The 72089-nt window shown below is 42.5% G+C and overlaps 2 protein-coding genes across 7 annotated transcripts in view; both read right to left on the bottom strand.

Moving 5' to 3' along the window:
- The window catches only part of LOC121844541 (NACHT, LRR and PYD domains-containing protein 12-like), a 22986-nt gene extending 20214 nt beyond the window's left edge, over positions 1-2772 (bottom strand). For both annotated transcript variants that reach the window (XM_042314770.1, XM_042314771.1), the window contains exon 1: positions 2585-2772. In XM_042314770.1, the coding sequence (XP_042170704.1) occupies positions 2585-2757 (173 nt within the window). In that variant the 5' untranslated portion in view covers positions 2758-2772. The remainder of the gene's footprint in view (positions 1-2584) is intronic.
- A 35478-nt stretch (positions 2773-38250) lies between these two features.
- Positions 38251-62672, bottom strand: LOC112241618 (NLR family CARD domain-containing protein 3). 5 transcript variants are annotated; one of them, XM_042314767.1, is made up of 8 exons: positions 61929-62672; positions 60428-60648; positions 58468-60262; positions 57959-58135; positions 49593-49766; positions 47395-47568; positions 40854-40900; positions 38251-39089 (listed from the first exon to the last, which is right to left on the bottom strand). In XM_042314767.1, coding segments are annotated over exons 2-8 (2901 nt in total). In that variant the 5' UTR covers positions 60429-60648; positions 61929-62672; the 3' UTR covers positions 38251-38556. The 5 variants fall into 5 exon arrangements, with proteins under 5 accessions (XP_042170701.1, XP_042170699.1, XP_042170700.1 ...); XM_042314765.1 differs by lacking the exon at positions 61929-62672 and adding an exon at positions 61235-61884; XM_042314766.1 differs by lacking the exons at positions 57959-58135; positions 61929-62672 and adding an exon at positions 61235-61884.
- Positions 62673-72089: the final 9417 nt, after the last annotated feature.

Raw genomic sequence — 72089 nt, 5'->3', positions numbered from 1 at the left:
TGGAGTGGTTCTAGGGTATCCAGGAAGATTCTGTTGATGTGAGTGATGACCAGCCTTTCAAAGCACTTCATGGCTACCGACGTAGCCATTCAGGCAGGTTACATTCGCTTCCTTGGACACAGGGATTATGGTGGTCTGCTTGAAACATGTAGGTGTTACAGACTGAGTCAGGGAGAGGTTGAAAATGTCAGTGAAGACACTTGCCAGCTGGAGTACACGTCCTGGTAATCAATCTGGCCCGCGGCTTTGTGAATGTTGACCTGTTTCAAGGTCTTGCTCACATGATCTTATCACACAGTCATCCAGAACAGCTGGTGCTCTCGTGCATCTTTCTGTGTTGCTTGCCTCGAAGCGAGGATAAAAGGCATTTGGTAGGCTTGTGTAACTGGGCAGCTCGCGCCGGATTTCCCTGTAGTCCGTATTAGTTTTCAAGCCTTGCCACATCCAACGAGCGTCAGAGCAGGTGTAGCAGGATTCAATCTTAATCCTGTATTGACACTTTGTTTGTTTGATGATTCATCTATGGGCATAGCGAGATTTCTTATAGGCGTCCGGATTATTGTCCCGGTGCTTGAAAGCGGCAGCTCTAGCATTTAGTTCGATGCGGATGTTGCCTGTAATCCTTTGCTTCTGGTTGGGATGTGTATGTATGGTCACTGTGGGGACGACGTTGTCAATGCTCTTATTGATGAAGCCAATGACTGATGTAGTGTACTCCTCAATGCCATTGGACGAAACCCGTAACATATTCCAGTCGGTGAAAAACAGTCCTGTAATGTAGCTTCCCGTCATCTCACCACTTCCGTATTGAGCGAGTCACTGGTACTTCCTGCTTTAGTTTTTGCTTGTAAGCAGGAATCAGGAGGACAGAATTATAGTCAAATTGGCCAAATGGAGGGCTGGGGAGAGCTTTGTACGCATCTCTGTGTGTGGAGTAAAGGTGGTCTAGAGTTTATTTTCCTCTAGTTGCACATGTGATAAGCTGGTAAAAATTTGGTAAAACTAATTTAAGTTTGCCTGCATTAAAGTTCCCGGCCACTAGGAGCGCCGCTTCTAGCGTTTTCTTGTTTGCTTATGGCCTTGTAGAGTTGGTTTTGTGCGGTCTTAGTGCCAACATCGGTCTGTGGTGGTAAGTAGACGGCTACATATAATATAGATGAGAACTCTCTTGGTAGATAGTGTGGTCTACAGCTTATCTTAAGGTACTCTACCAAAGGCGAGCAATACCTCGAGACTTCTTTAATATTAGACATCACACACCAGCTGTTATTTAAAAAAGACACACACCCCACCCCTCGTCTTACCAGACATTGCTTCTCTGTTCTGCCGGTGCATTGAAAATCCCGCTAGCTCTATATTATCCCTGTCGTCGTTCAGCCATGACTCGGTGAAACATAAGATACTACAGTTCTTTATGTCCCGTTTGTCGGATAATCGTAATAGGACATCCATTTTATTTTCCAATGATTGCATGTTAGCAAGTAAAATGGATGGCAGTGGGAGTTTACTCGCTTGCCTACGGATTCTCAGAACGCAGCCTGATCTGGGTCCTCTTTTCCTCCGTCTTTTCTTCACGCAAATGACGGAGATCTGGGCCTGTTCCCGGGAAAGCAGTATATCCTTCTCATCGGATTCATTAAAGGAAAAAGCTTCTTGCAGTTCGTGGTGAGTAATGCACTTTGTACATCGTGCTGTTCCGTACAATTGACCTTTTTTTTAGCCCCCAAAACCTAATACTTCCAGGTCAACTGTAATATGGATACCCTTGTAAAGCACACTTTCTCCTCTTTCCAGCAAAATCAATACTATCAAACCATTACCATGTCAATCAATGCTTGAATAGAAATGTAGTTCACATCCCAGATTTTGATGCCAACACAGTCGCTACAGTCACACTAGTTTCCATTGCAGCCTCGTTTGAATTTGCGGTTACACAAATTTGTACAGAATGGGATTAGTCAACAGTAGCTTACCTAGCTGTACCGACTAACTTGACTAGCTAGCAGGTTGTTCGTCTGTCACCACAAAATGAAACAAGGATAGCGAGTGAAAAGGATCTGGCTACACTCATACTGTCCCTGACCGTAAAGAAAAAAGCAAATTGAACAATAAACTTTGCTGTCTCAACACTGTAACGAATTCCGTTATTCCCCTATTGCCTAATAATTATATTAGGCAATAAATAAGAGTAGGAAAAATGATTGTGTCATGCAAAAATTATATAGATATGTGTGTGTGTATGCTGGCAAAGATGTGTGTGTGTGTGTGTGTGTGTGTGATGTGTGTGTGTGTGTGTGTGTGTGTGTGTGTGTGTGTGTGTGTGTGTGCTGTTGAGACAACCACATATAACAGTCAAATATACAGGATACAAACATTTCATTCCAGCAATATAGTGTTTTGCAAAACAAAAATTCATACACAAATCAATGAATTAAAATCTTAGAACATCAATATTTTACAGACACATGAAGGTTCCCCATAAGCAATCGTTTCTGATGAAAAATAACATGCAATTTTGTTGTTGTTGATATAAGGTTTTAGAAATAAACTCTCTATAAGTTCTTAAGTAATATTATCATCTCACCTCTTAGCTTTGGTGTCATGTTCTCCAGAGAGACTCATTTTAGAGGCGGGGACCCCCTCCTCTTTCTCCCCAGAGAGACTCATTTCAGAGACAGGATCCCCCTCCTCTTTCTCCCCAGAGAGATTCATTTTAGAGACAGGATCCCCCTCCTCTTTCTCCCCAGAGAGACTCATTTTAGAGGCAGGGCCCCTCTCTTCTTTCTCCCCAGAGAGACTCATTTTAGAGGCAGGGCCCCTCTCTTCTTTCTCTCCAGAGAGACTCATTTTAGAGACAGGGACCCCCTCCTCTCTCTCCCCAGAGAGACTCATTTTAGAGGCAGGGCCCCCCTCCTTTCTGTCTCCCCAGAGAGACTCATTTTAGAGCACTGACCCCTAAACAGAGATCCAACATGTTGATTGTGTTTAACACAGTGTCAACTAATTATTGAAGGTCAATTGTTCACTTTTATTTATTATCTCTTAGAAATAAAAATTTACCAACAGACACATCCAAACAGTCAGGTGATTTAATGCATCACATGAACATGTCGTTGTGATTGAAATATTTCACCTTTTCTCCATGTAGAGAAACTATTGATAATAATAGTATCTCTGTACTTTCTCTGTTAATCATTTCACTCATTCTAGTGTGTTGCTTTGTTCAACAGCTATGATATTATGATACTGTTACTAAATTTAATTCATAATAACAATGTTAAGAAAAGTATGTTCAGTGGTTTCACCCCAAATTACACAAGTTCTGAAGCTATAAAATGTAGATCACGGTAATTATGAAAACAACAAATGTTCTGATAACGACTCTCTGTCAGATGATTTAGAACTATGACACATTAAAATTTTTAATGTGAATTGTAAAATGAACCAGATGTTACAATGTGACTTGACTACATCCAGTTAGCTATAGGTTATTGAACAATATGTTTTATGAATTTGACTTGTCACACCCAGTTAGCGCCATTTTGTATGATTAAACTGTCACGTAGCTGTCCCAGGTGAAATGGACTGTTAGATCGGAGTGTTTTACTGTCATTCACTATACTAAAATAACAACATACATTGAATTTCTCTACACACTTTACAATAATCACTGGGAAGAGTCTTACCTTGTAGCCTGAATTCACAACCAGAACATGTCAAGTCATTGAGATATTTTCCGTTGTGCTGAGAGAGCACCTTCCTGATGACAAGTGTCTCTGTATCTATATTCTAGGTACAGTTGATCTTTGGATGCAATAATATCTGGTCAAAGTCTAGTGACACAACACCATAGTATATCATAACCATAACAGCAGTTTAACCTTTGGCCAGTAAAGGCCATGGCATATTATAACATGTAGAATCATTATGATGATCCAGGTTCATATTATAAATGTAGAATCATTATGATGGATCCAGGTTCATATTATAACATGTAGAATCATTATGATGATCCAGGTTCATATTATAACATGTAGAATCATTATGATGATCCAGGTTCATATTATAACATGTAGAATCATTATGATGATCCAGGTTCATATTATAACATGTAGAATCATTATGATGATCCAGGTTCATACTATAACATGTAGAATCATTATGAATCAGGTTCATACTATAACATGTAGAATCATTATGATGATCCAGGTTCAGAATCATTATGATGATCCAGGTTCATATTATAACATGTAACATGGTAGAATCATTATGATGATCCAGGTTCATACTATAACATGTAGAATCATTATGATGATCCAGATATTATAACATTTTTAACCAGGTTCATGTAGAATCATTATGATGATCCAGGTTCATACAAATTATAACATGTAGAATCATTATGATGGATCCAGGTTCAACATATAACTTTGAATATACAGTGGGTCCAAATTATTGACACCCTTGATAAAGAGTAGCAAAAATGACTGTATAAAATACATCCCGAGTGGCGCATTCAAAGACTGATCTATATTGCATGCTCAAACAAAATGGGAAATTAAATGTTTTTATAGTCCCCAATACAATTGGCTCAGAGAAAGAGATTTTGTTTAAATAAAGGTTAAACAAATGATAATAAATAAATTATTTTCAACATACTCAAAAGTATACAGTTGGGTCCAAAATAGACACCCTTGATAAAGATGACTGTATAAAATACATCATTCAAATACTGAGCTATATTATATGCTAAACAAATGGGAAATGAAATTATTTTATACTAATACAATTTCTCAGAGAAAGAGATTGTTTACCAAATCATACTTTTTTCTCTCAAAAAGGCAGGGGTAAAATTTGACACCCCTGTTTTCAAACCTGCACCTCTTGATAACAGCACTGATCCTCCAAAATTTTTATGAGTTCACAAATCTTAGACCATGGACAACTACAGAAAGGTAAAGACAGTGGTGGAATAAGTACTCAATTGTCATACCTGAGTAAAAGTAAAAGTACCTTAACAGAAAATGACTAGTAAAAGTGAAAGTTACTCAGTAAAATACTACTTGAGTTAAAGTCTAAAAGGTTCTGGCATTAAATGTACTTAAGTACAGTGGTAGAAAAAGTTGACTAAAAGTAAATGAGATTCATCAAGTTCCTTATATTAAGCCAACCAGAGGCAGTAGGGATGACAATGGAAAGTGGGTTAACTGGCTTGTTAACAGGGCAGTAAAAGAACGACAGGTTCTTTCCAAAATGTCAGCCATGTTTATTAAACTGAAGGCAACACAAATCTAAATCTTGCAAAACAATTCTGGTTAAACAGCCTAATACTGGTAAAACACTAACAAAACATCAAAACACTAAGGACAAGCCCACAAACTACCCTAACCAATACAGGCTGAAAGGTTCCCAATCAGAGACACTAAAACCCCAACTTGACAACATGTTTATTAAACTGAAGCAACACCCTGGTAAATACAAACACCCAAAACAACTACAACATACCTAAAACCCAAACAGCCTAATACTGGTGCAAATAAACACAGAACAAACATCAGGACACTAAGGACCCTCACCTCAAAATACCCAACTACAACCAGCTACATTAATAATTCCCAATAGACCTTACTATCCCATACAACACTTCAGACAGCCAATAATCCTAGGAACCTTACTATCCCAACTACACACCTACATTAATAAACCTGGTAAGATCCCTGGCCTGACCAAACTACAACATAAAACACAAAATACTTCGACCAGGGCGTACAACAAGGCTCCTTGATAGGTGCCATCACCTTTTAGGTGTCAGGTATGGAGTCGAAGGATCCTTACTATCCCAACTACAACAACTAACATTCTACCAACATCCTAATCATTAAATAATCCCTGGTAGGATCCTTACTATCCCAACTACAACATCCTACATTAATAATCCCTGGTAGGATCCTTACTATCCCAACTACAACATCCTACATGAATAATCCCTGGTAGGATCCTTACTATCCCAACTACAACATCCTACCAACATACATGAATAATCCCTGGTAGGATCCTTACTATCCCAACTACAACATTCTACCAACATCCTACATGAATAATCCCTGGTAGGATCCTTACTATCCCAACTACAACATTCTACCAACATCCTACATGAATAATCCCTGGTAGGATCCTTACTATCCCAACTTCAACATCCTACCAACATCCTACATGAATAATCCCTGGTAGGATCCTTACTATCCCAACTTCAACATTCTACCAACATCCTACATGAATAATCCCTGGTAGGATTCTTACCTTGCAGCCTGAATTCAAAACCAGAACATGTCAAGTCAGTGAGAGTTTCCTTTGTGTTGAGAATGAAACCAAGGGAACAGTTTATTCACCTCCCCAATGTCAGGAAACGTTGTGTAATTTTTGTTACTGATTAATTTAGGATCCATCATTTCTGTTAAAGTTTAGTGGCACTGACCCCATGTCAGCATCATCAGAAACCCAGTTTAACCTGTTTACCAGAAAAGCCTTGGGTTTACAATAACATCTCTGTGTAGCTACTGCTTTCCTGCAGTCAGATGACCGTGTGAGGTGTATACTTTTGTTTCGAAGTAGATTTGTTTAAGATTACCCAGAAACACTCTGTGTGGCCTGATTTAGCCCACTGCAGTACAAGGTTAATCATTAAAACAATACGGTATGAACAACTAGCAGTCGCCAGGACCAGTGACTCAAGTCTGAGGATCCATTCCAAATGGCACCTTATTCCCTTCATAGTGCACTACCTTACCTAGGGCCCATGGGGCTGTGTGGTGCACTACATTATGACTAGGCCCATAGGGAATGTGGTGCACTACCTTGACTAGGGCCCATAGGGCTGTTGGTGCACTACCTTGAGCTAGGGCCCATAGGACTGTGTGGTGCACTACCTTTATTACCTAGGGCCTCATGGGGAATGTTGGTGCACTACCTTATGAGCAGGGCCCATAGGACTGTGTGGTGCACTACCTATTGAGCAGGGCCCATAGGACTGTGTGGTGGGTGTGTGGTTTTGCACTTTCACTTCTTGACTAAAGTGTGCTGTTGGTGCACTACTTGACAGGGCCCATAGGGCTGTGTGGTGCACTACCTTTGAGCAGGGCCCATAGGACTGTGTGGTGCACTAGTTTTCAGCTAGGGCCCATAGGGCTGTGTGGTGCACTAGCCTTGACTAGGGCCCATTAGGGCTGTGTGGTGCACTACCTTGAGCAGGGCCCATAGGGCTGTGTGGTGCACTTTGAGCAGGGCCCATAGGGCTGTGTGGTGCACTACCTTTGTGGCCCATAGGGCTGTGTGGTGCATACCTTGAGCAGGGCCCATAGGGCTGTGTGGTGCACTACCTTTGAGCAGGGCCCATAGGGCTGTGTGGTGCACTACCTTTGAGCAGGGCCCATAGGGCTGTGTGGTGCACTACCTTTGGAGCAGGGCCCATAGGGCTGTGTAGTACATTAAGGGGAATAGGATGCCATCTGAGGAGGCAGACTGAATGTTATCCAGTCTTCTCTCTCTCTCTCCATCTGTCTCTTCTCCTCTCTCCTCTCTCTCTCTCTGACTGTCTCTCTGCCTGTGATGTCACAATGATGCTGTCAAGCACATCATTCCAAAATAGACCTGAACCCCACAGCACATCCTCTCATGACAGACTCAATAGACTCCTGAACACCACAGCACATCCTCTCATGACAGACTCAATAGACTCCTGAACACCACAGCACATCCTCTCATGACAGACTCAATAGACTCCTGAACACCACAGCACATCCTCTCATGACAGACTCAATAGACTCCTGAACACCACAGCACATCCTCTCATGACAGACTCAATAGACTCCTGAACACCACAGCACATCCTCTCATGACAGACTCAATAGACTCCTGAACACCACAGCACATCCTCTCATGACAGACTCAATAGACTCCTGAACACCACAGCACATCCTCTCATGACAGACTCAATAGACTCCTGAACACCACAGCACATCCTCTCATGACAGACTCAATAGACTCCTGAACCCACAGCACATCCTCTCATGACAGACTCAATAGACCCCACAGCACATCCTGAACCCCACAGCACATCCTCTCATGACAGACTCAATAGACTCCTGAACACCACAGCACATCCTCTCATGACAGACTCAATAGACTCCTGAACACCACAGCACATCCTCTCATGACAGACTCAATAGACTCCTGAACACCACAGCACATCCTCTCATGACAGACTCAATAGACTCCTGAACACCACAGCACATCCTCTCATGACAGACTCAATAGACTCCTGAACACCACAGCACATCCTCTCATGACAGACTCAATAGACTCCCTGAACACCACAGCACATCCTCTCATGACAGACTCAATAGACTCCTGAACACCACAGCACATCCTCTCATGACAGACTCACAGACTCCTGAACACAGGACATCAGGGTTTCATTTTGTTACCGTGAATGTAAGAAGGACAAACTAACAGAACTGTGTTTTAGTCACTCTCTAGTGGTAGGTGGTGATAATGTGAGTGTGTGTGGTGTGTATGTGTGTGTGTGTGTGTGTGTGTGTGTGTGTGTGTGTGTGTGTAGGCCTGCCAGGCTGTTAGGTTAATGGACTATAGAAACCTACTGAGAATCTGCCATACAGAGGGAGCTACAAATGAAAATTATTCAAATGTTTTATTAAAAAGAAGGAAAAAAGCATTAAACCATGTTAAACACATATCCATGTATGTTGTTCTCTCTGTTTGCAGGACTAGAAATAGGGTTCAATACAGACAGAGAATTAATTATATATCCTCAAACTATATATCCTTAGTGTCACGCCCCTGGCCTTAGTTATCTGTGTTTTCTATTATATATCCTCAAACTATATATCCTTAGTGTCACGCCCTGGCCTTAGTTATCTGTGTTTTCTATTATATATCCTCAAACTATATATCCTTAGTGTCACGCCCTGGCCTTAGTTATCTGTGTTTTCTATTATATATCCTCAAACTATATATCCTTAGTGTCACGCCCTGGCCTTAGTTATCTGTGTTGTCTTTATTATTTTGGTTAGCCAGGTGTGACATGGGGATTTATTGTGTTTTGTCTTGTCTAGGGGTTTATTAGATTGATGGGGTTGTGTTCAGTGTAGTTGTCTAGGTAAGTCTATGACTGTTTCGGTTTTGTCACGGTTTCTTATGTTTTATTTGTATAGTGTTTACGTTTTCGTCTTTATTTAAGATGCTTAACAATAACCACGCTGCATTTTGGTCCTCTCCTTCCCAGGAGGAAAACCTTACACTCAAATATATCCTTAGACTCAGATCCATCCACATGCTGGCTCAAACCTAACCCCATCTTTAACCCAACCTAACCCCATCTCTAACCCAACCTAACCCCATCTTTAACCCACCCAACCCCACTCTAACCCATCCAACCCCTGGCTCAAACCCAACCTCTCTAACCCCATCTTTAACCCAACCCCCCATCTCTAACCCAACCTAACCCCATCTCTCCAACCTAACCCATCTTTAACCCAACCTAACCCCAAACCTAACCATCCATCTGCTTAAACCCTAACCCCATCTTAACCCAACCTAACCCCATCTCTAACCCAACCTAACCCCATCTCTAGACTCAGATCCATCCACATCTGGCTCAAACCTAACCCCATCTTTAACCCAACCTAACCCCATCTTTAACCCAACCTAACCCCATCTCTAATATATCCTTAGACTCAGATCCATCTTTAATGCTGGCTCAAACCTATCTTTACCCCATCTTTAACCCAACCTAACCCCATCTCTAATATATCCTAGACTCAGATCCATCCACATGCTGGCTCAAACCCCATCTTTAACCCAACCTAACCCAACCTAACCCCATCTCTAATATATCCTTAGACTCAGATCCATCCACATGCTGGCTCAAACCTAACCCCATCTTTAACCCAACCTAACTAACCAACCTAACCCCATCTCTAATATATCCTTAGACTCAGATCCATCCACATGCTGGCTCAAACCTAACCCCCATCTTAACCCAACCTAACCCCATCTCTAACCCAACCTAACCCCATCTCTAACCCTCAGATCTCTAACTGGCCAAGCCTAACCCCATCTCTAACCCAACCTAACCCCATCTCTAACCCAACCTAACCCACTTAACCCAACATCTTAACCCAACCTAACCCCCATCTTAACCCAACCTAACCCCATCTCTAACCAACCTAACCCCATCTCTAACCCCATCTCTAACCCAACAACCCCATCTTTAACCCAACCTAACCCCATCTCTAACCCAACCTAACCCCATCTTTAACCCAACCTAAGCCCATCTTTAACCTCCAACCTAACCCCATCTCTAACCCCATCTCTAACCCAACCTAACCCCATCTTTAACCCAACCTAACCCCATCTTTAACCCAACCTAACCCCATCTTTAACCTAACAACCTAACCCCATCTCTAACCCAACCCAACCTAACCTTTAACCCCATCTCTAACCCAACCTAACTCCATCTTTTTAACCCAAACACTAACCCCTTATCTTAACCCAATAACCTAACCCAACCTAACCGACCATCCTTTAACCCAACCTTTAACCCCATCTCTAACTAACCCAACCTAACCCTCATCTACTAACTTGCCAACCTAACCCTATCTTTAACCCAACCTAACCCCTATCTCTAACCCAATTGTAACCCCATCTTTAACCCAACCTAACCCCATCTCTAACCCAACCTAACCCCATCTTTAACCCAACCTAACCCCATCTTTAACCCAACCTAACCCCATCTCCTAACCCAACCTAACCCCATCTTTAACCCAACCTAACCCCATCTCTAACCTAACCCAACCTAACCCCATCTCTAACCCATCTCTAACCCCATCTCTAACCCAACCTAACCCAACCTATCCCCAGCTACAAGCAGCAGAACTGTGGTAAGGACTTATGCCAAGTTGTTTGGATGAATAGTGAACTGCATATTTTTTTACACGCAAATACACTCCAATCTACTACAAAGTTCATATTCAATGTGATAAAACAACTTGTTCCTTACTTTTTATTTCTTGAAACCACTTTTCAGACCTTGTTTTTCCTTTTACCACATTTAGATGTACCCCTTGACTTCTGTTGAAACATTTAGTGTTTGTGTGTTTATCTTCTTGCCAAGTTTCCAGCAGAAGTGTATCCAGGTGAGTATCTGAAGTTACATTTTAACATGAATGTTTACAGGTTTGGTGCCAGGAACAAATAAATAAAATCAGATTTTATTGGTCACATACACATGGTTAGCAGATGAGCAAGAGGACAAATTACATTAGAGTGTCTAGTTCCTCTGTCCAGTGTCTGTGTTCTTTTTCCCATCTTAATCTTTTCTTTTTATTGGCCAGTCTGAGAGATGGCTTTTTCTTTGCAACTCTGCCTCAAGGCCACCATCCCAGAGTCGCCTCTGACTGTTGACGTTGAGACTGGTGTTTTGCGGGTATTATTTAATGAAGCTGCCAGTTGAGGACTTGTGAGGGTGTTTCTCAAACAAGACACTCTAATGTACTTGTACTCTTGCTCAGTTGTGCACCGGGGCCTCCCACTCCTCTTTCTATTCTGGTTAGAGCCAATTTGCGCTGTTCTGTGAAGGGAGTAGTACACAGCATTGTACGAGATCTTCAATTTCTTGGCAGTTTCTCACATAGAATAGCCTTCATTTCTCTGAACAAGAATAGGCTGAAGAGTTTCAGAATAAAGATCTTTGTTTCTGGCCATTTTGAGCCTGTAATCGAACCCACAAATGCTGATGCTCCAGATACTCATCTAGTCTAAAGAAGGCCATTTTATTGCTTCTTTAATCAGGACAATAGTTTTTAGATGTGCTAACATAATTGCAAAAGGGTTTTATAAGGAACAATTATCCTTTTAAAATGATAAACTTGATTAGTTAACACAATGTGCCATTGGAACACAGGAGTGATGGTTGCTGATAATGGACTCTGTACTCCTATGTAGATTTTCCATTAAAAATCTGCCGTTTCCAGCTACAATAATCATTTACAACATTAACAATGTCGACACAGTATTTCTGATCAATTTGATGTTCATTTTAATGGTCAAAAAAATTGCTTTTCTTTCAAAAACATTTCTAAGTGACCCCAAACTTTTGAACGGAAGTGTATATCAGAACAAATAGCAGCAGGAATGGTTATACAGCTAGAGACACAATACTGTTCAAATATATATCAGTATATTATGGAAAGCAGTTATTGCAGCTAAATACAATTATAATTAACCACATATGCAATCACTGTCCAACCTCCTGGGACCATCCCCCAACCCTCCTTGGACCACCCAATCCAACCCAACCCTCCTGGACACACTGATTTCAATGTCCTTCGTCAAGGTCAGATGACTTTCAGTCAACAGTCTCTGTGTATCTTCACCGTAGCCCACATTCTAGTCTGTCTCTGATGATGTCATTTAGAACACCATTAAACTCAGTGTTCTGATAGTTTCTTTAATGCAACAGCAAACATTGGTACTGATTCTCCCTCTTCCTGATGTCTCTGTGGAACCTGAACCTTTCAGCATTAACTAGTGGTTCCTGTGAAAATGTCCTTTAAGTATCTCCACAATATCCCCATACGTCTTATTACCTGATCTGTCTGGCTGTAGCAGGCTGTCTAGTAAATTACATGTCTTTGGCCCCATTACACTAAAAACATGTAGGCACAATGTTGTCCTGATCAATGTCATTTACAAGAACAAAATATTTAAACTGTTCTGTATATGAGCTCCTCTGCTCAAAACTTTCATCAAACTGTTCAATGGTTCCAACAATTACAGACATTTTTCATTTCAATAAGTTCCTGATTGTCACTCACTTCAATATTGTCCTCAACCACAGCAATATTTTCCTCAGTCACGTGATCTTCATTCACTTCACTCACTGACGTTTGCTGCTAAGTGCGTTCATTTATCAGTTTTAATTAAAAGGTTTGTCTTTATTTTTTTCACCTTTATTTAACTAGGCAAGTCAGTTTTAAGAACAAATTCTTATTTTCAATGATGGCCGAGGAACAGTGGGGCAGAACGACAGATTTGTGCCTTGTCAGCTCGGGATTCGTTCTGCAACATTTCGGTTACTAGTCCAACGCTCTAACGACTAGGCTACGCTGCCACCCCTACACTCTAACCACTAGGCTACCTGCCACCCCTACACTCTAACCACACCTGCTCGCCCCTTAGGCTACCCTGCCACCCTAACCACACTGCCGCCCTAACCTAACCACCAGGCTCTACCTGCCACCCCTACACTCTAACCACTAGGCTACCTGCCACCCCTACACTCTAACCACTAGACTACCTGCCGCCCTCAACCACTAGGCTACCTGCCGCCCCTACACCTAACCACTAGACTACCTGCCGCCCTACACTCTAACCACTAGGCTACGCTGCCACCCCTACACTCTAACCACTACATACATAAATAAGTAACCCCTGACACTCTAACCACTAGGCTACGCTGTTCAGTTCTACACTCTAACCTAGTAGGCTATGCCACACTGGGACTAGGCTACCTGCTGCCACCACTCTAACCAACCATAGGCTACTGCCACCCTACACTCTAACCACTGGCTACAGCCACCCCTGACATAACCACTAGGCTAAGCCACCCCTACACTCTAACCACTAGGCTACCTGCCACCCCAACAAATACACTAAATAACACAAACAAACCCATAGAGGAATTTAAATGTTCAGTTCTGAAAGTAGGGGCCACCAGAAAGGGTCAGTATAACAACAAACAAGCATAAAGGTCCATTATAACACAGTGAAGTAGGGCTATAAATAGAGTCAGAAAGGTCAGTATGTTTGTTAACTGGTTACAGAGGTGACATAAAATGGTCCATTATAACACAGTAGAAAGTAGGGCCATGGGATAGAGTCAGAAAGGTCAGTATGTTTGTTAACTGGTTACAGAGGTGACATAACAAGCAGAAAGGTAAGGTCCATTATAACACAGTGAAGTAGGGCTATGGGATAGAGTCAGAAAGGTCAGTATGTTTGTTAACTGGTTACAGAGGTGACATAACAAGCATAAGGTCCATTATAACACAGTGAAGTAGGGCTATGGGATAGAGTCAGAAAGGTCAGTATGTTTGTTAACTGGTTACAGAGGTGACATAACAAGCATAAGGTCCATTATAACACAGTGAAGTAGAGGTGGGAGCTGAAAGCAGACATGGACAGTGAGATGGTGTGAGGAGGTCAGGGGTCAAACACCAGATCAGGACATGTAGAAATGGCAGGGCTGGAAATAGACACAGACACATTCTGATTATGGCTCAGACCTGACCTGAGACACCCAAACAGAAGATGCCATAACAAAGTCCTGACCTGAGACACCCAAACAGAAGATGCCATAACACAGTGGGTCTAGGGTTTCTGGGATAATGGTGTTGATGTGAGACATGACCAGCCTTTCATAGCACTTCATAGCTACAGACGTGAGTGCTACGCGTCGGTAGTCATTTTGGCAGGTTACCTTAGCGTTCTTGGGCACAGGGACTATGGTGGTCTGCTTAAAACATGTTTGTATTACAGACTCAGACAGGGAGAGGTTGAAAATGTCAGTGAAGACACTTGCCAGTTGATCAACACATGCTCACAGTACACGTCCTGGCCTTCTGGCTCTGCAGCCTTGTGAATGTTGACCTGTTTAAAGGTTTTACTCACATCGAGCGCGTGATCACACAGTCTTCTGGAACAGCTGGTTCTCTCATACATGTTTCAGTGTTCTTTGCCTCGGCGAGCATATAGAAGTAGTTTAGCTCATCTGGTAGGCTCGTGTCACTGGGCAGCTCTCGGCTGTGCTTCCCTTGTAGTCTGTAATGGTTTGCAAGCCCTGCCACATCACAGGGATCTGGGCGTGTTCCCGAGAAAGCAGTGTATTGTTTGTGTCGGGCTCGCCAGACTCGTTAAAGGAAAAAAAGGATTCTGCCAGTCCGTGGTAAGTAATCACAGACCTGATGTCCAGAAGTGATTTTTTTGGTCATAAGAGATGGTAGCGGCACCATTATGTAGCAGCAACATTATGTACAAAATAAGTAAATAAATAAGTTACAAACAATGCAAATAACCTAACAAAAACACAATCGGTTGGGGGCACATAAAACGTCTGCCTTCTTCTCCGGGGACATTTATGTATGAGTGTGTGTGTGTGTCCAGTGCATATGTGTGTCCAGTGTGTGTGTCCAGTATGTGTGTCCAGTATGTGTATGTGTGTCCAGTGCGTGTCTGTGTGTGTGTTGCGTGTGTGTGTCCTGTGTGTGTGTGTGTGTGTTTGTGTGTGTGTGTACCGTGTGTGAGTCCAGTGTGTGTGTACCGTGTGTGTGTCCTGTGTGTGTGTGTGTGTGTTTGTGTGTGTGTGTGTAAAAAACGAACAAAATAACAATTGATTAGGAAGTAAGACGTCAGCCATCCTCTTCGGCGCCATCTTAGGACAGTGAAGCTAACATTTAAATGTGGTTCTAAACTATATCATTTTCAATTTTAGATAAAATGTTTCATATAAGGTAACAGTATATAATGTCACCTTTTATTTGAGGGTATTTTCATACACATCCGTTTCACCATTTAGAAAAATAAACACACTTTATGTATCTAGTCCCCTATTTGAAAAAGTAAAAGTATTCTGACCAATTCACGTATTGTGTATTAAAATTGTCAAAAGTTTAGTGCAATGAATACATCAAGCTTGTGACTGCCATGATTAGGAAAACATCATGAGTTAATCATTAATAATAACGAGTGAGAGAATTACAGAGGCTACAACAAAACATACTAACCTCTCACCATTAACCTCTAATTAAAGGTTACATTCTGTACTGTCGTCTAATATGAAACATTTGATCTCAATCCAAAATGCTGGAGTATAGCACCAAATTTAAAACTGTAAGCTTCACTGTCCAAACACACATGATGTGGACTGTGTGTGTCTGGTAAACACACATGATGTGGACTATGTGTGTCTGGTAAACACATATGATGTGGACTATGTGTGTCTGATGTGATGTGGACTATGTGTGTCTGGTAAACTGGTACATATGATGTGGACTATGTGTGTCTGGTAAACACATATGATGTGGACTATGTGTGTCTGGTAAACACATATGATGTGGACTATGTGTGTCTGGTAAACACATATGATGTGGACTATGTGTGTCTGGTAAACACATATGATGTGGACTATGTGTCTGGTAAACACATATGATGTGGACTATGTGTGTCTGGTAAACACATATGATGTGGACTATGTGTGTCTGGTAAACACATATGATGTGGACTATGTGTGTCTGGTAAACACATATGATGTGGACTATGTGTGTCTGGTAAACACATATGATGTGGACTATGTGTGTCTGGTAAACACATATGATGTGGACTATGTGTCTGGTAAACACATATGATGTGGACTATGTGTGTCTGGTAAACACATATGATGTGGACTATGTGTGTCATGATGTGGACTATGTGTGTCTGGTAAACACATATGATGTGGACTATGTGTGTCTGGTAAACACATATGATGTGGACTATGTGTGTCTGGTAAACACATATGATGTGGACTATGTGTGTCTGGTAAACACATATGATGTGGACTATGTGTGTCTGGTAAACACATATGATGTGGACTATGTGTGTCTGGTAAACACATATGATGTGGACTATGTGTGTCTGGTAAACACATATGATGTGGACTATGTGTACCTGGTAAACACATATGATGTGGACTATGTGTGTCTGGTAAACACATATGATGTGGACTATGTGTGTCTGGTAAACACATATGATGTGGACTATGTGTGTCTGGTAAACACATATGATGTGGACTATGTGTACCTGGTAAACACATATGATGTGGACTATGTGTGTCTGGTAAACACATATGATGTGGACTATGTGTGTCTGGTAAACACATATGATGTGGACTATGTGTACCTGGTAAACACATATGATGTGGACTATGATGTGGACTATGTGTCTGGTAAACACATATGATGTGGACTATGTGTACCTGGTAAACACATATGATGTGGACTATGTGTGTCTGGTAAACACATATGATGTGGACTATGTGTACCTGGTAAACACATATGATGTGGACTATGTGTGTCTGGTAAACACATATGATGTGGACTATGTGTACCTGGTAAACACATATGATGTGGACTATGTGTACCTGGTAAACACGTGGATCTGGTGAACAGTTATCACTTGTTGACCAAATACAGTGTTGTGTCTTTGGTTATGCCGGATTAAGTGATGTGACATGCTATTTTATAAAATCCTTTCTTTGTAATGAATATTACCTGATTGAACTAATCATGTAAATGTAATTAACTAGAATGTCGGGGCACCACGAAATAATGTTTATAAAGCTGTTATCTTCCGAATAAACTCTTAAAGACCGAGTAATATTTTACATCAATAGCAGTCAACATTAATCGGCACCTTAATTCAGTCTCATCTGAAAGTTACAAATTCTTGGTTATCTTCACAAACAAACCCTGGCTAACAAGTTGAATCAGCAATTCAAAATTGGGTTTCATTATTTATTTACTAAATACATAAGTAATCACACAGAATTACACATACACAGAATGAATCATACCTTGATTACAAATGATGTCATAAAGGAAAACGTCTCTAGCGGACGGAACAGATATGACAGCTGGTTACACAAAAGAAAAGGGGCTGGGTTTGAGTGAAAGAGCGGGAAGACTGAGGAACAAAGGGAGAAGCGATGTCTCTATTGTAAATATGGTATCTTATGCATTCTAAATTACCGCCCATTTGGAAAAGGAAAATGCAATAAATATTTACTCTGAGCTGCGCTTCGGTAATTTGGTGGTAGATGGAAGGCCGTGTTGCCCAACCGAGTTCTATTGAACAATGTCTCTGCTGGTAAATTGGATACGTTGTAGTAATGTCGTTGTGTGGTAGACGGGATACTCTGTCTGTTCTTTCCTAAGCTCACTTTTGCAGCTGCTGTTGCTAACTCAACGGCTAGGAGGTATCACTTCTGTAGTGAATAAGAGTTCATACCATTCGCAACCAAATCTCACGCTCAGGTTGGCTTCGTTCTGTAGTTATTATCTGAACCATTCTGACATCGGTTCGTCATCTAATGTACCCGGAACAGTTATTATCTGAACCATTCTGACATCGGACCGTCATCCTAATGTACCCGGAACAGTTATTATCTGAACCATTCTGACATCGGATCTTCATCCTAATGTACCCGGAACAGCTATTATCTGAACCATGCTGACATCGGACCGGCATCCTAATGTACCCGGCACAGCTATTATCGAACCATTCTGACATCGGATCGTCATCCTAATGTACCCGAACAGCTATTATCTGAACCATTCTGACATCGGATCATCATCCTAATGTACCCGGAACAGTTATTATCTGAACCATTCTGACATCGGACCGTCCTCCGAATGTACCCAGAACAGTTATTATCTGAACCCTTCTGACATCGGATCTTCATCCTAATGTACCCAGAACAGTTATTATCTGAACCCTTCTGACATCGGATCTTCATCCTAATGTACCCAGAACAGGAGGTTACATTTTCGTCAAGACTTTATATAGTGGAGGGAGAAGGGTGTGTTTTCATAGTTTACAGCCCATGTCTCTTCACAGGGGCGGGTCACTGATTGAGCAGAGCCCTAACCTTATGAAAACCCAAAACCCAAATGAAGCTAAAATTACATTTAATCTTTTCACCAATAATGTTATATTCAAACATTTAAATTGAACAACAATTCCATGTGAATCCGATAACTACAATGCTCAGACTAGAGTTTATGTCATCCTATCATTGATGAGAATATCTCAGATGACAACCGAACTGACATCATATTCATTAAGTACCCACGCATATGTTCAACTGGTCGGATTACCAGAATATGGTTCATTTGCTCCCACCTTCTGATGTTCCCAGAAACTCTATGTTAACCAAGGGTTTTTTAAATGTTACATCAGTAGGGTAGAGAGAGGAAAAGGGGGGGGAAGAGGTATTTGTGACAGTCATAAACCTATCCCCAGGCCAACGTCATGACAACAGGAATACTGACCTCAGAGTCTCCAGTTTACAGTGGGGATTCCCCAGTCCAGCAGAGAGCAGCTTCACTCCTGAATCCTTCAGGTCATTGTTACTCAGATCCAGCTCTCTCAGGTGTGAGGGGTTTGACCTCAGAGCAGAGGCCAGAGAAGCACAGCCTTTGTCCGTGACTCCACAGCCTGACAGCCTGACAAAGAGATCATCATGATTTCACAAACACACTGTTCATTTAACACCAGGATTGTAGAAGGACAATTGCAGATGCATTTGGTTCATTCTCTCAAACAACATATATAGTAGATTCATCTTCTGTCTCCTAGAATTTTATGGTTATTTTATTATACTAATGTGAACAGCAATGTACTGATTCAATATGTTATTCAACAATATACATATTTTTCTCTAAACTGAATATTTCATCCTGCTGATTAGTTCTTAAATATCATTGTATTTACTCACAGAGCAGCTCTGGAGGCGTTGACCACTGGCAGCAGCCTCAGAAGACCTTCCTCTGATCTGGAGTATTTCTTCAGATCAAACACATCCAGCTCCTTTTCTGAAGACAGCAACACAAAGACCAGAGCTGACCACTGTGAAGGTGAGAGTTTGGCTTCTGAGAGACTTCCTGAGCTCAGGTAGCTTTGGATCTCCTCCACTAAAGAATGGTCATTCAGTTCATTCAGACAGTGGAACAGATTGATGCACCTCTCTGGAGAGGGATTCTCCCTGATCTTCTTCTTGATGTACTTGACTGTTTCTTCATGGCTCTGTGAGCTGCTTCTTGTCTTTATCAGTAGACCTCGTAAGTGCTTCTGATTGGACTCCAGTGAGAGGCCCAGAAGGAAACGGAGGAAAAGGTCCAGGTTTCCTGTCTCACTTTGTAAGGCTTCATCCACAGCACTCTTGTAGACGGTGACTTTAATTTTCTGTCTGATCCTCACATAAAAGTTCCTGGACGCTGATTGAGGTTCGGCCATTAGATTCTCATTGTTGTTGATGAATGAAAGGAACACATATACAGCAGCCAGAAACTCCTGAATGCTCAGATGCACGAAGCAGTACACCTTGTCCTGGTACAGCCCACATTCCTCTTTAAAGAGCTGTGTGCACAATCCTGAGTACACTGAGGCTTCGTTGACATCAATGCCAGCCTCCTTCAGGTCTTCTTCATAGAAAATCAGATTGCCATTCACAAGCTGTTGAAATGCCAGTTTTCCCAGTGACAGAATGCTCTCTTTATTCCAGTGTGGACCTGTCTCTTCTTTCCCAAGATACTTTTCGTTCTTCTTTATAGTATGAAACACCACAAGGTGCGTGTACATCTCAGTCAGAGTCTTGGGCATCTCTTCTCTCTTATGTTTCAGCATGTGTTCAAGGACTGTTGCAGAAATCCAACAGAAGACTGGAATGTGGCACATGATGTGGAGGCTCCTTGATGTCTTTATGTGTGAGATGATTCTGCTGGCCAGGTCCTCATCACTGAATCTCTTCCTGAAGTACTCCTCCTTCTGTGGGTCATTGAACCCTCGTACCTCTGTCACCTGGTCAACACACTCTGAAGGGATCTGATTGGCTGCTGCAGGTCGGGTAGTTATCCAGAGGAGAGCAGAGGGAAGCAGGTTTCCCTTGATGAGATTTGTCAGCAGAACATCCACTGAGGTTGACTTTGTGACGTCACAACAGATCTTGTTCTTCTGGAAGTCTAGGGGCAGTCGGCACTCATCCAGACCATCAAAGATGAACAGAACTTTGTACTTGTTGTAGTTGGAGATTCTTGATTCTTTGGTTTCCATTGAGAAGTGGTTGAGAAGTTCAATCAAAGTGTGTTTTTCTCTTTCATCAAATTCAGCTCCCGAAAAGGGAATGAAAAAACAAATTGGACATCCTGATTTGCTTTTCCTTCAGCCCAGTCCAGAATGAACTTCTGCACAGAGACTGTTTTTCCAATGCCAGCGACTCCCTTTGTCAGCACAGTTCTGATAAGTTTGTCTTGTCCAGTTAAGGGTTTGAAGATGTCGTTACATTTGATTGCAGTCTCTGGTCTTGCTTGTTTCCTGGTTGTTGTCTCAATCTGTCTCAGCTCATGTTCATTATTGACCTCTCCTGTTCCACCCTCTGTGATGTAGAGCTCTGTGTAGATCTTATTGAGAAGTGTTGGGTTTCCTTGTTTAGCGATCCCCTCAAATACACATTGAAATTTCTCCTTTAGATGAGATTTGAGTTCACGTTGGCAAATCACAGCAAGCTCATCTGAATGAAGAAATAACACAGAGGATATTAATATTACATCTGATTGAATGCCTACAGTATTGTTAGACTGTGCTATAATGTTTAAATTGTAATAATGTATTCTCTTACTGTAACTGTCTGTATAAATGTGTAAATGTTTTCATTATACATTACACACTGGTGTGACTGATTTATATCATTATTGATGGTATTATTAATTCTCTTTTGTCTAAATTAATCACCACAACACATCCCTGCTGGTACTGTACTTGATGAGGTCACTAGGTGTTGTGTTAATTCTGGTACAATATAAGTGTTACACGGCTACTTTAGCTGTACTTTAGCTACAGCTTTTAAATGTTTGTTATAAAACAGCATTCATCATGAGGCAGACAGCTCTTACTTTTCTCCAGTGTGTCAGCAAGCTCCTTCTGGTTCATTTTCCTCAGAACATGCAGTGTGATCTTCAGAGCCCCCTCTCTGGCACTGCTCTCCTGCTTCTCATCTTCAGCATCCACCACTTCCTCATCGTGCTTCTGACTCACAAGGCCTTGTGAGAGTTCTGGATTAAGAATCCTCTTGAACATCTTCAGCTCATTCTTCACAAATGTCATAATATTCTCTTCAAGCAACTGAAATAAATTAAGTTAATAAGTTAAGCAAGAGAATAAATGCTTTCTCATTAACACATTAATGAATGATTGACAGATCAACTTTACTGGAGGTAAACAAAAACAAATGTACATAACAGGACCACATACACTGAATATAGAGGCCAGGTCTGTTTGATGACTCTGGGAAGACTGACCACTGAGAATCTCTGACTCTGTTGTCTCCTGTTCGGTTCTGTGGACAAAACATCCAAGGAGTGCACACACACACAGGGAGGGAATGTTGTGTTTGTTTAATATTGTTTCAGGACTTTGAAAATGGAAAAAAGGATTAGCCTATGGATTATTAAAACAACAAAAAGAAATTGAAAAATGGGAAGGAAGAAATAACTAGAGGCAGTGTTGTTTAACACCATGACCCATGACCTCTTACCTTTGTCCAGTAGAAACGTCTCCCTCTCTAAACATTATAGGTATACCCATAGACCGGTCACTCTTCATGGACAGACTGCTGGGCACAGGGGAGGCTGGTCTCTCCTGCTTGATTGGACTTCAACACAACAGAGACAAACATTCCATCTCTCATCTACTCTGAGCTCAGATGGGGAATCATAAGAAGAGTTTCATTCCAAAACGCTATATATCCACTTTCAGAAATGTTGGTACATTGGCTTTGATAGTTTAAAGGACTCTGAACAACAGTGTCCCGACGAGAGAGCACATGTTCTATTCCAGGTGAAATTGTGCATCATTAGCTCATTGTCATGGATTTATCCAAATAAATGTCACTAGAAAACAGCTAAAACAAATGGAACTGCAGCTACTTTGCTGCTATTCTGGATGCACTCTTTGACGTGACCGTAAGTTATCTGTAGTTGTCTAGCTAGCAAGGGATAAGAACGTCACCACCCAGTTTGGCAATGGATCATTTAGAACAAACGACTGGCTCTCATCCATAGATACAGAACAAAAAGACTTAACGACTGGGTCTCATCCATAGATACAGAACAAAAAGACTTAACGACTGGGTCGCGTCTCTGGCAACCGAACCGATAGAAAGTAACCATGAGCAATCATTTCTTATGAAAACAAATGTGATTGGGATACAGCATTTTGGAAATAAACTCTTCATATGAACAAACTTGTCATCTCACCTTTTAGCTGTGGTGTCATGTTCCCCAGAGAGTCTCATTTTGGAGGCAGGGTCCCCCTCCTCTCTCTCCCCAGAGAGACTCATTTTAGACCTCTGACAACTAAACAGAGATCCAGCATGTTGGTTGTGGTTAATGCAGTGACAACTAATTCTTGAATGTCAATTGCTCATAATAATTCATTATTTCTCAGAAATAAAAACATTTACTAACAGACACATCGAAACAGTCAGATGATTTAATGAATTCACATGATTATGTAGTTGTGACATCTCTTCTCCATGGTAACTGTCAATAATACTAATAATAATAAGTCACTGTTTGTTAAGGTAGTTTTAGACAGTGCAGCAACACAAGGCCATGTCTCACACTTATTTGTATTCACTAAAAGTAGGCTATTATCTATCAATCTGTTATTTTCTAAACAAATCTGAAAATGTAGACTGAAGGGCTAAAATGGGAATGATTGATCTGAGGGGGAAATAATTTATACATTCAGAAAGCAACAACTAAGATAATTTATGTTATGTAATGTAGGCTAGGTTATAATGTACAGTTACATACACCTTAGCCAAATACATTTAAACTCCATTTTCCAAATTGCTGACATTTAATCCTAGTAAAAATGCCCTGTCTTAGGTCAGTTAGGATCACCACTTTATTTTAAGAATGTGAAATGTCAGAATAATAGTAATAGGGAATGATTTATTTCAGCTTTTATTTCTTTCATCACATTCCCAGTGGGTCATAAGTTTACATACACTCGATTAGTATTCAGGTAGCATTGCTTTAAATTGGTTAATTTGGGTCAAACGTTTCGGGTAGTCTTCCACAAGCTTACCACAATAAATTGGGTGAATTTTGGCCCATTCCGCCTGATAGAGCTGGTGTAACTGAATCAGGTTTGTATGGCCTCCTTGCTCGCACACACTTTTTCAGTTCTGCCCACACATTTTCTATAGGATTGAGGTCAGGGCTTTGTGATGGCCACTCCAATATCTTGACTTTGTTGTCCTTAAGCTATTTTGCTACAACTTTGGAAGTATGCTTGGGGTCATTGTCCATTTGGAAGACCCATTTGCGACCAAGCTTTAACTTCCTGACTGATGTCTTGAGATGTTGCTTCAATATATCCACATATTTTTCCATCCTCATGATGCCATCTATTTTGTGAAGTGCACCAGTCCCTCCTGCAGCAAAGCATCCCCACAACATGATGCTGCCACCCCCGTGCTTCATGGTTTGGATGGTGTTCTTTGGCTTGCAAGCCGCCCCCTTTTTCCTCCAAACATAACGATGGTCATTATGGCCAAACAGTTCTATTTTTGTGTCATCAGTCCAGAGGACATTTCTCCAAAAAGTACAATCTTTGTCCTCATGTGCAGTTGCAAACTGTAGACTGGCTTTTTTAATGGCGGTTTTGGAGCAGTAGCTTCTTCCTTGCTGAGCGGCCTTTCAGGTTATGTCAATATATTACTCGTTTTTTACTGTGGATATAGATACTTTTGTACCGGTTTCCTCCAGCATCTTCACAAGGTCCTTTGCTGTTGTACTGGGATTGATTTGCACTTTTCGCAAAATAGTACGTTAATCAATAGGAACGCGTCTCCTTCCTGAGTGGAATGGCGGCTGCATGGTCCCAGGGTGTTTATTTTGGAGTACTATTATTTGTACAGATGAACGTGGTACCTTCAGGCGTTTGGAAATTTCTCCCAAGGATGAACCAGACTTGAGGCGGTCTACAAATTTTTTTCTGAGGTTTTGGCTGATTTCTTTTGATTTTCCCATGATGTCAAGCAAAGAGGCACTGAGTTTGAAGGTAGTCCTTGAAATACATCCACTTACAAGCGCCTAACAAACAATGCAGTTTTAAGAAAATAAAAAAAGTAAGAGGTAAGAAAAACAAATTATTAAAGAGCAGGAGTAAATAACAATAGTGGGGCTATTTACAGGGGCTACCAGTTCAGAGTCAATGTGGAGGCTATATACAGGGGGTACCGGTTCAGAGTCAATGTGGAGACTATATACAGGGGGTACCGGTTCAGAGTCAATGTGGAGACTATATACAGGGGCTACCAGTTCAGAGTCAATGTGGAGGCTATATACAGGGGGTACAGAGTCAATGTGGAGGCTATATACAGGGGGTACCGGTTCAGAGTCAATGTGGAGGCTATATACAGGGGGTACCGGTTCAGAGTCAATGTGTGGTGGCACCGGTGTCTAGGTAATTGAGGTAATTATGTACATGCAGGTAGGGTTATTAAAGTGGCTATGCATAGATTTTAACAGGGAGTTGTAGCAGCGTATTGTGGGGGGTGAAAATAGTCTGGGTAGCCATTTGATTAGCTGTTCAGGAGACTTATGGCTTGGGGCTAGAAGCTGTTTAGAAGCCTTTTGGACCTTAACTTGGCGCTCCGGTACTGCTTGCCGTGCGGAAGCGGAAGCAGAGAGAACAGTCTATGACTAGGGTGGCTGGAGTCTTTGACAATTTTTTAGGGCCTCCTTCTGACACTTCATGGTATAGAGGTCCTGATGTAAAACCTTTTGAGGATCTGAGGACCCATGCCAAATCTTTTCAGTGTCCTGAGGAGGAATAGGTTTTTAGCCTAGACCTGGCTAAATACGACTGTCTTGGTGTTCTTGGACCATGTTAGTTTGTTGGTGATGTGGACACCAAGGAACTTGAAGCTCTCAACCTGCTCCACTACAGCCCTGTCGATGAGAATGGGGGCGTGCTCGGCCCTCCTTTTCCTGTAGTCCACAATCATCTCCTTTGTCTTGATCACGTTGAGGGAGAGGTTGTTGTCCTTGCACCACACGGCCAGGTCTCTGACCTCCTCCCTATAGGCTGTCTCATCATTGTCGGTGATCAGGTCTACCACTGTTGTGTCATCAGCTGTGTTATTTGCCTCGAAGCGAGCATAGAAGTTATCTGGTTGGCTCGTGTCACTGGGCAGCTCTCGGCTGTGCTTCCCTTTGTAGTCTGTAATAGTTTGAAAGCCCTGCCACATCCGACGAGCAGGACGATTTGATCTTAGTCCTGATCTTAGTCCTGTATTGACGCTTTGCCTGTTTGCCTGTTTGATTGTTCATCGGATATCCCTCATAACGGGATTTCTTATAAGTCTCCGGGTTACAGTACCGCTCCTTGAAAGTGGCAGCTCTACCCTTTAGCCCAACAATGCTGAGTTATCCTGCAACAGTTAGATTAAATTAAGATCATATATCTGTACAGAGCTTGTTATTATCTAAACCAGGGCAATTGGAGTTTTTGGCAGTGACTTTGCATCTGTTAGCTGCTGTAAACCTATGTGATTGGATGTTATAGACGCCCATCTAAACAGTTACTTTCCCTGTGCTGTGGCCCTCTCCAACCAGCCATCTGGCCCATAGAGACTAAAGGACTGTGCTGTGGCCCTCTCCAACCAGCCATCTGGCCCATAGAGACTAAAGGACTGTGCTGTCTGGCCCTCTCCCCATAGAGACTAACCAGCCAGCATCTGGCCCATAGAGACTAAAGGACTGTGCTGTGGCCCTCTCCAACCAGCCATCTGGCCCATAGAGACTAAAGGACTGTGCTGTGGCCCTCTCCAACCAGCCATCTGGCCCATAGAGACTAAAGGACTGTGCTGTGGCCCTCTCCAACCAGCCATCTGGCCCATAGAGACTAAAGGACTGTGCTGTGGCCCTCTCCAACCAGCCATCTGGCCATAGAGACTAAAGGACTATGCTGTGGCCCTCTCCAACCAGCCATCTGGCCCAGAGAGACTAAAGTACTATGCTGTGGCCCTCTCTAACCAGCCATCTGGCCCATAGAGACTAAAGGACTATGCGGTGGCCCTCACCAACCAGCCATCTGGCCCATAGAGACTAAAGGACTGTGCTGTGGCCCTCTCCAACCAGCCATCTGGCCCATAGAGACTAAAGGACTATGCACTCTATGCTGCACAGCACATCAAGTCATCTCTGAACTGCACACTAAAGAATTGCACTACACTGCATTTGCACTCTTTTTTTATCTCTCTTAGGTACATTTATGTAAATCAACTGTTTACCCACTGTACTGTATTTAAGTGATAATGCCCGAAAAGCCGTTGATTGGAAGATATATTGACACGGGTTTTGTAAGGCAAACTGTGCCAAAATATCCTCCAAACACCGGTTTCGAGGGCATTATCACTTTTGTTAAACGGGTTACCAACATACTTAAATAATGATTGACACCTTTTCAATTCAAAACTTTATTGATGAATTTGTTCATACTATTTCATCCTTCCACAAGATATAGTTCTGACACAAATCTAGTGTTCATCCCCAAGCAGGCTGGTCGTTTGTTTTATCGGTTCGGTTGCCAGACAAGCGAACCAGTCGTTAAGTCTTTCATTCTGTATCTATGGATGAGACCCAGTCGTTAAGTCTTTCATTCTGTATCTATGGATGAGACCCAGTCGTTAAGTCTTTCATTCTGTATCTATGGACGCGACCCAGTCGTTAAGTCTTTCATTCTGTATCTATGGATGAGACCCAGTCGTTAAGTCTTTCATTCTGTATCTATGGACGAGACCCAGTCGTTAAGTCTTTCATTCTGTATCTATGGATGAGACCCAGTCGTTAAGTCTTTCATTCTGTATCTATGGATGAGACCCAGTCGTTAAGTCTTTCATTCTGTATCTATGGATGAGACCCAGTCGTTAAGTCTTTCCATCTGTAATGGATCCAGTTGTCCATTCTGTATCTATGGATGAGACCCAGTCTTATCTTTCCCTGTATCTATGCTAGACCCACTACAGATAACTGTACAGTCACGTCAAAGCGTGCAGCCAGTATAACAGACCCAGTCGTTAAGTCTTTCATTCTGTATCTATGGATGAGCCAGTGGCCCAAGTCTTTCATTCTGTATCTATGGATGAGACCCAGTCGTTAAGTCTTTCATTCTGTATCTAGGACTGAGACCCAGTTGTTAAGTCTTTCATTCTGATCTACCATCCAGTGCAATATTTCACCTGGCAAAGACCCAGTCCATAAGTCTTTCAATCTGTGTTCTAGAGGAGCCAACAACCCAGCCGTTAAGTCTTTCATTCTGTATCTATGGAGCCCACAAGTCATCAGGACCAACACAAGTCACTGTTGTTCTATGGAGGAGCCCACAACACAGCCAACACAATCACTGTTGTTCAGAGGAGCCAAGTCAACACATTCCTATGGACACAAGTCACTGTCTGTTCTATGAGGACCCAGCCAACAATTCTGTACTAGGATGAGACACAATCACTTTGTTCAGAGGAGCCAACAACATTTGCCAACTGGGTGGTATCATCTGTTGTTCTAGCTAGCCAACACAGATAACACAGTCACGTCAAATGCAGCAATCACTGTGCATTTGTTTGTTTTAGCAGTTTTCTAGTGACATTTATTCAACACATCCATGCAAATCACTGTTGCTTTGTTGTCAGGACACTGTTGTTCAGAGGAGCCAACAGCCAACACAATCACTGTTGTTCAGAGGAGCCAACAACACAGCCAACACAATCACTGTTGTTCAGAGGAGCCAACAACACAGCCAACACAATCACTGTTGTTCAGAGGAGCCAACAACACAGCCAACACAATCACTGTTGTTCAGAGGAGCCAACAACACAGCCAACACAATCACTGTTGTTCAGAGGAGCCAACAACACAGCCAACACAATCACTGTTGTTCAGAGGAGCCAACAACACAGCCAACACAATCACTGTTGTTCAGAGGAGCCAACAACAAGCAACACAATCACTGTTGTTCAGAGGAGCCAACAACACAGCCAACACAATCACTGTTGTTCAGAGGAGCCAACAACACAGCCAACACAATCACTGTTGTTCAGAGGAGCCAACAACACAGCCAACACAATCACTGTTGTTCAGAGGAGCCAACAACACAGCCAACACAATCACTGTTGTTCAGAGGAGCCAACAACACAGCCAACACAATCACTGTTGTTCAGAGGAGCCAACAACACAGCCAACACAATCACTGTTGTTCAGAGGAGCCAACAACACAGCCAACACAATCACTGTTGTTCAGAGGAGCCAACAACACAGCCAACACAATCACTGTTGTTCAGAGGAGCCAACAACACAGCCAACACAATCACTGTTGTTCAGAGGAGCCAACAACACAGCCAACACAATCACTGTTGTTCAGAGGAGCCAACAACACAGCCAACACAATCACTGTTGTTCAGAGGAGCCAACAACACAGCCAACACAATCACTGTTGTTCAGAGGAGCCAACAACACAGCCAACACAATCACTGTTGTTCAGAGGAGCCAACAACACAGCCAACACAATCACTGTTGTTCAGAGGAGCCAACAACACAGCCAACACAATCACTGTTGTTCAGAGGAGCCAACAACACAGCCAACACAATCACTGTTGTTCAGAGGAGCCAACAACACAGCCAACACAATCACTGTTGTTCAGAGGAGCCAACAACACAGCCAACACAATCACTGTTGTTCAGAGGAGCCAACAACACAGCCAACACAATCACTGTTGTTCAGAGGAGCCAACAACACAGCCAACACAATCACTGTTGTTCAGAGGAGCCAACAACACAGCCAACACAATCACTGTTGTTCAGAGGAGCCAACAACACAGCCAACACAATCACTGTTGTTCAGAGGAGCCAACAACACAGCCAACACAATCACTGTTGTTCAGAGGAGCCAACAACACAGCCAACACAATCACTGTTGTTCAGAGGAGCCAACAACACAGCCAACACAATCACTGTTGTTCAGAGGAGCCAACAACACAGCCAACACAATCACTGTTGTTCAGAGGAGCCAACAACACAGCCAACACAATCACTGTTGTTCAGAGGAGCCAACAACACAGCCAACACAATCACTGTTGTTCAGAGGAGCCAACAACACAGCCAACACAATCACTGTTGTTCAGAGGAGCCAACAACACAGCCAACACAATCACTGTTGTTCAGAGGAGCCAACAACACAGCCAACACAATCACTGTTGTTCAGAGGAGCCAACAACACAGCCAACACAATCACTGTTGTTCAGAGGAGCCAACAACACAGCCAACACAATCACTGTTGTTCAGAGGAGCCAACAACACAGCCAACACAATCACTGTTGTTCAGAGGAGCCAACAACACAGCCAACACAATCACTGTTGTTCAGAGGAGCCAACAACACAGCCAACACAATCACTGTTGTTCAGAGGAGCCAACAACACAGCCAACACAATCACTGTTGTTCAGAGGAGCCAACAACACAGCCAACACAATCACTGTTGTTCAGAGGAGCCAACAACACAGCCAACACAATCACTGTTGTTCAGAGGAGCCAACAACACAGCCAACACAATCACTGTTGTTCAGAGGAGCCAACAACACAGCCAACACAATCACTGTTGTTCAGAGGAGCCAACAACACAGCCAACACAATCACTGTTGTTCAGAGGAGCCAACAACACAGCCAACACAATCACTGTTGTTCAGAGGAGCCAACAACACAGCCAACACAATCACTGTTGTTCAGAGGAGCCAACAACACAGCCAACACAATCACTGTTGTTCAGAGGAGCCAACAACACAGCCAACACAATCACTGTTGTTCAGAGGAGCCAACAACACAGCCAACACAATCACTGTTGTTCAGAGGAGCCAACAACACAGCCAACACAATCACTGTTGTTCAGAGGAGCCAACAACACAGCCAACACAATCACTGTTGTTCAGAGGAGCCATACACAAGCCAACACAATCACAGCCAACACAATCACTGTTGTTCAGAGGAGCCAACAACACAGCCAACACAATCACTGTTGTTCAGAGGAGCCAACAACACAGCCAACACAATCACTGTTGTTCAGAGGAGCCAACAACACAGCCAACACAATCACTGTTGTTCAGAGGAGCCAACAACACAGCCAACACAATCACTGTTGTTCAGAGGAGCCAACAACACAGCCAACACAATCACTGTTGTTCAGAGGAGCCAACAACACAGCCAACACAATCACTGTTGTTCAGAGGAGCCAACAACACAGCCAACACAATCACTGTTGTTCAGAGGAGCCAACAACACAGCCAACACAATCACTGTTGTTCAGAGGAGCCAACAACACAGCCAACACAATCACTGTTGTTCAGAGGAGCCAACAACACAGCCAACACAATCACTGTTGTTCAGAGGAGCCAACAACACAGCCAACACAATCACTGTTGTTCAGAGGAGCCAACAACACAGCCAACACAATCACTGTTGTTCAGAGGAGCCAACAACACAGCCAACACAATCACTGTTGTTCAGAGGAGCCAACAACACAGCCAACACAATCACTGGAAGCTGGAAAGACTTTCTTTGTATTCATGATTTCGACCGGCTGAGAAAAGCTTCCTGCCATTCTCTCTCATCCCGATTCATGACACGTTCATTACTTTGCGACAGCTGGAGATGGAATTTGAATATTGAAACAATGTTGCCGGAGAGACAGACAGCAAGGTTTATACAAAAAGAAAAGACAAGTGAGATAATGTCGAGATGCTTTATACAGTGGACATCAAATGTATAAATCGCCTGGCTGGGCTGATGAGATAGTGGATTGCGCAGTCAAATGGAACAGAGTATATAGGAATTTAATGTCATATATTTAGCCGGTGGTCATTTGTGGAATAGACACAGGCTGGAATACGGTTTTAACCAATCAGCAATCAGGATTAGACCCACCCGTTGTCTAAATGTGTATATCCACTGCTCATTCTCTTATAGCTCAATGCTCACTCTAGCTATTTGTGTATAATGTTGTCCGTAAACTGTGTAAACTCCTCCGTCTGTATTCTGTCTCTAAATGTTGTCTATCACTAGCAGCACCATATCACCAAGTCAAATTCTGAGTACAGATCTAAGATCTTAATTTGATCACCCCCACTACAGAATAACTTTCATGCAATGCAGGAAATATATTTGAGGTTTAAAAAGGCTATATATCAATTTATCAACCCCCACAAACAAACATTAATTATAATCCACATAATAATTCACATTTCCTGATGCTGCAGGAATATTTTCTCAAATTGATTTCCTACATATGTATGTTTAAATGTACTAGGTGAATAAAGGTGATTGTGATTCTACAAAGGTTGCGTCTCTAGATCACCCTTGTTGCTCTGGGGAAATAAAGAAATGGTTGTCATGGTAATTTAAACTAGGAGTGGTTATCTCCCAACTCTGAAGACATGTCATTTGTTACATTTCAGCCAATTCATGAAGGCAGCTAGAAGGCTGAACCCAGAAGACAACTCTAAATCAACACTTACTGATATTATCCTAAAATCCTTTACTCATATTCTGGTGTTGCTTTATTCAACAGGTGTCAGGAAGCCTATGATATCAATAGAGTAGCAAACAGCAGGGGACGGAAGCGAACCCAGTTCCCTCTAAGCTGAGCCCGTGCGCAGGCTCGCAGACCCAGAGGAAATATCAGAGTGCGCAGAAAAACACGGGATAGAACTTTCTAGAGTTTTCCGCGTTAGTTATCACCATCAACGGTTCCCTTCACTGTGGGAATTGTGATCGTATCAATGCAACATTAGCCACATACAGTACCAGTCAAATGTTTGAACACTCCTACTCATTCCAGGGTTGTTCTTTATTTGTACTATTTTCTACATTGTAGAATAACAGTGAAGACATCAAAACCATGAAATAACACATATGGAATCATGCTGTAACCAAAAAGTGTTAAACAAATGAAAATATATTTTATATTTGAGATTCTTCAAAGTAGCCGCCCTTTGCCTTGATGACAGCTTTGCACACGCTTGGCAGTGTCGTATTTTGAAACATGCTTGAATAAACAGCCAATGGGCAGAGGGTCGCATAATGTGTCTGATTCTCTGTAATAATGGTGTGGGAATAATGATGCGTTTTATTTAGTGAAGTGGCTTCTTGCATCAAACACAACAACATTTTCAGTCACCTCCTTGTGTGAAGGACAAGTAGATCAACAGGTTCATGTGAAGCCCTGCATGGTTTTTCTCATGGAATGAAGACTTACATTGAACACCACACATTGGCTGCTACTGCAGACTGAATGATAGAACATCTATTTCCATGTTAAATGTTATTGGATGCCTTTTTTTACATTGTTTTTGATGGTAGGCCACTCTGGTAGGCCTACGTTGTGATCAAATAGCCTTCTTGGTCTCTGTTAAAACTGTAACTGAGGCGGGTACAGCCTCAGTGTTTACAGTAAACGCACGTCGGAAGTTGTATAGATCACTACACTATAGTAGAACTATGATACAATTACATTTATCATACATTTATCAAATGTAGAATTATGATGAATGAATATTGTATATATTGAATTCACAGGAGGTTGGTGGCTCCTTAATTGGGGAGGACGGGCTTGTGGTAATGGCTGGAGTTGAATAGGTGGAAAGTCCTCCCCTCAGCAGCCTCCACTGATTGAATTTGACATGCTCACGTCCAGTTAGCGCCATTTTGTATGATTAAACTGTCAAGTCATTATATATTTTCCCTTCTGCTGAGAGCACCTTCCTGATGACTAGCGCTCTGTACACTCCTATGGATGAGGGTTTGAGCTGGAATGTGAAGTTAACTGAAGCTAGCTAACTTTAGAAAACCAGTATATCTACTTGCATCATAGTACACCTCTCAGGTTACGTTCAGGTGTCAGCATCAACCAGGCATCAACAACCGAGTCATAGGCCACTACCTGGGTCGTATTCATTAGTTTACACCGCAGCCACAAGTTTTGCAACAAAGCAGAAACGATTTGCTCCAAACGCCGTACAAGGTGACCTAAACGGTTTAAGTTGCCAAACGTTTTGCTACGGTGAGCTCCAATGAATACACACAACCGATTTTGAGGAAGTGTAAGTTGCTGTTAGTCTTTCCACAATATTGAATTGTCTCTCTTTCACACAAAATACCTTCCTGAGTGAAAAGAGTTAACAGTAGATTGGAAAGAGAAAATGATTGTTTGTTGTTTGTTGTGTTTTAAGCCTGTTTTGAGAAGACAAGAAGATAGGCCTATGATACAGTAAGAGATCACCCTGGGGAACACAGATGGGCACGGAACCAATCCCTCCCCCATCTAATTTACATCAAATACATTTTAAGGAGAGTAGGACTATTATAACACTCTGTCTACCAAAAATATAAACTATATGAATATACATAACAATATCATCAACTATATGAATACATATAACATCATCAACTATATGAATACACATAACAATATCATCAACTATATGAATACACATAACAATATCATCAACTATATGAATAGACATAACAATATCATCACCTATATTAATACCCATAACAATCGTCTTACCTTTAATTTTTCTCAACAGAAGCAGAGTCTGAAATGATCACTCGGTCATCGAAAGATACTTTTGTTTGCTCAACTAATTTACATATCAGGTTCTGCCTGTTCTCTCTCTCTCTCTCTCTCTCTCTCTCTCTCTCTCTCTCACAAGCAATGTATGTAAGAGACATGACCAGCATAAAGTACAAGAACAGATCTATGTCAATGTAGACCAGCATAAAGTACAAGAACAGATCTATGTCAATGTAGACCAGCATAAAGTACAACAACAGATCTATGTCAATGTAGACCAGCATAAAGTACAACAACAGATCTATGTCAATGTAGACCAGCATAAAGTACAACAACAGATCTATGTCAATGTAGACCAGCATAAAGTACAACAACAGATCTATGTCAATGTAGACCAGCATAAAGTACAACAACAGATCTATGTCAATGTAGACCAGCATAAAGTACAACAACAGATCTATGTCAATGTAGACCAGCATAAAGTACAAGAACAGATCTATGTCAATGTAGACCAGCATAAAGTACAACAACAGATCTATGTCAATGTAGACCAGCATAAAGTACAACAACAGATCTATGTCAATGTAGACCAGCATAAAGTACAACAACAGATGGATTGCAGTGATGAGCGACATACACCTACAGGTATCTGCCAAAATAAAGTAAACACCAACACAGTGTCTTAACAGGGCGTTTTGCCAGAACAATGCTCCTTGGTGTAGATACGCCTTGACATACATTCTACAAGTGTCTGGAACTCTATTGGAGGGATGCGACATCATTCCTCCACAAGAAATTCCGTCATTTGGTGTTTTGTTGATGGTGGTGGAATATACTGTCTCAGGCACCTCTCCAGGTTCTCCCATCAGTGTTCAATTGGGTTAAATTGGGTTAAAACATTCAAAACATGAAAACACAACTACAAAACACCATTAAATACAGTTGGGGGATACTACAATACATCAGTCAAAACATGACAACACAACTATGTACAAAACACCATTAAATACAGTTGGGGGTTACTACAATACATCAGTCAAAACATGAAAACACAACTACAAAACACCATTAAATACAGTTGGGGGTTACTACAATACATCAGTCAAAACATGACAACACAACTATGTACAAAACACCATTAAATACAGTTGAGGGATACTACAATACATCAGTCAAAACATGACAACACAACGATGTACAAAACACCATCAATACAGTTGGAATGTAGTTAGAACTCTCAAACTGTTTCCATCAAACAGAAAAACAACTAAATGTTGGATCAACACATTTACATTTCTTTGCTTTTGTATTACCCATACAGCTGTTTAAATTCATACAAAGGCCAAGTGCAGTATCAGCATTTTAGGGGTCATAGGTCAGATCAGTGGTCATGGGTGACATATATATAAAATAGGACTTCATAATAAGATAATACATCAGTGCATCGTCACGTTAAAGCCATTTTCATCTTCAGTTTTGCTGTTTTTTTTGTTGCTGTTTGCTAGTTACTGCTCTTTGCCTTTGTAGGTCAGTATGCAAGCAGTCAACGCACAACAATCCTTAAGGGAATCACAGGGGAAACACGTTTGAAAGCAGTTTTGGCCTTAGTTAAGAAAGAGTGGGGATCTAAGCTTTCCATTACTTATATACTCTTACAATTATGCCGTGGCATTGTTTTAACAAAGGAAATTAACAGGAGATAATAGAGTCCAGGTGAGGCAAATAATGCTGATGCAAGTGACGAGGGAAGGCAGGTGTGAGTGATGAATGGAACGTGTGACGCAGGGTAATCTGGCGCCCTCAAGTGCCAGGGGAAGGGAAGAGCAGGAGCAAACGTGACAATTTGTGGACAATTACAAATACCTAGGTGTCTGGTTAGACTGTAAACTCTCCTTCCAGACTCACATTAAGCATCTTCAATCCAACATTAAATCTAGAATCGGCTTCCTATTTCGCAACAAAGCCTCCTTCACTCATTCTGCCAAACAGACCCTCGTAAAACTGACTATCCTACCGATCCTTGACTTCGGCAATGTCATTTACAAAATATCTTCCAACACTCTACTCAGAAAACCTGATGCAGTCTATCACAGTGCCATCCGTTTTGTCACCAAAGCCCCATATACTACCCACCACTGCGACCTGTATGATCTCGTTGGCTGGCCCTCGCTTCATACTCATCGCCAAACCCACTGGCTCCAGGTCATCTAAGTCTCTGCTAGATAAAGTTCCGCCTTATCTCAGCTCATTGGACACCATAGCAACACCCACCCGTAGCACACGCTCTAGAAGGTATATTTCACTGGTCATCCCCTAATCCAACACTTCCTTTGGCCGCCTTTCCTTCCAGTTCTCTGCTGCCAATGACTAGAACGAACTGCAAAAATCACTGAAGCTGGAGTCTTATATCTTCCTCTCTAACTTTAAGCATCAGCTGTCAGAGCAGTTTACCGATCACTGTACCTGTACACAGCCAATCTGTAAATAGCACACCCAACTACCTCATCCCCATATTATTACTTCCTGCCATGTTCTGACCTTAGTTCCTTTGTTTTTATTTTAGTATGGTCAGTGCGTGAGTTGGGGTGGGCAGTCTATGTTTGTTTTTCTATGTTGGTTTTTGAGTTTGGCCTGGTATGGTTCTCAATCAGAGGCAGGTGTCGTTAGTTGTCTCTGATTGAGAATCATACTTAGGTAGCCTTTTTCCACCTGTGTTTTGTGGGTGTTTGTTTTCTGTTGTGTGTCTGCACCAGACAGAACTGTTTTCGGTTGTTTCTCTTGTTATTTTGTTATTTTCGTGTTCATTTGAATAAATATGGACACGTACCACGCTGCACCTTGGTCCTCACCTTCTTCCACCAACAACGGCCGTTACAGAAACACCCACCACCAAAGGACCAAGCAGCGTGGTGACGAGAGGCAGCGATACTTGTAGAACTGGACTTGGGAGGAGATTCTGGACGGCAAGGGCCCCTGGGCACAGGCTGGAGAATATCGCCGCCCCAAGGCTGAGCTGGAGGCAGTGAAAGCGGAGAGGCGGCGGTATGAGGAGGCAGCACGGCAGCTCGGCTGGAAGCCCGAGAGGCAGCCCCAAAAATGTATTGGGTGGGGGCACACGGGGAGTGTGGTTAAGTCAGGTATGAGACCTGAGCCAACTCCCCGTGCTTACCGTGGTCAGTCGTACTGGTCAGGCACCGTGTTATGCGGTGGAGCGCACGTTGCCCCCAGTACGCGTGCTTAGCCCGGTGCTCTACATCCCAGCTCCCCGGATCAGCTGGGCTAGAGTGGGCAGGTGCCATGAAGCCGGCTCTGCGCATCTGGTCTCCAGTGCTTCTCCTCGGGCCGGGGTACATGGCACCAGCCCTACGCATGGTTGTTACAGGAATTAAATTGCTCTATGTTTTGATACCCAATTCAAATTAAACACTCTCTGTTTTCGGTTGTTTCTCTTTGTTATTTTCGTGTTCATTTGAACAAATATGGACACGTACCACGCTGCACCTTGGTCCTCACCTTCTTCCACCAACAACAGCCGTTACACATCCCCTCTTGCTCTTTTGCCCCCCAGTATCTCTACTTGCACATCATCATCTGCACATCTACCACTCCAGTGTTAATGCTAAATTGTAATTATTTCTCCTCTTAAGTCCTATTTATTGCCTTACCTCCCTACTCTTCTACATTTGCACACACTGTACATAGATTTTTCTATTGTATTATTGACTGTATGTTTGTTTATGTGTAACTGTGTTGTTGATTGTGTCGCACTGCTTTGCTTTATGTTGGCCAGGTCACAGTTGTAAATGAGAACTTGTTCTCAACTGGCCTAACTGGCTAAATAAAGGTGAAATAAACTGGTGTTCCATCCCTGCAACATCCACAATGGATAATTCCACTCAGACAGGTGTGAATCAAACAGCTGTCTCACGTGCCATAACATTTTTATATATATTTGCCACTGCTTGACTAAATAAATCTCGGCTGACCAACAGCTTATCGACCAAACGATCGACCAGTAGACTAAATGGGGTCAGCCCTACACCTGACACAGGGACACTGAGGTGTCACAGTAAAACCTAAACCCTGGATAGAGGGGCTCAGTGAATGTGGAGGTGAATGTGTGCAGGTGGGTCAGTGTGTCAAAGGAGACTCTGTAGAAGGACAGAGTGCCGGCAGGCCAGTCCAGATACACTCCTACTCTGTGGAAGCTGGATGAGGGGGCTTCTATGGAAGTGGGTTTATGATTGTGCCAGGCCGTGTAATGTTGGTCAGAGCATTGCAGACTCCAGGACTTGTCATTTAATCCAATCAGACAGTCTGTACTCTTTCCTCTCCTGCTGATTCCTTTATATGTCACTCCTATAACAGCCCTTCTCCCACTCCACTCTACCTCCCAGTAACAGCGTCCAGTCAGACCCTCTCTACACAGCACCTGTCTGCAGTACTCAAATCTCTCTGGGTGATCAGGATACGGCTGCTTCTCTCTCCTACGTGTCACCTTTCTGTTCTCCTCAGACAGAGAGAGCTGTTGGTTTACTGTGTTTGGGTCCAGTGTGAGATCACAGGCATCTGATGGGGGACACCAAGACACAATATATAGTTAATCGTCTTCATATAAAAAGGTAATTTAAGACTTGTTGAATGATCAGTATCTTCAGAAAGTATTCACAACCCTTGACTTTCCCCACATTTTATTGTGATACAGCCTGAAAATGGATTCTATTACATTTTTTTTAGCCAATGGCACAATACAACATAATGTCAATGTTTTACCAAATGTTTACAAATTAATTCAATGGAAACTGAAATGTCTTGAGTCAATAAGTATTCAAGCCCTTCGTTATGGCAAGCCCAAATTAGTAACAATTTGCTTAACAAGTCACATAATAAGTTGCATGGACTCACTCTGTGTACAATAATTGTGTTTATCATGATTTTTGAAAGACTACCTCATCTCTGTACCCCAAACATACAATTATCTGTAAGGTCCCTCAGTCGGGCAGTGAATTTCAAACACAAATTCAACCACAAAGACCAAAGAGGTTTTCCAATGCCTCGCAAAGAAGGGCACCTATTGCTAGATAGGTTAAAAAAAAAAAAGTTAAAACAGATATTGAATATCCCTTTGAGTATGGTGAAGTTATTAATTACACTTTGGATGGTTTATCAATACACCCAGTCACTATAAAGATACTGGCATCCTTCCTAACTCAGTTACTGGAGAGAAAGGAAACCGCTCAGGGTTTTCACCATGAGGCCAATGGTGACTTTAAAACAGTTACAGAGTTTAATGGCTGGAGAAAACTGAGGATGGATCAACAACATTGTAGTTACCCTACAATACTAACCTAATTGACAGAGTGAAAAGAAGGAAGCCTGTACAGAATAAAAATATTCCAAAACATGCGTCCTGTTTGCAAAAAGTAACTAAAGTAATACTGTGAAAATTGTGGCAAAGCAATTAACTTTTTGTCTTGAATATAAAATGCTATGTTTGTGGCAAATCCAATAAAACACATTATTGAGTACCACTCTCCATATTCAAGCATGGTGGTGGCTGCATCATGTAATGGTTCTGCTTGTAATCGTTAAGGACTGGGGAGTTTTTCAGGATAAAATAAACTGAACTGAGCTAAGCACAGGCAAAATCCTAGAGGAAAATCTGGTTCAGTCTGCTTTCCACCAGACACTGGGAGAATAATTATCCTTTCAGCAGGACAATAACCTAAAACACAAGGCCAAATCTACACTGGACTTGCTTACCAAGAAGACAATGAATGTTTCTGAGTGGCGGAGTTACAGTTTTTGGTTAAATCTACTTGAAAATCTATGGCAAGACCTGAAAATGTTTTCTCGCAATGATCAGCAACCAACTTGACAGAGTTCGAAGAGCGTTGAAAGGAATACTGGGTAAATGTTGCACAATCCAGGTGTGGTAAACTCTTAAAAATTACCCAGAAAGACTCACAGCTGTAATCTCTGCCAAAATATGCTTCTACAAAGTATTGACTCAGGGGTGTGAATACTTATGTAAAGTAGGTTATTATGGGATATTGTGTGTAGATGGGTGAGATACAATTTTGAATTCAGGCTGAGGCATAACAAAATGTGGAATAAGTCAAGGGGTATGACTACATTCTGAAGGCATATACTCTATGGTCATATATTCCACCCACCCACCCACCCACACAAAATAAAACCCCAACAGTCCTGTCAGTGTGTAACCACAGATACATAGCTCACTTATCAAGCAAGCTATGAAACATTATATTTATTTGAGTCAACTTGAAATAAGTATTAACAGGCTAATTCTTCACAGCAGTCAACACTCACATTTTCTAGGCCAAGGTTTGATTGTGTTCACTCCACCAGGTTCCACACTGTAAGGGAAGCAGAAGTAGACAGTAAATTATAAAAACAAGAAGTGATGCAGTCAGTCTTTCCTGAACCCCAAGAGTGACTGGCATGTATAGTATTGATATTAGCCCTCCAAGTACAATGAAGAGCAAAACATGCTGCTCTGTTCGGAGCCATCTGCATCTTAACTAGGTCCTTCTTTGCAGCAATTGACTACGACTGGACAATAATCAAGATAAGATAAAACTAGAGTCTGCTTTGTGTGGTGTCAGAGACAGACCTCTCTCCATCTTTACAATTTTACATCTTTACAACCATTGAATCTATATGTTTTGACCATGACAGTTTACATTCTAAGGTAACACCAAGTAATTTAGTCTCCTCAACTTGCTCAACAGTCACACTATTCATTACCAGATTCAGCTGAGGTCTAGAACTTAGGGAATGATTTGTACCAAATATAATGCTCTTAGTTTTAGAGATATTCAGGGCCAGTTTATTTCTGGCCACCCATTCCAAAAGTGACTGCAACTCTTTGTTTAGAGTTGATTTTAGAGGTTGACTGATTAATCGGAATGGCCAATTAATTAGGGCCGATTTCAAGTTTTCATAACAATCAGAAATCGGTATTTTTGTGCGCCGATTTCCGATTTAATTTTTTTAATAATTATACCTTTATTTAACTAGGCAAGTCAGTTAAGAACACATTCTTATTCTCAATGACAGCCTAGGAACGGTGGGTTAACTGCCTCGTTCAGGGGCAGAACGACAGATTTTCACCTTGTTAGCTCAGGGGATCCAATCTTGCAACCGCACAGTTACTAGTCCAACGCTCTAACCATTGCACTCCACGAGTAGCCTGCCTGTTACGCGAATGCAGTAGAAGCCAAGGTAAGTTGCTAGCTAGCATTAAACATATCTTATAAAAAACAATCAATCATAATCACTAGTTATAACTACTAATCCAGGTTAGCAGGCAATATAAACCAGGTGAAATTGTGTCATTTCTCTTGCATTCATTGCACGCAGAGTCAGGGTATATGCAACAGTTTGGACCGCCTGGCTCATTGTGAACTAATTTGCCAGAATTCTACGTAATTATAACATAACATTGAAGGTTGTGCAATGTAACAAGAATAATTAGACTTAGGGATGCCACCCGTTAGATAAAATACAGAACGGTTCCGTATTTCACTGAAAGAATAAATGTTTTATTTTCGAAATGATAGTTTCCGGATTCCACCATATTAATGACCAAAGGCTCGTTCGTATTTCTGTGTGTTATTATGTTATAATTAAGTCTGATTTGATAGAGCAGTCTGACTGAGCAGCAGCAGGCCCGTAATCATTAATTCAAACAGCACTTTCGTGCGTTTTGCCAGCAGCTCTTCGCAAGCACAGCGCTGTTTATGACTTCAAGCCTATCAGCCTAATGGCTGGTGTAACCAATGTGAAATGGCTCGCTAGTTAGCTGGGGGTGCGCTAATAGTTAAACGCTAAACTGTTTCAAACGTCACTCGCTTTTAGATTTGGAGTGGTTTGCCGTGGCTTTTGTGGAGCGAAGGGTAACGCTGCTTCAAGTGTGGCTGTTGTCGATGTGTTCCTGGTTCGAGCCCAGGTAGGAGCGAGGAGAGGGACGGAAGCTATACTGTTACACTGGCAATACTATAGTGCCTATAAGAACATCCAATAGTTAAAGGTAAATTAAATACAAACGGTATAGAGAGAAATAGTCCTATAAATACTATATTAACTACAACCTAAAACCTCTTACCTTGGAATATTGAAGTCTCATGTTAAAAGGAACCACCAACTTTCATATGTTCTCATGTTCTGAGCAAGGAACTTAAACGTTAGTTTTTTACATGGCACACATTTTTACATGGCATATTGGCACATTTTTACTTTCTTCTCCAACACTTTGTTTTTGCATTATTTAGACAAAATTGAACATGTTTCATTATTTATTTGAGGCGAAATTGATTTATATTATGTTAAAATAAGTGTTCATTCAGTATTGTTGTAATTGTCATTATTACAACAAAAAAACAGATTAATCGGTATCGGCATCGGCGTTGAAAAATCATAATCGGTCGACCTCTAGTTGATTTCTCTAGCTGTGGTTGTATCATCAGCATACATGGCCTGGGACTTGTTTAATGCCAGTGGCAGAATAATTTTGCACGCCCATTTTTTCAGTTTTTGATTTGTTAAAAAAGTTTGAAATATCAATAAATGTCATTCCACTTCATGGTTGTGTCCCACTTGTTGTTGATTCTTCACAAAAAAATACAGTTTTATATCTTTATGTTTGAGCCTGAAATGTGGCAAAAGGTCGCAAAGCTCAAGGGGCCCGAATACTTTCGCAAGGCACTCTAGATGTGCAAGGAGTTGACTCCGCCTAGTAGGAGGATATAAATATACGTATGTGCTTGTGTAATCATGCTTAGTGTAATCATCTTTGCAGTTGTTTGACCCAGAGGGTGAATAAACTCGGTTTGATCTTTTTCTAGACGTTTATTTGAGTTTTTTACTTTGTTTGTTCATAAACAGTTTACATCACATACTCTATCAAGCATTTCACAAACATACTAGATACTGACTGTTATCACTTGGTGGCCTATAGCAACATCCCCAAAAAATAGGCATTAGATGAGGCAGATGAACCTGCAACCACAACACTTCAATAACATGTGAAGGTGTGATTACAGTTTTGCAAGGAATGACATCACCAAATCCTTAAATAATTGCTGACACTGGGCCTGCTTTCCAACTTTGTCTGGGACTCTGAGAAACTTGTATTGTGCTTTGATGAAAGTTGGGTTTCATAAACTTAGCAGGTATCTGTATAGCACTCACTCTAATGGTGGTAGGTTGTCGTTCGCTGCTGGTTAGGGTGCTGGCGACGAAGACAGATAGTGAGGAGGAATTTGGGGACTCTAGAAACCTCATGGAGTATCAAAGGAAGAGAGTGATGGCGAGAAGAACGATTAAGACAGCGAAAAGGGAGGCATGACATGAATTTTGCTCCACTATTGGCAGAGGGACCGAAATTGGTGCGGTTTGCTAAAAGACTGTGTATCTTACAGTGGGCTGGGTCCTATATAACTACAGGGGAGGTGTTGTAGACTGTGTATCTTACAGTGGGCTGGGTCCTATATAACTACAGGGGAGGTGTTGTAGACTGTGTATCTTACAGTGGGCTGGGTCCTATATAACTACAGGGGAGGTGTTGTAGACTGTGTATCTTACAGTGGGCTGGGTCCTATATAACTACAGGGGAGGTGTTGTAGACTGTGTATCTTACAGTGGGCTGGGTCCTATATAACTACAGGGGAGGTGTTGTAGACTGTGTATCTTACAGTGGGCTGGGTCCTATATAACTACAGGGGAGGTGTTGTAGACTGTGTATCTTACAGTGGGCTGGGTCCTATATAACTACAGGGGAGGTGTTGTAGACTGTGTATCTTACAGTGGGCTGGGTCCTATATAACTACAGGGAGGTGTTGTAGACTGTGTATCTTACAGTGGGCTGGGTCCTATATAACTACAGGGGAGGTGTTGTAGACTGTGTATCTTACAGTGGGCTGGGTCCTATATAACTACAGGGGAGGTGTTGTAGACTGTGTATCTTACAGTGGGCTGGGTCCTATATAACTACAGGGGAGGTGTTGTAGACTGTGTATCTTACAGTGGGCTGGGTCCTATATAACTACAGGGGAGGTGTTGTAGACTGTGTATCTTACAGTGGGCTGGGTCCTATATAACTACAGGGGAGGTGTTGTAGACTGTGTATCTTACAGTGGGCTGGGTCCTATATAACTACAGGGGAGGTGTTGTAGACTGTGTATCTTACAGTGGGCTGGGTCCTATATAACTACAGGGGAGGTGTTGTAGACTGTGTATCTTACAGTGGGCTGGGTCCTATATAACTACAGGGGAGGTGTTGTAGACTGTGTATCTTACAGTGGGCTGGGTCCTATATAACTACAGGGAGGTGTTGTAGACTGTGTATCTTACAGTGGGCTGGGTCCTATATAACTACAGGGGAGGTGTTGTAGACTGTGTATCTTACAGTGGGCTGGGTCCTATATAACTACAGGGGAGGTGTTGTAGACTGTGTATCTTACAGTGGGCTGGGTCCTATATAACTACAGGGGAGGTGTTGTAGACTGTGTATCTTACAGTAGGCTGGGTCCTATATAACTACAGGGGAGGTGTTGTAGACTGTGTATCTTACAGTGGGCTGGGTCCTATATAACTACAGGGGAGGTGTTGTAGACTGTGTATCTTACAGTGGGCTGGGTCCTATATAACTACAGGGGAGGTGTTGTAGACTGTGTATCTTACAGTGGGCTGGGTCCTATATAACTACAGGGGAGGTGTTGTAGACTGTGTATCTTACAGTGGGCTGGGTCCTATATAACTACAGGGGAGGTGTTGTAGACTGTGTATCTTACAGTGGGCTGGGTCCTATATAACTACAGGGGAGGTGTTGTAGACTGTGTATCTTACAGTGGGCTGGGTCCTATATAACTACAGGGGAGGTGTTGTAGACTGTGTATCTTACAGTGGGCTGGGTCCTATATAACTACAGGGGAGGTGTTGTAGACTGTGTATCTTACAGTGGGCTGGGTCCTATATAACTACAGGGGAGGTGTTGTAGACTGTGTATCTTACAGTAGGCTGGGTCCTATATAACTACAGGGGAGGTGTTGTAGACTGTGTATCTTACAGTGGGCTGGGTCCTATATAACTACAGGGGAGGTGTTGTAGACTGTGTATCTTACAGTTCTAACAACTTTTTGTAGCAGGCATTAGACTATAGAAAATTAACACAGGTCTCATCAACAATCTCTCAAGCCCACGGGCTAGTGATTAGCCAGTTAATCTTTATATTTCAAGTTTAGCCAACTTATGTTCATTGATACTCCTGCTGTAGTAGTGTCTGCTCTGCTCTCAATCTGAGGAGTTGAGACATAAACAGGGTTTCATTAGAAAAGGTTAACTTCTCCTCTATTACAGTATAATGTCTCCATGTGTTGTGGTGTACATATGACCCATTCTGTTGGACCAAACCTCAAATGCAAATAGAGAGTTGAAAACCCTTGTCAGAGAGGAAGATTTGATCTCTCAACTTTGTTAGCGAGAGTGGCTGGGCGAGGGGCTTAGTGTGTGTGTGTAATGTAAACCAAAGAGGAAGAGGTGAAGCGAGATTTTTCACTTTCACTCAAATATGTCCAAAATAAGGCCACTCGCGTTTCTATAAGCATATTTTAAGCTTGTCGTCTGCCTTCCCAACTTTGAGACAACGACTCCTACTGTTAGGGCGGAGACATGAGCATCTCGACATTATATACAGATCTCTGGTGTAAATGGGAAGGTGCACAGCAGAGAAGGAGCGAACGAGACCAAAAAAACAACATGAGAACAAGGGGACATAAATGCTCATAAAAAAAATGAAAAATACAAAAATTCTCAATTCTGTGATACCGGCATTTGGAATATTGCTCAACATTATTTATTTGGCATTTAATAGGCCACCTCACATCTTATCCACGGGATCCTATGAACTTGGAAGTAATAAAGTATTTCAATGTTTTTTTTCTCAGGTTGTGGTTTGTGTGTTGGTGTGTTCAGACCTCTGACGCCGGCCCATACTGGTTAATACAAAGGTGGTGATAGAGCTATGCTACTCTGATCTACCAGTACCTGTCCCTCCACTCAGGTGGTCTACTCTGATCTACCAGTATCTGTCCCTCCACTCAGGTGGTCTACTCTGATCTACCAGTATCTGTCCCTCCACTCAGGTGGTCTACTCTGATCTACCAGTACCTGTCCCTCCACTCAGGTGGTCTACTCTGATCTACCAGTATCTGTCCCTCCACTCAGGTGGTCTAGATCTACCAGACACTTGTCCCTCCACTCAGGTGGTCTACTCTGATCTACAGACACTTGTCCCTCCACTCAGGTGGTCTACTCTGATCTACCAGTACCTGTCCCTCCACTCAGGTGGTCTACTCTGATCTACCAGACACTTGTCCCTCCACTCAGGTGGTCAGATCTACCAGACACTTGTCCCTCCACTCAGGTGGTCTATCTGATCTACCAGACACCTGTCCCTCCACTCAAGTGGTCTACTCTGATCTACCAGTACCTGTCCCTCCACTCAGGTGGTCTACTCTGATCTACCAGTACCTGTCCCTCCACTCAGGTGGTCTACTCTGATCTACCAGTACCTGTCCCTCCACTCAGGTGGTCTATTCTGATCTACCAGACACTTGTCCCTCCAGGGTGGTCTATTCTGATCTACCAGACACTTGTCCCTTGAGGTCTACTCTGATCTACCAGTACCTGTCCCTCCACTCAGGTGGTCTACTCTGATCTACCAGTACCTGTCCCTCCACTCAGGTGGTCTACTCTGATCTACCAGTACCTGTCCCTCCACTCAGGAGGTCTCAAGCTCTATTGCAGTATGTCAATCATCAACACATATTGACACAAACCCTCTACATACTTGAGTTTCTCCAGTCTGCAGTGTGGATCCTCCAGTCCAGCAGAGAGCAGTCTGACTCCTGTGTCTCCTGAGCGATTGTTACTCAGGTCCAGCTCTTTCAGGTGTGAGGGGTTTGACCTCAGAGCTGAGACCAGAGATGCACAGCCTTCCTCTTCGACTCCACAGAGCGACAAGCTGCAGAGAGTTAAACATGATTTCAAAATCACACTGCTATTCTTTGAACATAAAAAGATGCATCTAAAAATAATAAAAGTATCTTAGGAAAGTAGTCAGGCCCCTTGAAGTTTACCAAAAGTATCTTAGGAAAGTAGTCAGGCCCCTTGAAGTCTACCAAAAGTCTCTTAGGAAAGTAGTCAGGCCCCTTGAAGTTTGCCAAAAGTCTCTTAGGAAAGTAGTCAGGCCCCTTGAAGTTTGCCAAAAGTCTCTTAGGAAAGTAGTCAGGCCCCTTGAAGTCTACCAAAGGGCACCTAAAGGACTCAGACCATGAGAAACAAGATGAAAGCAAGATTGAACTCTTAGGCCTGAATGCCAAGCATCACGTCTGGAGGAAATCTGACACCATCCCTACGGTGAAGCATGGTGGTGGCAGCATCATGCTGTGGGGATGTTTTTCAGCGGCAGGGACTGGGAGACCAGTCAGGATCGAGGAACGATTAACGGAGGAAAGTACAGAGAGATCCTTGATGAAAACCTGCTCCAGAGCGCTCAGGACCTAACTGGGGCGACGGTTCATCTTCCTACAGAACAGCGACCCTAAACACACACCCAAGACAATGCAGGAGTGGCTTTGGGACAAGTCTCAATGTCCTTGAGTGGCCCAGCCACAGTCCGGACTTGAACCCGATCAAACATCTCTGGAGACCTTAAAATAGCTGTGCAGCAGTGCTCCCCATCCAAACTGAGAAGAATGGGAGAAACTCCCCAAATACAGGTGTGCCAAGCTTGTAGCGTCATACCCAAGAAGACTCGAGGCTGTAATCGCTGCCAAAGGTGCTTCAACAAAGTACTGAGTAAAGGGTCAGAATACTTACGTAAATGTGAAATTCTCAGTTTTTTTTATTTATACATTTGCACAAAAAAAAATCTAAAAACATGTTTTTGCTTTGTCATTATGGGGTATTGTGATGTCATTATGGGGTATTGTGATGTCATTATGGGGTATTGTGATGTCATTATGGGGTATTGTGATGTCATTACGGGGTATTGTGATGTCATTACGGGTGTTGTGATGTCATTACGGGGTATTGTGATGTCATTACGGGGTTTGTGATGTCATTACGGGGTGTTGTGATGTCATTACGGGGTATTGTGATGTCATTACGGGGTATTGTGATGTCATTACGGGGTATTGTGATGTCATTACGGGTTGTGATGTCATTATGGGGTATTGTGATGTCATTATGGGTTATTGTGATGTCATTATGGGGTATTGTGATATTGTGATGTCATTATGGGGTATTGTGATGTCATTATGGGGTGATGTCATTATGGGGTGTTGTGATGTCATTATGGGGTATTGTGATGTCATTATGGGGTATTGTGATGTCATTATGAGGTATTGTGATGTCATTATGGGGTATTGTGATGTCATTATGGGGTATTGTGATGTCATTATGGGGTATTGTGATGTCATTATGGGGTATTGTGATGTCATTATGGGGTATTGTGATGTCATTATGGGGTATTGTGTGTAGATTGAAAAAACTATTTAATCCATTGGAGATTAAGGCTATAACGTAACAAAATGTGGAAAAAGTTAAGGGGTCTGAATACTTTCCAAATACACTGAAGATACAGTAAAGTCTACATCTGTGTGTGTGGGTATATATATATATATATACACACATTACATTGAATTGTGTATTTTCATCCTTAAACACACGTGGATCTGGTGAACATCTACCACCTGTTGACCAACTACAGGAACACTGACCTCAGAGTCTCCAGTTTACAGTGGGGATTCCCCAGTCCAGCAGAGAGCAGCTTCACTCCTGAATCCTTCAGGTCATTGTTACTCAGATCCAGCTCTCTCAGATGTGAGGAGTTTTGGCTGAGAACTGAGGCCAACACTTCACAAGATGCTTCTGTGAGTTTACAGCCAGCGAGTCTATGAACAGAGTAAGCATTTAAATGTAAAACCATTATATGTGGATCTAATTAAAGGTTATATCTTGTTGACCAACTACAGGAATACTGACCTCAGAGTCTCCAGTTTACAGTGGGGATTCCCCAGTCCAGCAGAGAGCAGCTTCACTCCTGAATCCTTCAGGTCATTGTTACTCAGATCCATCTCTCTCAGATGTGAGGTGTTTGAACTGAGAGCTGAGACCAACACTTCACAGGATGTGTCTGTGAGGTTACAGTCAGTGAGTCTGTCAGCACAGAGTAAACCCCATTACAGACAGGTTGTATTATAACGGTACGTTTAGCTTTCATTTCTTACACATTTACCAGGTCTAATGTTTACAACGTGAATACATGGCTAGATGTTGCAACTGTATTTGATCCGTTTTTTATTGTCTTTTGTTCAAGAGTTTTCAGCTGATAGACAATCTAGTCCACCAACGAAACTGCTTTTCTTACAAAGATCATCTTGGAACTCCAGAACTAGGGTTGAATATTTTCCCTGTATTTTACAAATGTTCCATACTGAAAATAGACATTTTCTCCCAGGTAACCCAGTCTTTCCCGCCAAAACTGGAAGTGTCATTCTAAAGCATATAAAGCATATTAATAAGACATGTTAAATGTGTATTTTACACTCTAGCAGTACGTTCAGACAAATATCATCAAAGACAAAGACGTTCTGAGCATTTCACCCTCAAAGCTCCCTGACAGTAAAAACAACCCTATGGGTTAATAGCCGGGTCTGGAGGAGCACCAACAGCCACCAGTCTAATGAATCCATTTAACTACAAAAGCCTCACTGGACCCCCCCCTCCGTGTCAATGTCATTACTGACAGTAAAAACAACCCTATGGGTTAATAGCCGGGTATGGAGGAGCACCAACAGCCACCAGTCTAATGAATCCATTTAACTACAAATGCCTCACTGGACCCCCTCCGTGTCAATGTCATTACTGACAGTAAAAACAACCCTATGGGTTAATAGTCTGGAGGAGCACCAACAGCCACCAGTCTAATGAATCCATTTAACTACAAATGCCGGGTCTGGAGTGTCAATGTCACCAGTCAAAAAAAACCCTATGGGTTAATAGCCAGGAGCACAGCCACCAGTCTAATGAATCCATTTAACTACAAATGCCTCACTGGACCCCCCTCCGTGTCAATGTCATTTGGTTGTGTTTACGAAGGTGTTAGGTAACATTAGAAAACCAAATGTAAATATTTGAACTTTTTCATTAGCTTATGTTAACAAAAATAAAAAGCTAAAATATCACAGAATTGTATGTGTAAAAGTGTCAAATCTATTTTATTCATGGAGTACCTTTGTTACAACTATGAAAACACAAAAGCAGATTTGCAGATAACTTTTTATAACGACAAAACAAATAAAAATAGTCAAAGACAAAGGCATGTGGTGGATGAAGAAAATATCAGCAGCCTAAACTAATCATTACTGTTCAATGTCACGTACTAAACTAATCAGTAGTGTTCAATGTCACATACTAAACTAATCATTACTGTTCAATGTCACATACTAAACTAATCATTAGTGTTCAATGTCACGTACTAAACTAATCATTACTGTTCAATGTCACGTACTAAACTAATCATTAGTGTTCAATGTCACGTACTAAACTAATCATTAGTGTTCAATGTCACATACTAAACTAATCATTAGTGTTCAATGTCACGTACTAATCAGTAGTGTTCAATGTCACGGACTAATCATTAGTGTTCAATGTCACGTACTAAACTAATCATTAGTGTTCAATGTCACGAACTAAACTAATCATTAGTGTTCAATGTCACATACTAAACTAATCATTAGTGTTCAATGTCACGGACTAATCATTAGTGTTCAATGTCATGTACTAAACTAATCATTAGTGTTCAATGTCACGGACTAATCAGTAGTGTTCAATGTCACGTACTAATCATTAGTGTTCAATGTCACGTACTAAACTAATCATTAGTGTTCAATGTCACGTGCACAAACTAATCATTTCCTGTTCAATGTCACTAAACTAAACAATCAATCATTAAAATGTCACAAACTAATCATGAAAAATGAACTAATGTTCATGTAGTGTTCAATGTCACAGGGACTAATCATAGATTAGTGTTCAATGTCATATACTAGTAATCATTAGTGTTCAATGTCATAAACTGGAATGAGAATCAGATCATAGTGTTCAATGTCACGTACTAATCAGTAGTGTTCAATGTCACGTACTAATCAGGGAGACTAATGATAGTGTTCAATGTCACGTCAGTTCATATTTATGTACAATGAAAGTCCTTTCCTGACTAAATCAAGTCCTAAACCCAACAATCAAGATCAATAAACACACAAGTTCCAAATACAAACTAGAATGACAATGTAGATGAAAAGAACATTAAGCAAGACTGTGATAGATGTAGATGTACAGAGTCAGTTCCATATTTATGAGCAGGGAGACTGGAATGATAGATGTAGATGTACAGAGTCAGTTCCATATTTATGAGCAGGGAGACTGGAATGATAGATGTAGATGTACAGAGTCAGTTCCATATTTATGAGCAGGGAGACTGGAATGATAGATGTAGATGTACAGAGTCAGTTCCATATTTATGAGCAGGGAGACTGGAATGATAGATGTAGATGTACAGAGTCAGTTCCATATTTATGAGCAGGGAGACTGGAATGATAGATGTGATGTACAGAGTCAGTTCCATATTTATGAGCAGGGAGACTGGAATGATAGATGTAGAGTCAGTTCCATATTTATGAGCAGGGAGACTGGAATGATAGATGTAGATCGTTCCATATTTATGAGCAGGGAGACTGGAATGATAGATGTAGATGTACAGAGTCAGTTCCATATTTATGAGCAGGAGACTGGAATGATAGATGTAGATGTACAGATCAGTTCCATATTTATGAAAGACTGGAATGATAGATGTGATGTACAGAGTCAGTTCCATGTTTATGAAGGGAGACTGGAATGATAGATGTGATGTCAGAGTCAGTTCCATAATCAGGAGACTAGTGTTCAATGTCACGTACCATATTTATGAAACAGGGAGACTAATGATGTGTCAATGTCAGAGTCACCATAATGAGCAGGGAGACTGGAATGATCAGATGTAGATGTACAGAGTCACCATAATGAGCAGGAGACTGGAATGATAGAATGTCAGAGTCAGTTCCAAATTTATGAAAACTGGAAACATAGAGTGAAAGTCAGTTCCATATTTATGAGCAAGACTGGAATAAACCCAACAATTCAATTTATGAGCAATAAACAGATGTAGATGAAATACCAAATGAAGACAATGAAATGAAAAGAACACCATAGAGAAGGTGAATGATAGATGTAGATGTACAGAGTCAGTTCCATATTTATGAGCAGGGAGACTGGAATGATAGATGTAGATGTACAGAGTCAGTTCCATATTTATGAGCAGGGAGACTGGAATGATAGATGTAGATGTACAGAGTCAGTTCCATATTTATGAGCAGGGAGACTGGAATGATAGATGTAGATGTACAGAGTCAGTTCCATATTTATGAGCAGGGAGACTGGAATGATAGATGTAGATGTACAGAGTCAGTTCCATATTTATGAGCAGGGAGACTGGAATGATAGATGTAGATGTACAGGGTCAGTTCCATATTTATGAGCAGGGAGACTGGAATGATAGATGTAGATGTACAGAGTCAGTTCCATATTTATGAGCAGGGAGACTGGAATGATAGATGTAGATGTACAGAGTCAGTTCCATATTTATGAGCAGGGAGACTGGAATGATAGATGTAGATATACACTACAGATGAAAAGTTTGGGGTCACTTAGAAATGTTCTTGTTTTTGAAAGAAAAGCACATTTCTTGTCCATTAAAATAATATTGAATTGATCAGAAATATAGTGTAGACATTGTTAGTGTTGTAAATGACAATTGTAGCTGGAAACGTTGGATTTCTTATGGAATATCGACATCGGCCTAAACCAAGATTATCATTTTAAAAGGCTAATTGATCATTAGGAAACCCTATATTTATATATATATATATAAACTGGGTGCTTACAGAGAACAGTCCATGGCTTGGGTGGCTGGAGTCTTTCCAGGCCTTCCTTTCACACCGCCTGATAGAGGTCCTGGATGGCAGGGAGCTCGGCCCCAGTGATGTACTGGGCTGTCCGTACCACCCTCTGTAGCGCCATGTGATTGAGGGCTGTGCTGTTGCCAGAACAGGCAGTGATGCAGCCAGTCAAGATGCTCTCAATGGTGCAGCTGTTTAACGTTTTGAGGATTGGAAGGCCCGCAGTGGATTAGGTGAAAAGCTTCAAGTTACTCAGAGTACATATCACTGACAATCTGAACTGGTCCACCCACATAGATGATGTGGTGAAGAACACAAAACAGTGCCTCTTCAACCTCACTTGACTAAAATACAGTACATTTATATTAAATGGGTAAAACCGTATGTAAACATAACTAAAGTGACCAGAGTTCCATTATTAAAGTGACGAGTGTTCCATTATTAAAGTGACGAGTGTTCCATTATTAAAGTGACGAGTGTTCCATTATTAAAGTGACGAGTGTTCCATTATTAAAGTGACGAGTGTTCCATTATTAAAGTGACCAGTGTTCCATTATTAAAGTGACGAGTGTTCCATTATTAAAGTGACGAGTGTTCCATTAATAAAGTGACGAGTGTTCCATATCTATGTACATATGGCAGCACCCTCCAAGGTGCATGGATGAGTAACTGGGTGGTACCCGGCTAGTGACTGTGACTAAGTTCAGGTCAGGGTACTGGGTGGATGCCAGCTAGTGATGGCTATTTAACAGTCTGATGGCCTTCAGATAGAGAGACTGAAAAACAGCTTCTGTGCTGGCTTTGATGAACCTGTACTGACCTCGCCTTCTGGATGATATCGGAGTGAACAGGCCGTGGCTGAGGTCCTTGATGATCTTATTTGCCTTCCTGTGACACCGGGTGCTGTAGATGTCCTGGAGGGCAGGCAGTTGGCTCCTGGTGGTGCTTTGGGCAGGCCACATTACCCTCTGGAGAGCCCTGCAGTTATTGCAGTTGCTGTACCAGGCGGTGATACAGCCTGACAGGATGCTCTCATTGGTGCATCTGTAAAAGTTTGTGAGGGTCTTAGGGGCCAAGTCAAATTTCTTCAGCCTCCTGAGGTTGAAGAGGCACTATTGCGCTTTCTTCACCACACCGTCGATGTGGATGGGGGTGTGCTCCCTCTGCTCTCTCCTGAAGTCCACGATCAGCTCCTTCATTTCTTGACGTTGAGGGAGAGGTTATTTTCCTGTCACCACTCCTCCAAGGCCCTCACATCCTCCCTGTAGGCTGTCTCATCATTGTTGGTAATCAGGGTTACTACTGTTGTGTCGTCTGCAAACTTGATTGAGTTGAAGGCGTGTGTGGCCATGCAGTCAAGGGTGAACAGGGAGTACAGGAGGGGGCTGAGCATGCACCCTTGTGGGGTCCCTGTGTTGAGCATCAGCATAGTGGAGGTTTTGTTGCCAACCTTCACCACCTGGGTTTGGCCCGTCAGGAAGTCCAGGACCCAGTTGCACAGGGTGGGGTTCAGACCCAGGGCCCAATATTAATGAGGCTGGGCTATAGTCAATGAACAGCTTTCTTACATAGGTATTCTTCTTGTCCAGATGGGAAAGGGTAGTGTGCAGCGCAATGGCATCGTCTGTGTATCTATTTCGGCGGTAAGCAAATTGAAGTGGGTCTAGAGTGTCAGGTAAGGTAGAGGTGATATGATCCTTAACTAGCCTCTCAAAGCACTTCATGGTTAGAGAAGTGAGTGCTATGGGGCGATAGACATTTAGTTCAGTTATCTTCACTTTCTTGGGTACAGGAACAATGGTGCACATCTTGAAGCAAGTGGGGACAGTAGACTGGGATAGGGAGAGGTTGAATATGTCCGTAAATAGTCGAGCCAGCTGGTCTGTGCATGCTCTGAGGACACGACTAGGGAGGCCGTCTGGGCCGTCAGTCACCCTTGCGAGGGTTAACAAGCTTAAAATGTCTTACTCACATTGGCCAAAGAGAACGAGAGCTCACAGTCATTGGGTCCCCGTGTCTGACGGCCTCAGTCCCCGTGTCAGTGTATACACCAATATTATTCTCAGAGCCAACCCAGAACATGTCCCAGTCCACGTGATCAAAACATTCTAGAAGCATGGATTCCGATTGCTCAGACCAGCGTTGAATAGACCCTAGTACGGGTACTTCCTGTTTGAGTTTCTGCCTATAGGAAATGGTGTCGTGATCTGATTTGCCGAAGGGAGAGTAACAATGGTTGAAATATTTGGAAGCGCGAGTACTGCAGGCGATGTGTTGATAACATTTCTGAAGTGTTTCCCTCAGATTTACTTTATTAAAGTCCCCAGCTACAATAAATGCTGTCTCAGGATATGTGTTTTCCAGTTAGCACAAAGTCCAGCGTAGTTCCTTGATAGCCGTCGTGGTATCAGCTTGAGGGGGAATATACACGGCTGTGATGATAACTAAAGAAAATTATCTCAATGAGGTGTAATGGGGTCGGCATTTGATTGTGAGGTATTCTAGGTCGGGTGAACAAAAGGACTTGAGTTCCTGTACGTTACCACAATCACACCATGAGTAGTTAATCATGAAACATACAACTCTGTCTTTCTTCTTCTTCCCGGAGAGTTCTTTATTTCTATCTGCACGATATAATGAGAACCCAGCAGGCTGTATGGACGGGGACAGTATATCTGGAGAGAGCCATGATTCTGTGAAACAGAGTATGTTACAGTCCCTGATGCATCTCTGGAAGGAGATTCTCACCCTGAGCTCGTCTTCTTTATTGTCCAGGGACTGAACATTAGCAATTAATATACTCTGAAGCCGTGGATGTAGTGCACACCTCCTGAGTCGGACTAAAAGTCTACTCCGAATACCTCTTCTCCGCTGGCGGCGTCTTGGAGCAGCCTCTGGGATAAGTTCAATAGCCTTGGAGGCCGTCTCATCATTGTTGGTAATCAGGGTTACTACTGTTGTGTCGTCTGCAAACTTGATTGAGTTGAAGGCGTGTGTGGCCATGCAGTCAAGGGTGAACAGGGAGTACAGGAGGGGGCTGAGCATGCACCCTTGTGGGGTCCCTGTGTTGAGCATCAGGATCAAACAAAGGATCAATTTCAGGAAAGTGGTATTCCTGGTTGAAATGTTGGTTGGTGAGTAACCACCTCTATGATATCCAAAAGTTATTTCCGTCTGTATGTGATAATGCAAAAGAACGTTCTGGGCTAATAATACACAACAACAAAGTTGCCTAGGAGCCAGGAACAAGGTGGCCATCTTTGAGTCCAGGGAGTACAGGAGCGGGGCTAAGCCCTGTGGGGCCCCGTGTTTAGGGTCAGCGTGGTTGAGGTGATGTAACCTACCATCACTACCTGGGTTGACCAGTCAAGAAGTCCAGGATCCAGTTGTAGAGGGAGGTGTGCGGTCCCAGGGTTCTTAGCTTGGTGACAGCTTGTGGCTTGGAGCATAGACGCCAAGCGTGCTTGTGAATCGGGAAAATCAACACAAAACCAATAGTGGCATAATGAATATGTCAATATGACAGCGGTCAAAAATAGTATATTATTGTCAGTTATTGGACACATTATTTGTGGCCTCGCTCGTGCTTACAGAATTGTGTGCGTCTTTAAGCAACAGTTGGATCTCATTTAGATGTTTTCCCTTGTCCTAACAGTCACCACAAATCTTTGTCACTTTCACTTGATTGCAACACTTCAAACAAGTAGCTTCCAGCAGGGAACTCTGAACTCGGGAATCTCAGAATTCCGACTTCGGTGCGTTCAAGACAACTGGTAACTCCGGGGACAAAACAAACTCGCTCCGACAGGGAAAAAATCTATTTGAACGGTCTTTCAACTCAGAATTCCATGTCGGAAACTCCGGCATCTTTCTAGAGCTCTGACTTTCCAACCTGAAGATAGATCACCGACGTCATGATTTGACCTTGTATTTTTGAGTTCCCAGTTGTCTTGAAAGCACCAACACATGAGTAATTACAGAGCCTTTCTGCAGCACTCCACAACTGGGCCCAGTCTCCAACGTCCCTTCACTGATTTGGATTTAAAGCTGATAACAGGAGCAGTCAAGGCCGGGGTAAAACATTTATCCATGGACACAATTCATTAGAGCTACACAACTTCAGGGTAGATGTAAAAAAACAAGGATGAAATACTATGATCAGAGATCTGGCACCTGCAATGGCACCAAACCATAAACTAAACAGGTATCCCAGCAACCTCTGCTGATTAAACTCAGAGCCACAACGACTGCTATCAAAATAGAAGTCCCTAAATTAAGGTCCATTATTATATTAGAAACACATGGATTTTACTGAACAGGTATCACTTACTGATCAAGTAAAGGAACACTGACCTCAGAGTCTCCAGTTTACATTGTGGATTTCCCAGTCCAGCAGAGAGCAGTTTCACTCCTGAATCCGTCAGGCCATAACATTCATTCAGATCCAGCTCTACCAGATGTGAGGAGTTTGAGCTGAGAACTGAAGCCAACACTTCACATAACGTGTCTGAGAAGTGACAGTCAGTGAGTCTGTCAACACAGAGTAAATACCATGACAGATAAGTTATTATAATGTTACGCTTAGCTTTCCCTGCTAACCCTGTTAGCCCTGCACAACTAATATGTAGGCCTTGTATACATGCCTCAATTATACTTTTTCTGATCAGTTGGTGTTATAAGTTGTTGAAGAGTTTTCAGCCGATAGAAAGTTTAGTCAGCTAATTAAAATAATGTTGTTCCTACATATGGTGAAGTTTAAACTGAGAAATTGTCACAATAGTACTTACAAATCCAGTCAGCCAATGAAAATGCTGCTGTAACTACAATTTATTCTGGTATGCGATATTGACATGAATACTTACAGAGCTTTCCTGCAGCGCCTCACAGCTGGGACCAGTCTCCTACGACCCTCCTCTGATGTCTTGTATACCTTCAGGTCAAACACATCCAGAACCACCTCTGATATCTGCAGCATGTAGGCCAGCGCTGAACAGTGAGCAAGTGTGAGGATTTTGGATGTGTTCTCTGACCTCCAGTATGCTTGGATTTCCTCCTGGACTGACTGGTCTTTCATCTCTATCAGACAGTGGAAGAGATTAATCCACCTCTCAGGGGACATGTTCTTCTGCATCATCTTAAGGGATCGGATCGTTTTCTCGACGCTCTCTGGACTGCTTTCTGTCTGTGTCACCAGACCTCGTAGGAGTTTCTGATTGGCTGCCAGTGACATGCCATGAAGGAAGCAGACAAAAAGGTCCAGGTGTCCATTCTTACTCTCCAAGGCTTTATCCACAGCACTCTTCAGCAGCTCATCCAAGGTTAGCTCTTCAGACGCAGCTCTAGACTTTCTCTTGAGGAAGGGCTTCAGTGCATCCATTTTCTTGTTTGTGTAACAATGGTATATGTAGACAGCTGAGAGAAACTCCTGAATGCTCAGATGATCAAAGCAGTACACCACTCTCTGAAAGAACACAGACTCTTCTTTAAAGATTTGTGTGCACAATCCTGAGTACACTGAGGCTTCTTTGACATCAATGCCATACTCTTTCAGGTCTTCTTCATAGAACATGAGATTACCCTTCTCCAGATGTTCAAACGCCAGCTTCCCCAGCTTCAGAATAATCTCCTTATCTGACTCCATGAGCTCCTCTTGATCCATCTCATCTCGTCCATGATACTTCTGGTTCTTCAGTCTGGTCTGAATGAGCAGGAAGTGTATGGACATCTCAGTCAGAGTCGTGGGCATCTCTCTCCTCTTGTCTGTACTCAACATGTGTTCAAGGACTATTGCAGAAATCCAACAGAAGACTGGAATGTGGCACATGATGTGGAGGCTCCTTGATGTTTTTATGTGTGAGATGATTCTGCTGGCCAGGTCCTCATCACTGAATCTCTTCCTGAAGTACTCCTCCTTCTGTGGGTCATTGAACCCTCGTACCTCTGTTACCTGGTCAACATACTCAGGGGGGATCTGATTGGTTGCTGCTGGTCGGGAGGTTATCCAAAGGAGAGCAGAGGGAAGCAGATTCCCCTTGATGAGGTTTGTCAGCAGAACATCGACAGACGATGTCTGTGTGACATCAGACACCTTTTTGTTGTGCTGGAAATCCAATGGAAGTCTGCTTTCATCCAAACCATCCAAGATGAACATAGATTTACAGGCAGTGAGTTTCTTTGCATTGCCTATGTCAAGTTCTGTGTGGAAATAATTTAGAAGTCCAAGCAGAGTGTACTGCTGATCTTTAATCAAGTTCAGCTCCCAGAAAGGAAGCACAAATATGATATCCACATCTTGGTTTGTCTTCCCTTCAGCCCAGTCTAGGATGAACTTCTGCACAGAGACTGTTTTTCCGATGCCAGCGATGCCCTTCGTCAGCACAGTTCTGATGCTTCTCTCTTGGCCAGGTAAGGGTTTAAAGATGTCATTGCAGTGGATTGCTGTGTCATGTGAGGTTGGTGTCCTGGATGCTGTCTCTAGCTGCCACACCTCATGTTCATTGTTAACCCCTTCACTCTCTCCTTCTGTGATGTAGAGCTCTGTGTAAATCCTGTTGAGGGGAGTTTGAATCCCTGCTTTTTCAATGCCTATCACACATTCATACCTCCTTTTCAGACTGTCTTTGTGGTTTACTATGGCTCTCTGCAGGTTGTCGTCCACTTCAAAGGAAAAGTAAAAATGATGTGTATCAGAAACATTCGTTGACAGGATGAGAAGTGGGCCTTCCACAACTACAGTAACTTATATTATCTCATATTATTATAGTTAACTACTGTAAATCATATTGAGGTATTGACTCAGCACACGTCAACAAGTGGTCTTACTATTTTCAGAGCCTTTTGCATCATTGGGTTCACTCAGGTGCACAGGAAGTGTTCTGGATTTCTTTCTACACTGAGGACAGTCATAGTCTCCTGAAGGAGCAGGTTTCTCCCAGTATCTGGTGATGCACTGTCTGCAGAACCTGTGTCCACAGGAGATTGAGACTGGATCCCTCTGCACCTGCTGACACACTGCACACCTGGACTGATCCTCTGGCAGAGAGCTGAAAGAACATTATTAAAACATAAAGACATTGTGATCCTTCACGTCTATCTCTCAAATATTGTAGATATTAATACTGATCCTCTAACAGAGTAGACCATCCACTACAGAGATAAAGGAGAGAGATAGGTGTAGATGTTAATACTGATCCTCTGGCAGAGTAGACCATCCACCAATGTTCCCTCTAATGTTTTGGGACACTAAGCAAATTCCTGGTCTTGGGAGCGGAAACTTGAACGAGAAAATTCTGTGCAACTTCCGGTGCACATTTACAGTGAACACGGATGCTGTACCCTTACAGTTGTAGACAGTGGCCAATAGGCTATTGTGGCTATTTGAGCATAATGTAGGCCTCTTAGAATGGCCTACCAACCACACCAATGCAACAAATCCCATAACATTTTTACATAGAAATAGCTTTAGCCTATATGTGGTGTTCAATGCAGGCCTACATTGCATGAGACTTTAAGTTTTTACATTATGCAGGGATTGCCATTAATCCTTAAGAGTCTATTGACGTCAATATAAGTTAAAAAAATCCCCATCAAAATCTGTCAGTTTAAGATAGAGATATCCTCTTAATTCACCACATTTGCCTGTTGGCCTTCTGCTTCTGCGGTGGAAGGTGGCCGAGCTACAGCGATGGTTGTCCAACCTGGGTAAAAAGAAAGAAAACTGCCCCCAGGGGGGCCCCCAGGACCGAGTTTGGGAAACCCTGCTATAGCCTACCACCATTGTGTGTTCCCTCTTCTTTCAAACTACCTGTGAGTTATATTTTAACCCCATTTTCTCCCATTGATAGTTACGACTCCTCAATGGGCTCGTAGAGGCGAAGGTTAAACGTTGAGACCCGCCTGGCCGCCTACTTCTTAACACTGTTCCCTTAAACCAAAAGTCAGCCACACCAATGTGTCAGAGCAAACAACGTTCGACTGAAGTCAGCTTGCATGCACCTGGCCTGCCACAATGAGTCGCTAGAGCATGGTGAGCCAAAGATGAGACAAGAAAAGACCCCGGCCAAACCCTTCCCTACCCTGGGACAATTGTACGCTGTCCTATGGGCCCCGGTCATGGAGCATAGGCACTGGGGTGCATTTCCTTACTAAAAGACAAATCAACCCAAAACCACTCATTCCTATAATGTACAGTATTAAATAACACTAATATTTTTATTTTATTTTACCTTTATTTAACCAGGCAAGTCAGTTAAGAACAAACAAAATAACGGCCTAGGAACAGTGGGTAAACTGCCTGTTCAGGGGCAGAACGACAGATTTGTACCTTGTCAGCTCGGGGGTTTGAACTTGCAACCTTCCAGTTCCTAGTCCAACGCTCAAACCACTAGGCTACCCTGCCACCCCTGTGAGAACAAATGTTTTTGTTAACAAATATTTCATTTTGGCGTTATAATAAGGTTGGTAGCAACATGTGAAAACCGTCATGGAAATCTGTTGCCGCTCAGGTCGACCACAAAACCCATAATGCAATGCTCTCTATATGGGCTGGCTGGCTAGCTAGCTAGCAAACAAACAAACAAACAAACGTAGCTACACACAATAACACCAAAAACAATATCAGCATGTTAAGTAGCTAGTTTGTTGTAAAATCGCCTAAACAAGCTGTACTGTCAATTTAGGAGTCTACAATTTCACTATGTTCAACGTGCAGATCGATGTGCCCCACAGAGTGGCTTCAAACGTTAGCAACGGCAGAAATACAGAAACTCCATTGAAATCCTGTTAACGCCCATTGTGTACATTACCCATGCTACGTCAATGGGCCGCGCGGTGCATTCTGGGTGATTATGGGTGCGCTCGCTCAAAAACACAACATTATCATGAATTTCGTCAACAAGAAGAACAACATTACGAATATTTTCCAAGATAGATTGTAATTGATATCTGGTATATTATATAGCTTTGGAATCGTGACATGATGTACTTGCGAGGAAAATAGGCACGTTTCTCGACTCATTCCCTGAACTTTGAGAAGGGAATCCGCGACGATTAGTTTAGCATCCGCGTGACGCTACATGACAACGTAAACTGAATTGGTCGGCAGTCTGCACGGTGGGGCGTTAAACGTTCCTCCATTCATTGTGATTCCTATCTGTTTTCTCTAATATCTCTGGCAACGGCAACATGCAATGGACCCTTCACGGAAGAGGCAGACAAATAGGATAAATGTGCTAGACAATGTTTTTATTCGGTTTTATTTCCTGCAGTGTCTATTAATTGTCTAAATGCACGGCCGCTGTCCCTCTATATGTTGCTAAACGCCTTAGTATACATAATTCCCGAACATTATGAAAACGTGAAAATTACCACCTAAGTGGTCGCTTGTCAGAAAATGTTTTAAAAGTGTCATATTCTTCCTGGGGGTTGTATAATCCATTTATTTGAATTGACTGATTTCCTTATATGAAAGGTAACGCAGTAAAATCTTTGAAATTGTTGCATGTTGCATTTATATTTTTGTTCAATATATTTTGGATGCAATTTGAATGGAATTGATGGAGAGAGAAAGACTGCGATAGAGTGTTGGCCTGTGCACTGATTTAAATAAATTATATTTAAGTGATAGGCTGTTTTAAAGCTCTCCAGCTGCAATAAATATAACAAACGTATCTTTACAATAAAACATGTGACCCCCGAAAACCAGATGTTTAAATTAGACTCGTATTCCGTCCTTATATTACTGTAGTATAGGCTACTTGTCACAAGAAAAAAACCATGAGATGATAGGTCTACATGCATTGTGAACTGCGCTCCATACTGAGATGTGCTGTCTGTCCCCACCCTGAGGGTTGATGATTGATCATGCAGAGAGAAGGCCGTAGAGAAGCCAGATTTAGACATTGCATATAATTCGACAGTTCCATTTTACATCTTGCTCTTAATATAAATAAGGTATTATAATTAACCGTGTTCTCGCAGTTATTTCTGGAAAAGGGAGTGGGTTTGGGCGGTAAATCTTGGCAACCCTGTGTCCACTATTCAGCCTTAGTAGCCATGCACTCCTTAAAAATACCTGTGTCAGTGAAAAACTTTGTGTTAAGTTAAAACCAGGGCTCTAAATGGGGGGATATTGTGTCTTTTGTGAAAGTGAATGGCTGATTATATAAAGCGATCTATAACGACCTCTAACTGCAATGCTTTAGGCAAGAAACAAGCTGTAAAATACTGGCGAAAGACGTGACCGATATGGGATATCTTTGGTTTGTCTATGATATTCAGAGGCTGCTCAACATTTTATAGTATATACAAAATGTACTGTAACGACCCTGGGTTTATATGCACGGAAATCGACCCTGCCGCACGAGTATGCTTTTGCGGCACAGTCGATTGCGCGCCGGACCTCGGGCTCGAAGGTCGAGGGTTCAAATCAAATCAGGTTCGAGACCTGCTACCTGCTGTTTCATTACAGTACTTTGCTTAAAGCAATGTGTGATTCTGTCACCATCAACTGATGTTCGACATTTCAACAGGCTATTAAACATACTAACTCTAAATCACCCAGGAGCAGCCAGGTTGCTTATGGAACGAACATATATTATTTAGGCTGTATTATAATTATTTCAAGGCTACAGCCTGGCATTTAATAAATACATTGTGAGGCATTTGTGACACGCTACAGGCTGACAGGAGCGCTAAGCATTTCCACAACATGCCTATAAATTGAGCATTTAGGCGGTATAATATGCCTTATTAGGCTATACAGTCACTCTACAGAGCCTTTGAATTACTTCTAGAAACATGAGTTTGGCCAGTCTTTGGTTTGAGGAGCTAGACAGACACCGAGAGGAAGATTGGTAGAGAGACACGAACATAGCCGGGGAAAGAGGTGTATGCTCGTGTCTCTCTACCAATCTTCCTCTCAGTGTCTGTCTAGCTCCGTGTCAGCTCCACACAGGTTTGTCCGGTGCTAAAATACGTTTGTTCAACTTTAATTCCGAACCAAAAATGAACGTTTCGACGTTAAAATCAGGTTAATTTTCAGTTCTGAATGAACATAGAAAATACGGACGTTGTAAATAGGTATTTTCCGGATGTTGAAATCAGGGTTGGGCTCAATTCAGTGTACCTCATAAATTCCAATTCAATTATTTTACTTAATTTAAATGAAAGGAAATATAATTGAATACTGTCAAATTAAATTCAAATGCCTCTTCTATTCCATTTTAGGTGAATAGCGCGAACCACCGCTAACTAAACTAGCCGTTTCACATCCGTTACATAGTCTATACAAATATACATCTTGACATAAAACATTAAACATCTCGTTATACTGTACATGCATATAAAATATTGTTGAAACAAAAGATTTTCAAACTTAAAATGAATGATCAAGGAAAGCTGTATGTGAATATTTTAAGTTATAAAATGTCCTAAGTCACTTACATTTTCTTCAATATGGGGAAAATACAATATTTCCCAGACTGCATTAGTTTAATCCTCAAGTTGATCCTGAAGCCATACAATATTTCCCAGACTGCATTAGTTTAATCCTCAAGTTGATCCTGAAGCCATACAATATTTCCCAGACTGCATTAGTTTAATCCTCAAGTTGATCCTGAAGCCATACAATATTTCCCAGACTGCATTAGTTTAATCCTCAAGTTGATCCTGAAGCCATACAATATTTCCCAGTTTAGTTTAATCCTCAAGTTGATCCTGAAGCCATACAATATTTCCCAGACTGCATTAGTTTAATCCTCAAGTTGATCCTGAAGCCATACAATATTTCCCAGACTGCATTAGTTTAATCCTCAAGTTGATCCTGAAGCCATACAAATGAAATGGTTGGTGGAAATAGAATTGGCTATTCTAAGCGCTAAAGTTTAAAGAGTATTTGAACATTTTTGTAGGCAGATTTTGACAGGCACAACTCAGGCCCATACTCTGAGCCGTGCATAAAAAAAACTAATTTTGTCAAGTTTGTGTGGGAAAGTGGATTTTTTTTGTTAGCGATCAATATATATATATTTTTTTTACCTTTATTTTACTAGGCAAGTCAGTTACGAACAAATTCTTATTTACAATGACGGCCTAGGAACAGTGGGTTAACTGCCTGAAAGCTACTGAGGATGGTAGCTGACTCTATGACCACTACTATCTGTCAGATCTTTAACCTGAGCCTAGAGGAGAGTGGTTTTCCTCAGGCCTGGAGGGAAGCCACAGTCATAACGCTAGACTGTTAAATCGGCCATTACTGGTTCTAACAGCAGACCTGTCAGCCTGCTGTTAACTGTTGTTTTACCAAATACACTGCTTTCTCTGTAAACAAATGAACAACTAACTTTCAGCATGATTATGTTATGGGATGCATTTTTCCCATAGTTTTTGATGGTATGCCACCCTGGTAGGCTTACATTATGATCAAATAGCCACAGTAGCCTACTTGGCCACTGTTAAAACTGTAACTTAAAGCACCTTGGTCACTGTTAAAACTGTAACTTAAAGCTACTTGGCCACTGTTAAAACTGTAACTTAAAGCTACTTGGCCACCAACTTAAAGCTACTTGGCCACCAACTTAAAGCTACTTGGCCACTGTTAAAACTGTAACTTAAAGCTACTTGGCCACTGTTAAAACTGTAACTTAAAGCTACTTGGCCACTGTTAAAACTGTAACTTAAAGCTACTTGGCCACTGTTAAAACTGTAACTTAAATCTACTTGGCCACTGTTAAAACTGTAACTTAAATCCACTTGGCCACTGTTAAAACTGTAACTTAAAGCTACTTGGCCACTGTTAAAACTGTAACTTAAAGCTACTTGGCCACTGTTAAAACTGTAACTTAAATCCACTTGGCCACCAACTTAAAGCTACTTGGCCACCAACTTAAAGCTACTTGGCCACTGTTAAAACTGTAACTTAAAGCTACTTGGCCACTGTTAAAACTGTAACTTAAAACTGCTTGGCCACTGTTAAAACTGCAACTTAAAGCTACTTGGCCACCAACTTAAAGCTACTTGGCCACCTACTTAAAGCTACTTGGCCACTGTTAAAACTGTAACTTAAACCTACTTGGCCACTGTCAAAACTAACTTAAAGCTACAGTACTAGGCCACTGTTAAAACGGTAACTTAAAGAGGGTACAGCCTCAGTGTTCACAATAAACATGTACCGGAAGTTGCACCGAATTTTCACAACATTCAAGTTTGCGCTCAACAGACCTAAAATTTGCTCAATGCTGAATACAACTAGAGGGAACTTTTCTCATTAGTTGAATGGGAGTCAATTCCAAAATTCTGAATTGAGCCCAATCCGGATTGCTACAGAAATGTATCTAAACCAAAGCAGTTTGACTTCTTAGCAATGAAGTTGCAACTGCGAGCTGCTGTAAACCTACGTGATTGGATACAAAGGTTGAGTCTCTAGATTCCCTTGCTGCTCTGGAGAAATAAGGAAATGGTTGCCATAGTGATTTAAACGGGGACTGTTTATCTCCAAACTCTGATATTATCCTAAAATAATTAAACTAATTCTATTGTGTCTCCTTGTTCAACAGGTAGCCAATGCTATTAATGTTGTAGCAAATAGCAGGGCAGGGAAGTGAACCCGGGTCGCTTGCGAGAAAGGCAAACACCCTACACATCGCAATAGGGTTAACCCAGATGGTGGGAAGTGGAACATGGCTCACTATACTGCCCCCTTTCGAAACTGGAAGGCACTACTTAGCCCCCTCACACGTCCAGGCCTTCTGATGGCCTCACGGCCACCATCCCCCTTCTGACATCCATGTAGCGAACGGCGGGGCAGGGAAGCATATCCGGGTCGCTGGCATGAAAAGCAAACACCCTACACATCATGCCGTTGGCACCAATAGGGTTAACCCACTTGGTGGGAATTGTAACGTGGCTCATATACCAAGGATTGTTATACTACAGTGGAACTGACATGATACAACTACATCTTTCATGCGAAATGTGAAATGTAGAACTATAATATATGTTTTTGAATTTGATTTGCCTAATCCCAGTTAGCGTCTGTCCCAGGAGAAATAGACTGTTTGGAGTGTTTTACTTCCATTCACTATACTATAATTACACCACACATTTAATGTCTGTACACACTTCACAATAATCTCACTTCGTAGCCTGAATTCACAACCAGAACGTGTTAAATCATTGAGATATTTCCCGTTCTGCTTAGAGAGCAACTTCCTGATGTCTGTATCTATGTTCTAGGTACAGTTGATCTTTGGACTCTGGGTGTGTGTTGTGTATCCTACCTTTGGCTAATCTCTCGTGGACAAATTACAACACGGAAACATAATTTACCAAATTACTGAAGATTTTAGTTCCGTGTTAACCGAGATTAACCTTTGACCTACTCAGCTACCACTTATTGTCTTGACTGGTCTGTTCAGGATTCAGGATACAGACTATGTAGCGCTCCACCACTACAGTTGCAGAACAGCTATGACTCTGTTGTTGGGGGACGGACAGACACTAAGCTACTCCACCACTACAGTTGAAGAACAGCTATGACTCTGTTGTTGGGGGACGGACAGACACTAAGCTACTCCACCACTACAGTTGAAGAACAGCTATGACTCTGTTGTTGGGGGACAGAGAGACACTAAGCTACTCCACCACTACAGTTGCAGAATAGCTATGACTCTGTTGTTGGGGGACAGAGAGACACTAAGCTACTCCACCACTACAGTTGAAGAACAGCTATGACTCATTGTTGGGGGGCAGAGAGACACTACTCCACCACTACAGTTGCAGAACAGCTATGACTCATTGTTGGGGGACAGAGAGACACTAAGCTACTCCACCACTACAGTTGCAGAACAGCTATGACTCATTGTTGGGGGGCAGAGAGAACAAGTCACTCAGCCACTCCACATAACACCTGGATGGACAATACCACGTTTATTAGAATTCTATTTAGTGGGGTTATATTTTAGGGATTCCAGGCTATTATCATGGCTATTGTATTGGGCAACATGATGTTCTAAGTGATGTATTCTCACCTTGGCCTTCTGGGATGGTTCAATGACAAGGCCATCATGGAAAGAGTTGTTCAGCTGTAGAGACACAACAACACAGTAATTCTAGAGAATGGAGGGTTATGGGTAAAGATGGCGTCAGTAACTCATTAGGACAGGTGTTTGACCTGATGGAAGACTCCTATGGTTCACCTGTAAGTCTAGAGAATGGAGGGTTATGGGTAAAGATGGCGTCAGTAACTCATTAGGACAGGTGATTGACCTGATGGAAGACTCCTATGGTTCACCTGTAAGTCTAGAGAATGGAGGGTTATGGGTAAAGATGGCGTCAGTATCTCATTAGGACAGGTGTTTGACCTGATGGAAGACTCCTATTTTTTTCTTTTGGAAAAGTTTTATTGGCACAATTCCTTTAAAAAGCTCATACATTTTTTACATCATTTATACACATAAAAACAGCAACAAGGCATAAAACACAGCATTTGAAAGTTGCATTTAAATTTGTTAAAAAGTACATGTTGTTAAAACCAATGAAAACAACCATTAATAAAAGTACTTTCCTTGTAAAAACATCAAATCTGTAAAGCCATTTAAAATGTGTACTAATGATCTAACAAAGGTAAAACATTTTTAAGACATGAAAAACATGTTAAAAAGCCACTTTGTTAAAAAGCTGTCTTCAGTCCCTTGTACAGGAGCGGGGTGAGTCATTATCAAGCTCACCTCATCCTGCTCTTCTGAATAGATCATCGTCCCGTCCTTCGGGGCCCAGAGGAGATCCCTCCCCTAGGCGCATCGCCCTAGGCGCCGCAGCGCTGTCAGGCCGTGGCCGCCGGGACCTAGGGTGTTGTGGGGGACCCTTCGCCTGGGGTCGAGGCCCCCTTCCTTTCGTACCACCCCAGGGCTTCCGTGGCTACCATGGCCACTGCCTGGGGGTGGTCTCTACGTTTTCGCTACCAGCAGGTTACGGGAGGACCACAGTGCTTCCTTCAGACACGTGAGGGTGGGCCAGAGCTTGGTGAAGGTCTTCGATGAAATGGGCCTTCGGCCCACCCCATACAGCACGAGCTGAGGTGTTAGGTCCTCCCCTGCTGGCAGACACGAGGTGATCAGGGGGCCTGCTTCCTTCCACAGGTCCCTGGCGGCTCTGCACTCCCAGAGCATGTGCCTCACCGACTCTTCTTGGCCGCAGCCTGGTCGGGGGCACGCGGATGTCCTCGCCATGCCCCGTGAGTGCATAACGGCCCTGACCGGGAGGATCTCGTGGGCGACCATCCAGGACAGGTCCCGATGCCGATTCAGGAGAGCAGGGTGGGCCACGTTGCGCCAAACCGTTGTGGGCTCACCTATAGCGAGCCCGCGCACTGGACATACTGGTTCCCGATCCTGCACAAGAGAGAGAAGAGAGCGGTGTTTTGTTAAGACCGTGACTGTTTCTTTTTCCAGTTTAAAATGTCTTAAAAACTTCTGGAGCTGGACGTAGGGCGGGGGTAGCAGGAAAGAGACTGGGGCTCGCAGGTCGACTGGGATCAGCCTCAGAGTCCTGAGGTAAGATCCCAGCCAGAACCGTGCGAGGGCCTGAGTCTTGTTGTTGACCGGGGAGGTGGCAAGAGTCAGATGTAACGCTGTGTAGCGGCTGCCCAGGAACAAGTAGAGGTCAGGCAAGCCTTTCCCCCCCTTGGACCTGGGCCTCTTGACCACCTCCCTCCTCAGCCTCTCCCACCTGCCCCCCACAGGAAGTAAAAAGCATTCGCTCCAGGTCTAAAATACTCCTTCGAGGGGGATAAAAACAGAACTGATTAATAAAAGCACAGGTAAAATCACTGCTTTAATGATTAAAACCTTGCCCTCAAAAGTCAGCTGTCGTAGTCCCCAAAAACCCAGTCTCTGTCTTACAGTCCCCAGGATTCCACTCCAGTTACCGCTCCCTCCTCCCCGTCAAACTTTACCCCCAGTACCCTTATGTCCGTCAATTTAACTGTCAGAGGTAGTCTGGTCAAGTCTGGGTCTGCCCACGGTCCGAAGAATTGGGCCTCTGTCTTGTCTCTGTTCAGTCTCGCCCCAGAGGCTCGTCCGTACCAGTCAGTCCTGTCCAGAGTCCTGTCGACGGATAAAAGGTCGGTACATAAAATGTTGACGTCGTCCATGTAAAAGACGCACTTGGCGGTCATCCCCCACTCCCGGGATACCCACCCCACTGATCCCTTGGTCCCTTCTCAAGACCTGTGCCAGTGGTTCAATACAGGCCACGAACAGAAGAGGAGATAACGGACAGCCCTGACGGACGCCGCAGTGTACTCCCACTGCTTTTGACAGATGCCCATTTACAAGGATTTTGCTGGTGATGTCCCCGTACAGCAGTCCCACCCAAGCTAAAAACCTGTCCGGGAAACCCATTTTTGCAGCACCTTAAAGAGGTACTGGTGCGAGACCCGATCAAAGGCTTTTTCAAAATCTAAATTTAGGACTACAAGCCTCATGTTTCTGTCTCTCGCGTAACAGATGGCATCTCGGATCAGTATCAGGCTGTCCGTGATCTTCCTTCCGGGCACGGCACAGGTTTGGTCCGGGTGGATCACCTCCCCTAAAACAGAAGACATTCTGAGTGTTAAAACCTTGGTAAAAAGTTTACAATCAAAGTTTAAAAGGGTAATCGGTCTCCAGTTTTTCAGGTCCGTCCTGTCGTTTTCTTGTATAAAAGAGTCACGATCCCCACTCTAAAACTGTCGGGTAGTCTGTCAAGGTGTTCGAAGTCAGTAAAAACAGTCAGAAGTTCGTCGGCTAAAACATCCCAAAAGGTCAGATAAAACTCCAAGGGAGGCCGTCCTCCCCGGTGATTTACCCCTCTTAAAACGTTTCAGTCCTTGGTCTATTTCTGTCCTCGTCAGGTCTTTTTTCAGGTCGTCTGTATTGGGTAAGGTCTTGTCGATGTATGTTAAAAGGTCCCCCATTGTTCCCTCGCACACATCTTTTACCCCAAACAGTTCCCCATAAAAGTCCTCGACCACTTCCTTTATTCCCTCTGTGTCTGTTTTTAAAACCCCGTCCTTGTTTCTCAATCCTGTCATAATCCTACCCTTACTAAGGAGGGTTATGGAGGGTTATGGGTAAAGATGGCGTCAGTAACTCATTAGGACAGGTGATTGACCTGATGGAAGACTCCTATGGTTCACCTGTAAGTCTAGAGAATGGAGGGTTATGGGTAAAGATGGCGTCAGTAACTCATTAGGACAGGTGTTTGACCTGATGGAAGACTCCTATGGTTCACCTGTAAGTCTAGAGAATGGAGGGTTATGGGTAAAGATGGCGTCAGTAACTCATTAGGACAGGTGATTGACCTGATGGAAGACTCCTATGGTTCACCTGTAAGTCTAGAGAATGGAGGGTTATGGGTAAAGACGGCATCAGTATCTCATTAGGACAGGTAATTGACCTGATGGAAGACTCCTATGGTTCACCTGTAAGTATAGAGAATGGAGGGT

Source organism: Oncorhynchus tshawytscha, unplaced genomic scaffold (assembly GCF_018296145.1).
Source record: "Oncorhynchus tshawytscha isolate Ot180627B unplaced genomic scaffold, Otsh_v2.0 Un_contig_2830_pilon_pilon, whole genome shotgun sequence".
Lineage (NCBI taxonomy): Eukaryota > Metazoa > Chordata > Actinopteri > Salmoniformes > Salmonidae > Oncorhynchus > Oncorhynchus tshawytscha.
The sequence above is the reverse complement of the archived record's forward strand: the minus strand, read 5'-3'. Positions and strand labels throughout refer to the sequence as shown.

Bases quoted from the DNA above. Each gene is read 5' to 3' on its own strand.
- LOC112241618 (XM_042314765.1), bottom strand. The intron at 58,136-58,467 runs GTAAGTATTCAT...CTGTGTTGACAG, and splicing joins AGGCGCTGCAGGAAAGCTCT to ACTCACTGACTGTCACTTCT. The intron at 40,901-47,394 runs GTATGTAGAGGG...CTTCCCTTACAG, and splicing joins TGCAGACTGGAGAAACTCAA to TGTGGAACCTGGTGGAGTGA.